General features: G+C 53.0%; 6 protein-coding genes across 7 annotated transcripts; 4 read left to right on the top strand and 2 right to left on the bottom strand.

Annotated features, from left to right (window-relative positions):
• Positions 1-12,928: 12,928 nt before the first annotated feature.
• Positions 12,929-27,805, top strand: KANK3 (KN motif and ankyrin repeat domains 3). 2 transcript variants are annotated; one of them, XM_081938160.1, is made up of 11 exons: positions 12,929-13,119; positions 17,691-17,783; positions 20,049-21,836; positions 22,372-22,474; positions 22,979-23,254; positions 23,506-23,596; positions 24,127-24,346; positions 25,197-25,339; positions 25,477-25,677; positions 25,846-25,937; positions 27,277-27,805. In XM_081938160.1, the coding sequence occupies exons 2-11, from the start codon at positions 17,747-17,749 to the stop codon at positions 27,287-27,289; spliced, it is 2,964 nt and encodes a 987-aa protein (XP_081794286.1). In that variant the 5' UTR covers positions 12,929-13,119; positions 17,691-17,746; the 3' UTR covers positions 27,290-27,805. The 2 variants fall into 2 exon arrangements, with proteins under 2 accessions (XP_081794286.1, XP_081794287.1); XM_081938161.1 differs by lacking the exon at positions 17,691-17,783.
• A 2,897-nt stretch (positions 27,806-30,702) lies between these two features.
• Positions 30,703-35,778, bottom strand: RPS28 (ribosomal protein S28). The gene is made up of 3 exons (XM_081939203.1): positions 35,620-35,778; positions 35,390-35,531; positions 30,703-30,792 (listed from the first exon to the last, which is right to left on the bottom strand). Exons 1-2 carry the CDS (start codon positions 35,704-35,706, stop codon positions 35,409-35,411), a joined length of 210 nt encoding a protein of 69 aa, XP_081795329.1. The 5' UTR covers positions 35,707-35,778; the 3' UTR covers positions 30,703-30,792; positions 35,390-35,408.
• Positions 35,779-37,066: 1,288 nt separating this feature from the next.
• NDUFA7 (NADH:ubiquinone oxidoreductase subunit A7) lies at positions 37,067-42,402 on the top strand. Its single transcript, XM_081935590.1, has 4 exons — positions 37,067-37,190; positions 39,137-39,186; positions 40,434-40,583; positions 42,162-42,402. Exons 1-4 carry the CDS (start codon positions 37,140-37,142, stop codon positions 42,256-42,258), a joined length of 348 nt encoding a protein of 115 aa, XP_081791716.1. The 5' UTR covers positions 37,067-37,139; the 3' UTR covers positions 42,259-42,402.
• Positions 42,403-44,262: 1,860 nt separating this feature from the next.
• CD320 (CD320 molecule) lies at positions 44,263-53,891 on the top strand. The gene is made up of 5 exons (XM_081938438.1): positions 44,263-44,397; positions 46,091-46,522; positions 50,015-50,074; positions 51,179-51,324; positions 53,033-53,891. The coding sequence occupies exons 1-4, from the start codon at positions 44,355-44,357 to the stop codon at positions 51,304-51,306; spliced, it is 663 nt and encodes a 220-aa protein (XP_081794564.1). The 5' UTR covers positions 44,263-44,354; the 3' UTR covers positions 51,307-51,324; positions 53,033-53,891.
• A 1,277-nt stretch (positions 53,892-55,168) lies between these two features.
• Positions 55,169-57,334, top strand: LOC309384669 (potassium voltage-gated channel subfamily V member 2-like; the record flags this gene model as incomplete). The annotated part of the gene is made up of 2 exons (XM_081938386.1): positions 55,169-56,422; positions 57,086-57,334. The coding sequence occupies 2 exons, from the start codon at positions 55,169-55,171 to the stop codon at positions 57,332-57,334; spliced, it is 1,503 nt and encodes a 500-aa protein (XP_081794512.1).
• Positions 57,335-59,200: 1,866 nt separating this feature from the next.
• LOC309384668 (bone morphogenetic protein 2-like) lies at positions 59,201-64,256 on the bottom strand (the record flags this gene model as incomplete). Its single annotated transcript, XM_081938385.1, has 6 exons — positions 59,201-60,677; positions 60,801-60,996; positions 61,269-61,391; positions 61,536-61,588; positions 62,208-62,423; positions 63,980-64,256. 6 exons carry the CDS (start codon positions 64,254-64,256, stop codon positions 60,295-60,297), a joined length of 1,248 nt encoding a protein of 415 aa, XP_081794511.1. The 3' UTR covers positions 59,201-60,294.
• Between the last annotated feature and the right edge of the window lie 3,501 nt (positions 64,257-67,757).

Raw genomic sequence — 67,757 nt, 5'->3', positions numbered from 1 at the left:
ACAAGCAACAAGTGTTCAGTCATGATCAGCGTCATCGTAAAAGTACAACCACCCTTAATCATAAGATACAACATAGGATACTAAATAAGCAGCCAGCATAAATCATAGCAGGATGCTAAATAAAACAATATAAAACATCATAGGAGACAAGCAAAGGAGATTGTCGTCAAAAGGAGCTGGGGAATAGGAAAGATGAGAAGAAGAAGAACAGAAATACAGCCCTTACTAGACAGTTTGAAAGTTTGATAACAGCCTTTCAGTATTTGAGGGGCTGCCCCCCCAAAAAGGGGGAGGGGGGGTCAACCTATTTTCCAAAGCACATGAAAGGCAGGAGGAGAAGCATCCGATGGAAACTCATCAAGGAGAGGAGCAACCAGGAATTACGGAGAAGCTTCCTTACAGTGAGAACAATTAGCCAGTGGGACTGCTTGCCACCAGAAGTTGTGGAGGCTCCATCGCTGGAGGCTTTTAAGAAGAGACTGGACGGCCGTTTGTCTGGGATGGTGTAGGGCGGGTCTCCTGCTTGAGTAGGGGGTTGGACTAGAAGACCTCTAAGGTCCCTTCCAAGTCCATATTTCTGAAGCCCCAGGTATTTTCCACTCAGGTGTTCAGGGGTTCAGCTTCTTCTTGGTGCAGGAAGTCGGTGTGGCATCGCTGGAGGGGAGGGGGAGGGGCCAGGCCACTCCCTGACCATCTGGGCTTGGGGGTCACCCCTCCCCTCCCCCGGGGGCCAGGCCTCATTACAAAAGACGCCCCTTTCTGGGTGTCCCTTTGCATGGCAGGTGCCCTGTTGTGCTTCTGAGATGCCACAAGGGGGCAGAGGCAGCCCAGCTCTCCCTTGCTGCATTCAGAGATAGGCTGCACCAGAAGCTGGAGGCTTCCCTCGGCCTCCCAGCTCTGTCCTCCCCAGGGTCTGAGCCATGGGGGGGGGGGGTCCCTGCAGGGGAGGTCCAGGGAGGGAGGGGGAGGGGAGGCAAAGATAAGGGAGGATAGAATTTAGTTGTAATAAAGACGTACCCTGCATGAAGGGCTTTGAGGAGTCCTGGGTATTCTCTGACCTAGGTTGTTTTCTTTTCAGACATTTCGTCACCAAACTAGGTAACATCATCAGTGCTGAAAGGGAGTGGGACTTGCAGAGAGGAGGGGGAGGAGGATAACGAGGAAGAAAAGACCTGAGAGGTCCTTGGTGCTCTCTGAGTGGGGTTGTTTCCCCACCAACACCGACAGGGCAAGCCACTAGAACCGTAATGCTGAACCGATGGCACATGTGCCCAAGGTGGCACGCAAAGCCATGTTGCCCACCACGCGCAGCCTTGCCTGTTGGTCTTCCGAGTTCCTCACGCATGCGTGTGCGATGATCAGCTGCCCTTCACACGTGCGGCAGTGCCAAAAGCCGGTGTGTGCATGCGTGCCAGCCAGCTGACTGTTGGGTGCACGTGTGTGCCAGAATCCGGGAGTTTGGCCTTTCCAGAGCGGGGGCCCATCATGCGCGCAGCAGTGCTGATAACCGGCCTGCGCATGCGCACTGGCCAGCGGGTGCTCAGGTCTGCATGCGCACTAGGACCCCGGAAGTCTGGCTTTTCCAGAGCGGGGGCCCAACTAGCGTGCAAATGCAACATTTCCATGTGACCTTTTCACACTTGGTGCCCAAAAGGTTCCCCATCACTCCACTGGAACATAAACTGAAAGCAAACCCCATTCCTTACTAGCACTGGTGATGTTACCTAGTTTGGTCATGAAACGTCTGCAAGAAAACACCCAGGATCCCTCGTTTCAACCCTTCTCCTTTGTTGAAGAAGCTTTGCCCTGCTTGGCTGAGGATCATGGCAGTTGGAGTCAAACCCCTCTGGGCATCATCACAGGAGAAGCCACCATGGTACTGCAGGCATCCTGACTCAGCCTGCTAACCATGGCTGCGGGCGTGAGCCTTTGAGCTGCAACTCTCTTGAGTAAGCAAAGATGGAAGCGGCCTTGGAGGTCATCTAGTCCAACTAGGACTAAATAGGAGCCAGCCGTGGGCAGCAGCTGCCAAAAAAGCCAACACAGTTCTAGGCTGCATCAACAGAGGGAGAGAATCAAGATCACGTGAAGGGTTAATACCACTTTACAAAGCCTTGGTAAGGTTACACTTGGAATATTTGCATCCAGTTTTGGTCGCCACGATGTAGAAAAGATGTGGAGACTCTAGAAAGAGTGCAGAGAAGAGCAACAAAGAGGATTAGGGGACTGGAGGCTAAAACATATGAAGAACGGTTGCAGGAACTGGGCATGGCTAGCTTAAGAGAAAGAAGGACTAGGGGAGACCTGATAGCAGTCTTCCAATATCTCTGGGGTTGCCACAAAGAAGAGGGAGTCAAGCTATTCTCCAAGGCACCTGAGGGTAGAACAAGAAGCAATGGGTGGAAACTAATCAAGGAGAGAAGCAACTTAGACCTGAGGAGAAACTTCCTGACAGTTAGAACAATTAATCAGTGGAACAGAAGTTGCCTTCAGAAGTTGTGAATGCCCCAACACTGGAAGTCTTTAAGAAGATGTTGGATAGCCATTTGTCTGAAACGGTATAAGGTTTCCTGCCTAGGCAGGGGGTTGGACTAGAAGACCTCCAAGGTCCTTTCCAACTCCGCTATTGTATTGTATTAAATGGTTGTCCAATCTCTCCTTAAAAGCCTCCAGGGATGGGGCCCTCATGCCCAGCTTCTGCAGGGAAGCCCTTCCACTGATCAAGTGCTGAGATTTGGAGTTTCTCCCTGCCCCTCCTCCACACACACACACACACACACCCATAATAGTCCTGGGAGAAGAGCAAAGGGGTCTAGTTCTCTCTGAATCCAGCCTCTGATCGTCTCTTCAGCACAAAAGGAAAGTTTAGCCTCATGAAGCAAGAGAGCCAAACTCCCGGATTGCGTGGGAATCTCGGGGACGTTTGTGTGTGTTGTTTTTGTTGTGGTTGCTTTAAAAGCCAGGTTCTGTTTTTCCCCCTTTCTTTCCTGGGGGCACCAGATGGTTAATTGCCTTGGCAGCCTTTTGCTCTCCCTGCTAGCAAAGGAAGGGGAGGCTCCCCCACTTTCGCAGCTGGACCAGGCCCAAGAAGGCCAGATAAATCAGCCTCTCTCTCTCTCTCTCTCTGGCCAGGAAAGGCGGGAGGGCAGCGAGAAGAGGAGGCTCCCCCCCCCCTCCGCACACACAGCAACATCTGTCTTTCCCTGGCGCTCCGCTTGATGGGGTCCGGCTTTCTCACGCCCTTCGCCACACCCCCAGATTAACAACCAGAGGTGGGGGGGGCACAAGATTGCCTGGAGGTGGAAAGCAACCGTTGGCGCTTGGGAGCTGAAGTTGGGCTTGCAAGATGGAGAACTCCACCTCGGCTGCAGGAGTCTCCGGTTCCTTAGTCTGCAGCGAGACACTCTCTCTCTCTCTCTCTCTCTCTCTCACACACACACACACAGAGCTTTGTATCTTCTGTCAAGTGAAAAGTTTCAGAGTGGCAGAACAGGGAGCTAAAACACCCCCAGAGGTCATCCATCCCAACCCCAAGGCTTCCAGGCAGGGTCTCACAAAGTTGTACCTCTGGTTGAAGGTGTCCAGTTTGCCAAGGAAAAGGAACACACACACACACACACACACATGCAGAGTGTCAGAATATAGGCTGTCTCCTCCCAGAACAGCTTGTGCCCTTGAGCTTGCTTGGCTGAGGTGGGTGGGCTCCTTTGTGGCCTCCCGTCTTGAAGGAACCCGTTTCCATCGGTTGTGGGAATCAGGCCCACTTCATGGTTTATTGGTGTGGCATTTTGTGCCCTGTTTGTTTCTAGATCGGCAAGAAGAGCAGAAAAGAGAATCAGGAATTCTCTCCCCGAATCTTAGCTCAGAGCCAAGAAGGATCCTGGGCGGTTGGAGGCTTCCGGGTGATGTAACCCCCTTCCAAATCATTAACACAATAACAGAGTTGGAGGGGACCTTGGAGGTCTTCTAGTCCAGCCCCCTGCTCGAGCAGGAGACCCTGGCCTATACCATTTCAGACAGGGGGCTGTCCAGTCTCTTCTTAAAAGCCTCCAGTGATGAAGCCCCCACAACGTCTGAAGGCAACTTCCGTTCCACTGGTTAATTTTTCTCACCATTAGGAAATTTCTCCGCAGTTCTAAGTTGCTTCTCGCCTTGATTAGTTTCCATCCGTTGCTTCTCATCCTGCTTTCAGGTGATTTGGAGAATAATTTGACCCCCTCTTCTTTGGGGCAACCCTTTGGATATTGGAAGAGTGCTATCGTGTCCCCCCTGGTCCTTCTTTTCTCTAGACTGACCAAACCCAAATCCTGCAGCTGTTCTTCGTCTCCAGGCCTTCAATCTTCTTTGTTGCTCTTCTCTGCACTTCCTCTGCAAAGTCTCAATCACGTTAACATTTATTTATTTTCTGGGTTGTTGTTTTTTTAAAAGACAAAACTTCTGGATCTCTGTAATCCTTTTGCAACGTGTGGGGAGGGGGGGGCGTTGTTCCCCTCACAGCCTCTTTTCCCAGGGAGCCTGCCCTTTGCATGGAGGGGGGGGGGAAGAAAAGCCGCTTTGGCCACGTCCTTCTCTGGAACCGAGCAGCAACGTCTGTGTCCTTGTGGCAAACGGAGCCTTTCCCCTCGGCTCTGGAATGCAGGAATCCAGGAAACGGTCCCAGCCCTGAATATTTTGGCCGTGCCAATTTGGCCTCTCTGCCGATGCCAGGCGGCCAACCTTTCGCCCGGGGAGGGGAGCTGATTTGTTGGTGGATGCCACGTGTCACCAGGCAGACAGTGCCCGGCCTGAAGAGGACAGAAAGTGGGAGAGAAGAGGGACGAGGCAGGTGTGCATGGACAGCAGGGAGAGGTGCAAGACACTGTAAAAAAAAGATTGCAAAAAAAAAAGATTGTAAAAAAAAAGATTGCAAAAAGTGTGTGTGTGTGTTTTCTCACAGCTTTTAGAAGTGTCATTTTTCCCGCTTCCTTACTGGCATCTGGAGGCAGAGCAATGCAGCTAATCCTCGACTCACATCCACGGTGGAGCCCAACATTGATGTTGCTAAGCGAGACAGTCGTTAAATGAGTCTTGCCCCACATTACGACCTTTCTGGCCGCCGTTGTTAAGGTGAACCATTGCAGTTGTTGAGGAAGCAATACGGTTGTTATAAGAGGCTTCCCCATGGACTTGGCTCGTCGGAAGTTTGGAAAAACGGATCACGTCACCCCGGGATGCGGCAACCGTCGTAAATATGAGTAGGTTGGCAATTTTTGATCACGTGACCACAGGGGGCACTGCAACGGTCATAAGTGTGAAAGTCACTTTTTCCGGTGCCGTTGTAACTTTGAACAGTCACTAAGCGAACTGTGGTGGGCCTAGGAAAGCCTGTAGTTGGATAAAGTGGGCCAGGTCTGCAGATAGGGTCAAAAAAGTCAAAATGGTGGAGCCACAATGGCGCAATCCAACTCTGGCCGTTTTTAGTGTGCAGGCAAAGCTCCAGTCACCTTGTTGGTTGTGACTTTTTTTTTTTGACCACTTCCGGTCAAAGGGAAAACTTTGCTCTCTGTTCCTTCCATGAAAAGGGAATCTTACATATTCCGTCTGCTTTGCACGTTCACACTCAGCCCTGTTTTTTCTGGACATGGCACTCGTTCCCACATGGCCAGCTCCGGCTCTCCCGCCAGTGACCTCTGCCCTTCGCCTTGCCCACCCCACCCCCTCCTGGCCTGGAAGCTGGCAGGACATCCATCAGGCTCTCGGCCCCAGTGCCCATTTCCCAGTCTGGATGCCCCGGCCAGCCTGATTCCAGGAAAGCTTCTGCAGTGCCAGCTGTAAACACAGGAGGAGGAAGGCACGTATGGAACAGGATGTGCCCTGGAGGGAATGCCCCTCTCCAGTTGCCAGTTCTGAGTGCCCCAGCAGGAAAGTCTGCAGTTCTTCTGGGATGCGAATAGCACAATAACAAGAATTGGAAGGGACCTTGTAGGTCATCTAGTCCAACCCCACCCCCATCCAAGCAGGAGACCGTACACCATTTCTGACAGAGGGCAGTCCAGTCTCTTCTTGAAAGCCTCCAGGGAGGAAGCTCCCACAACTTCTGAAGGCAACTTCTGTTCCATGGGTTGATTGCTCTCACTGTCAGAAAATTCCTCCTTATTTCCAGGTTGAATCTCTCCTTGGTCAGTTTCCATCCATTATTCCTTCCCTGACCTTCAGGTGCCTTGGAAAATAATTTGACTCCTACCTCTCTGGGGCAGCCCCTCAAATTTTGGAATCCTGCTATTCTGGTCCTTATCTTCTCTAGACCAGCCAGGCCCAGTTCCTGCAACCGTTCATCGTATGTTTTAACCTCCAGTCCCCTAATCGGCCTGCTTGCTCTCCTCTGCCCTCTTTCTAGAGTCTCCACATCGTTTTTAGAGTGGATCCTGGATGCAGGATTCTAGGTGTGGCCTTACTAAGGCTTTATAGAGCAGTATTAGTACCTCCCTTAATCTTGATTGTATCCCTCTGTTAATGCAATTTAGATATTGGAACCTTGCTATCATGTCTCCCCTGGCCCTTCTCTTCTCTAAACTAGCCATAACCAATTTCAGCAAACATTCTTCTTATGTTCATATGAAGTTCCGGTAACTCTTCATACGATGAATGGTTGCAGGAACTGGGCATGGCTGGTCCAGTGAAGAGAAGGACCAGGGGAGACAGGAGAGCATCTTCCAATATTGGAGGGGCTGCCCCAGAGAGGAGTTAAGGGGTCAAGCTGTTCTCCAAGGCACCTGAAGGCCAGAGAAGGAAGAATGGATGGAAACTGACCAAGGAGAGATTCAACCTAGAAATAAGGAGGAATTTCCTGACAGGGAGAACCATCAACCCATGGAACAGAAGTTGCCTTCGGAAGTTGTGGGGGCTTCATCCCTGAAGGCTTCCAAGAAGAGACTGGACTGCCATCTGTCAGGAACGGTGAATGTCTCCTGCTTGGGTGGAGGTGGGGGGTTGGACTAGATGACCTCTAGGGTACCTTCCAATTCTTAATCTGTAATTTCTATATGTTTTAGTCTCCTGTCCTTTAACCATCCTAGTTGCCCTTCTCTGCGCTTCTTCTAGCCATCTCCACACCTTTTTTATGGTGTGGTGACCAAAACTGGATGCAATCTTCCAAGCATGGTCTTCCCAGGGCCTTATAAAGTGGTACTAACACACAACCTTGATTCGATCCCTCTGCTAACGCAGCCCAGGAATCCTGGCCAGGGAAGGGGAGCTATTGGGCGCAGCTAACCAGGAATCGGAGTTGGGTTGAAAGTTCAAAGGGGTCGGGAGAAGTCAGGAGCACCTGGTGGGGGTTATATAGACCAACCCTTGTCCATCAAACCTTGCAGAGATGTTCCTTTTCTGTGGTCCGTGTGCATTTCCTCTGGTTGAGGGGTGCGATTCTTTTCCTCCGTCCGCTGCCTGCTGCTCTCCAGGAAACCGTCCGTCCCGTCCTTGGCTAGTGGTGGGGCAGGACAATGGACGGCTCCCCAGGGAATGCAGGCAGCAGGCAGGCCCTCCGTTCCCTTCCTTCCCCTCCGGAAGCCCAACCGGGAGGCTTCCCACCTCTGACCCCCTTCCTGAGACAGGATGGGCTGATTGTCTTGGGGGTGGGGGAGGGGCAGCCCTAGATCCCAGCTGGAGATCCCCTTCTGGTTCTCAGGCACGTTGCAAAAAAAGGCCCCTAGTAGTTAAAGCAAGTAACAACAAGTTACTTAGCAATGGCTTAGAGCAAGGAAGTTTAAGATATAGATTCAGAATAAGAGAGTTGAAAAGGGACCTTGGAGGTCTTCTAGTCCAACCCCCCTGCTCAAGCAGGAGACCCTACACCACTTCAGAGAAATGGATGTCCAACCTCTTCTTCAAAACTTCCAGTGTTGGACCATTCACAACTTCTGGAGGCAATTTCTGTTCCACTGATTAATTGATTAACTGTCAGGAAATTAATTTCTGCTTCGTTCTAAGTTGCTTCTCTCCTTGATTAGTTTCCACCCGTTGCTTCTTGTCCTGTCTTCAGGTCAGTGGTGGGATTCAAAAAAATTTACTACCAGTTCTGTGGGCATGGCTTGGCAGGAATGGCGTGGCTTGGTGGGCATGGCTTGGTGGGCGTGTAACCTTCCAAGAGTGATGCCTTTAACATACCCCAATAACAATCTCTGTCTCTAGAAATGGACAGAAACGCCAAATTCAGTCTGAACCTCTGGCTGGATGTCCCCACCGCCTGTAATTGGGGGGAGGAGGGGGGGCACAAGCTTTCTCTGCCAGGCTGGCTTCTTTTCCAAAAAATATAATAATATCAGGAAGATCCTGGTGGGGCTTTTCCCATCCAATCCGATCCAATCCTTGCTCTTCCTCCGCTTCTCCCTTCCTGCTGTGGGTGTCCTGAAACGGTGTTAAATTGCGACTCTCACCCCTTCCTGGCTTCTGAAGGAGACTGCGGGGTCTTTGTAAAACCTTGGCAAGACCACACACAGAATACGCCATCCGACTTTGGTCACCATACAGGCAGTCCTCGACTTGCAACATTACGTTTAGTGACCGTTCAAAGTTACGACGGCACTGAAAAAAGGGACTTGGGGACTTTTTTTTTGCACACATACGACCTTTGTGGCACCCTCCCCCCCCCCGGTCACATGGTTTGTGTTCAGGTGATTGACAACTGACCCCCGTGAAATGGAGCCAACTCACCTCCCACGTTTCTCGCAACCACATAAATGTTGGCCTCCATTGTGGTCATATCTTGAGGATTGCCTGCATTACATGTCCCGGATTGGTCGCAATTTAAAAAAAGATGTAGAGACTCTGGAAAGAGTGCAGAGAAGAGCAGCAAAGATGATTTAGGACAGGAGTCTCCAACCTCGCCCACTTTAAGCCTGGCGGACTTCAGCTCCCAGAACATCTTCATCAATGATTTGGATGAGAGAATAAATGGGGAACTCATCAAATTTGCAGATGACACCAAGCTGGCAGGAATAGCCAACACTCCAGAAGATAGGCTTAAGATACAGAAGGATCTTGACAAACTTGAACATTGGGCACTATCTAATAAAATGAAATTCAATGGTGAAAAGAGTAAGGTTCTACATTTAGGCAACAAAAACGGAATGCACAGGTACAGTATAGGTGGTACCTTGCTCAACAGTAGTAACTGTGAAAGGGATCTTGGAGTCCTAGTGGACGACCATTGAAATAGGAGCCAGCCGTGTGCAGCAGCTGCCAAAAAAGCCAACACAGTTCTAGGCTGCATCAACAGAGGGATAGAATCAAGATCCTGTGAAGTGTTAATACCACTTTATAATGCCTTGGTAAGGCCACACTTGGAATACTGCATTCAGTTCTGGTCGCCACGATGTAAAAAAGATGTGGAGACTCTAGAAAGAGTGCAGAGAAGAGCAACAAAGAGGATTAGGGGACTGGAGGCTGAAACATATGAAGAACGGTTGCAAGAACTGGGGATGTTTAGCTTAAGAGAAAGAAGGACTAGGGGAGACAGGAGAGCAGCCGTTTCAATATCTCAGGGGTTGCCACAAAGAAGAGGGAGTCAAACTATTCTCCAAAGCACCTGAGGGTAGAACAAGAAGCAATGGGTGGAAACTAATCAAGGAGAGAAGCAACTTAGAACTGAGGAGAAACTTCCTGACAGTTAGAACAATGAATCAGTGGAACAGAAGTTGCCTCCAGAAGTTGTGAGTTGCTCCAACACTGGAAGTCTTTAAGAAGATGTTGGATAGCCATTTGTCTGAAACGGTATAGGGTTTCCTGCCTAGGCAGGGGGTTGGACTAGAAGACCTCCAAGGTCCCTTCCAACTCTACTATTGTATGGTATTGTATTGCAATGAAAAGAAGAGGGTGACATGATAGCAGGGTTCCAATATTGGAGGGGCTGCCCCAAAGAAGAGGGAGTCAAGCTATTCTCCAAAGACAAGAACCAATGGATGAAAACTAATCCAGGAGAGAAGCAAAGTCGACCTAAGGAGAAATTTCAATGGAACGACTTGCCTCCAGAAGTTGTTGGATGCTCCAACACGGGAAGGTTTTAAGAAGAGATTTGGACAACCCCTTGTCTGGAACAATATATAGGTTCTCCTGCTCGAGCAGGGGGCTGGACTAGATGACCTCCAAAGTCCCTCCCAACTCTATTACTCTGTTATCTAGCCTCCATTTGCATTCTGTTGGCTCAGAAGCTGAATCGGAGCACCCGGCACGGGGTGAGGGAGGGAGGGAGGGAGGGAGGGCTGCTCTCCGTAACCCCCCCCCTCCCCACTTGAACCTGTTTCCGAATCTCCATTGGGAATTTTCCCACCCTTCCTAATTGGAGAGACGTAGCCAAGCCAAGGTCACCCAGGTCAAGCCTACTCAGGCCAGCCAACGCCCTGCAGTCGCTTCCTGGCTCTTTGGTTGGTTTCCTGAGGTTCTCACGGGCCTCTTTGCTCCAGTCCTCCAAAGGTTGCTTGTGCATTGGGGCTGTACTGCAATGTCTGGTGGACTTCAACTCCCAGAATTCCCCCAGGCGGCAATCATGGCAGCTTTAAGACTTGTGAAATACAACTCCCAGAATTCCGCTGGGCAGCAATCTTGGCAACTTTAAGACTTGAGGACTAGCTAGCTGGAATATTTTAGGAGTTGAACCTTACATGTCTTAAATTTGCCAAGTTTGGAAACCTCTGCTTATAGTCAATCTGAAAGGTGTTTGTTTTTTTAAAGCGATATAAAATCATCCTTATCTTTCTCCATTTCTTGATTGAAATATTATTTAGCCGTTTCTTTTATTGGCTTTTAGAACAGAACTAAGCCATCCTCACTTAGTTTCTTGCAACTGGAATGTTTAGCTGTTTAAAAATTTGTTTTTAAAGTAAACCATAAAGAGCAAATATTATCCAGAATGAAATTATTCCGTTTTGTGTTAATTTCTTTTCCTGGATCAGAGAAAAGTTATTTTACCGTACTTGCTATTCCCAACCGCAGCCAGTTAGAAGTCTTTCAACCCCTATTGCAAGTGAACAAGACAAAGAGGGTGGAAGGGGTTTGGGAGGTCTTCTAGACCAGCAGGCACCAACTGGTGGTCCATGGACCAATGATGGTCCACGAGAAAATTTTGGTAGTCCGCAGAAAAATTATTTGCATTTTTTAATATTGCATTAAATCAGGGGTCCTCCAACTATGGCCCCTGGGACGGATACGTGCGATGGACGCTTGTGTTGCTGCAGAGAGTCTCGCCCTTGGGAGTCTTTTTGTGTGGATCGGAGGGGGGCAGAAATTCCGACTTGGGGTCTGCTTCGGCCTCCTGGTGGGGGGCTTTGGGCGAAGCCTGGAGGGAAGCACCTCTGGTGGTGAAGAGCCGGAGGGCCTCGTTCCAGTGGGACTGTTATCATGGCCTGGAACTGGCTGACCATCTCAGCCTGCTGAGGCTCCAGGTGCCGGTACCGGGCCTTGCACTCCTACAGGTCTTCCCTCTGCTTGGAAAGCCTATGCTCCTAGTCCTCAGTGAGGTGCTTCTGCTGAGCCTCCTTCTCGGTCAGATCCAATTTGAACTGAGCCGTTTTGCCCACTCTTTCTCCTGGGGGCTGCTTAGCTCCAGCAACGGCTTCCTGTTGGGGCCCTAAAGAGCCCGGGGGGGGCAGGCGAGGAGTGGCGAGGAGAGGCTGGCAAGGTGCCCCTTGACATGATTGACATTTAATTAACCAAGCCCACCCAGTCACATGACCACCTTGCCACGCCCACCCAGCTGGTCATTAGGCAGATCACATGAATGGTCCATGGGATTTTAAATGATGAATTTAGTGGTCCCTGAGGACTAGGTTGGTGACCCATGACCTAGTCCAACCCTCTGCCCCGGGCAGGAATTTGGAGTGACCCAGCCGATGGTCACCCAACCGTCTTCCTGAAAACTTCCTGTCTCCAGACTGAAGGCCTCTCTCGGCCTCTGGGAACGCCTCCTTGCTTTGAGACGTGCAAAGTTCTTGGAACTCTGACTTCCACAGTCTTGTCCCTGGGACCCAAAGGGGCTTTTTCCAGAGGCAACTGGACTTTCTGGTTTTTCCTTGAAGACGTTTCGCTTCTCCTCCAAGGAGCTTCTTCAGCTCTGGCTGGATGGTGAGGAAGGGAAGGATTGATACTCCTTGCAGACAGCTGGTCATTTGCATCCTTTTAGAGGGTCGTTGAGGCCACATGGAGGCTTACCTGTGTCCTCAGGGTCACCTGAGTGTGCAAATGGGTGTGGAGCCTTCTTGGAACTGCTGATGACATCATCTATCTCCAGTCTGCAACGTGGTCCTTTCAGCAGTTCCAAGAAGGCTCCACTCCCACTCCTCTTTAGCCAGGTCCAAGAGATTTCTCAGCAGGCGTGTCCCCATTTGGCAGTTCTAGTGTTTTCTGAATCAGAAGAGAGCTGGAAGGGGCCTTGGAGGTCTTCTAGTCCAGCCCCCTGCTCAAGCAGGAGACCCCCTACACCAGCAGGTTCAAAAGGCTGTCTAGCCTCTTCTTAAGGCCCATGATTTCTGGTGGCAAGCAGTTCCACTGGTTGATTGTCCTCCCTGAAGTTTCACTCTGGGCCAGGATAAGTTCGGAACTGAGATGCTTCTCCCCCCCCCCCAATTGAACCCCCAAGCTCTTCTCTAGCCCAGAAAGTTGCTGGTACACCCCCCCCCCGCCGGCAGAAGCCATCAGCCCACTCGGGGGTCGGTGGGACTTCGGGGACACGACCCCTCCCCGCGTGTCTCTTGCACCCTCAGCCCACCCTAAGGGGCCAGGCGGGCCCACGCAGGGGGAGCGGAGACCCCGGAGGGTGCGGGAAGAGAAGCGCGGGGCTCCCCCACCACCACCCACCACCTCCGCTCTGCCCCGGGCGGGCTCCGGGGAGGGCGAAAGGCGGACCACTCCCCGATCCGAGGGTCCCTCCCCCGCCCGCCCCGGGCCAGCTCCAGATGGGAAGCGGCGCGGCTCCGCTCGGAAAACGCTGGAGCGCATCCCTCGGCCCTGACTCACGCAAGGCTCCCGCCAGAAGGGAAGGGGCGCGCCCGCCCGCCGCCTTCCCTCGCTCGCCCGCAGCCGGAGCTGCTCGCGGGGCGCCGGCCGAAGGGGAGCCCGCCGCCCTCCGGAGCGGAGCCCAGCGCGCAGGCAAGTCGAGTGGGTGGCAGATGGGCAGGGAAGGGCAGCCCGATTCCACCCACCCCACCCCACCGCCAAGCCCAGCCCAGCCAGAGGAACTCTGCACATGCTCTAGGGCGGGGAAAGAGGAAGGGGCGCTGGAGAGCCTGCGGGGAAGGCGGGCAGAAAAGAGAGAATCTGGAAGAAGGGCCTTTGCCCGAGTCCCCAGGGAGAGTTGGGGCAATTTGACGCACTTTCCACTTGTCTCCAGGGAGCCAAAGGACAAATCAAGCTGCTAGTCCTCAGGACACCTGTCGGCACCCGGGAAAGAGGAGAAAGGGTCCGCGTGAGGGGCGGAGGGGTCTCCCAATATTAGTCCTGGACCTTCTCAGACAGAGAGACAGAGAGGAGAAGCCCAGTTGCTCGCGAGTAGCCCGGCCCCCAATTCAAAAGCTGGCTTGCAATTGGGGGGGGGGACTTGCGGGAGGGGCGAGGGGGGCGTCTGGCCAAGGCTCGGACCCCGGGTGGGTCACCTGCTAACCGGAGAGCCGCGGGGCTGTTGAGAAACTTGGCAGAACCAGCCAGGACCCCCCCCCCCACGTTTGTCTTGGCGGGGTGAGGGGGGGTCCTTTTATGCCCCCCCCCCAGAGGGGACCGCTTCGAATCACGAGTCCGGCGACGCTTTTCCAACTTTCGCTTTCAGGGCGAGGTTTGTAGGGGGGGCAATTGCCCCCCCCCCTCCGTTGTGTTCGCGAGGATTGTCTGACTCACAACTGCGGACTGCCCCAAATTTGGAAGCGCTTTCCTGCGTCCCGTCCTGGAAAGGAGGAGGAGGAGGGCTCCAAGTTCCGCGCTGCACGCGTGTGTGTGTGTGAGAGTGTGAGTGAGTGTGTTAGTGTCAGTGTGAGTGTGTGTGCGTGCGTGCGTTGCGTGTGTCCTTTGGAGCAGTTGGCATTTCCTCGGCCGTTTCCTGCCTTTGAATAGGGGTTCTTTGAAGGCAGGAGGGGGGGCGCGGGGGAGGCTTCCGCTGCCTTCGCTCCCCCATCCGCCCCTCCTTCCTCCGGCCGCTTCTCCTGGGGCGCTGCCTGGTCATCCTGGCATGGACCTGCTCAGCTCTGCCCCGGCCACTCCTGGCAGCAGCTGAGCGCCAGGCAGCCCTGAAACCCCCCCTCCAGCTGTTTCACCCGGCAGGTCCCTCTGGACATCTGCAGCGGCTGCCCCTGCTGAGCACCAACTGAATCTTTTCTATTAATAGGAATGAAACAATGCAATATTAATATAAGTATAATATAATATATTTATAAGTATAATATAATATAATGTATAGTATAGTATTGTCATGTCGTCATATATCATTCATGTGTGTTTCTGTGTGTGTTATGTCAAAGCACCTGGTGTGCCCAAATACAATACAATACAATAGCAGAGTTGGAAGGGACCTTGGAGGTCTTCTAGTCCAACCCCCTTCCAGACAAATGGCTATCCAACATCTTCTTAAAGACTTCCAGTGTTGGGGCATTCACAACTTCTGGAGGCAACTTCTGTTCCACTGATTAATTGTTCTCACTGTCAGGAAGTTTCTCCTCAGTTCTAAGTTGCTTCTCTCCTTTATTAGTTTCTACCCATTGCTTCTTGTTCTACCCTCAGGTGCTTTGGAGAATAGCTTGACTCCTTCTTCTTTGGGGCAGCCCCTGAGATATTGGAACAATGCTATCATGTCTCCCCTGGTCCTTCTTCCTCTTAAGCTAAACATACCCAGTTCCTGCAACCGTTCTTCATATGTTTTAGTCTCCAGTCCCCTAATCCTCTTTGTTGCTCTTCTCTGCACTCTTTCTAGAGTCTCCACATCTTTTTTACATCGTGGCGACCAGAACTGAATGCAGTATTCCAAGTGTGGCCTTACCAAGGCCTTATAAAGTGGAATTAACCCTTCACGTGATCTTGATTCTATCCCTCTGTTGATGCAGCCTAGAACTGTGTTGGCTTTTTTGGCAGCTGCTGCACACGGCTGGCTCCTATTTCAATGGTTGTCCACTAGGACTCCAAGATCCCTTTCACAGTTACTACTATTGAGGAAGGTACCACCTATACTGTACCTGTGCATTTCGTTCTTGTTGCCTAAATGTAGAACCTTACTCTTTTCAACATTGAATTTCATTTTATTAGATAGTGCCCAATGTTCAAGTTTGTCAAGATCCTTCTGTATCTTAAGCCTATCTTCTGGAGTGTTGGCTATTCCTGCCAGCTTGGTGTCATCTGCAAATTTGATGAGTTCCCCATTTATTCCCTCATCCAAATCATTGATGAAGATGTTGAAGAGTACTGGGCCTAAAACAGAGCCTTGGGGTACTCCACTGCATACTTCCCTCCATGTAGATGCAGTTCCATTGAGGACTACACGTTGAGTGCGGTTGGTCGGCCAGTTACGAATCCATCTGGTGGTGATGCTGTCCAACCCATATTCTTCTACTTTATCTAGTAGTAGGTTATGGTCTACCTTATCAAATGCCTTACTGAAGTCCAAGTAAACTATATCAACGTCATTCCTCTGGTCCACTAATTTTGTCACTTTGTCAAAGAATGCAATAAGATTAGTCTGGCATGATCTGTTTTTGACAAATCCATGTTGGCTTTTGGCTATTACTTTGTTTGCTTCTAGGTGTTCGCAAATTCGTTGCTTGATTATTTTTTCCAGAATCTTTCCTGGTATTGAGGTCAGGCTGATAGGTCTGTAGTTTCCTGGATCTAATTTTTTCCCTTTTTTGAAGATGGGAACCACATCAGCTCTTTTCCAGTCCTCTGGTAGTTCCCAGGTGCTCCAGGATCTCTGAAAGATATAATTCAGTGGTTCTGAGATCTCGTCTGCTAGTTCCTTCAGAACTCGGGGGTGTAATCCATCCGGTCCTGGTGATTTGAACTCATCTAGGGTAGACAGGTGCTCACTTACCATTTTCTTCCCTATTTCAATTTGTGTTCCTAATTTTGTGGTGCTGCTTTTGATAGGTTGGACTGTTTTATCCCTTTGTGTAAAGACAGATGCAAAACATGAGTTAAATAGTTCTGCTTTCTCCCTGTTGCTTGTCACCTTCTTGCCACTTTCTCCTAGCAACGGACCAATTGTTTCCTTAACTTTTTTCTTGTTTTTAACATGTTGGAAGAAGCTTTTTTTGTTATTTTTTACTTTTGTGGCAAGCCTTTCTTCATTGTGAGCCTTAGCTTTCCTCACTTCATCTTTACATGCTCGGGCTGTTTGCTGACATTCTGCCTTAGTTATGTCCCCCCCCCCTTTCCACTTTTTGTACTTATCTTTTTTGTCTTTCAATTTGTCTTTCAAAATATGGGAGGGAGCATACTGCTTCCCTTTTGCCTTTCAGCTGCACCCTAGGAGCCTTCCAGGTAGAAAATCCATTTTTGTTTTGCATTTGTGCTGATAAAGGAAGAGTAGTATAGATCTATTTCAATGTGTGTGTGTTTGTGTGTGTGTGTGTGTTACAACCCCTGGTATGCCCATATATGGGAGGGAACTCACTACTACCCCTTTCTGTCTATCGATTCACTGCAGGAGACCATCCAGGCAGAAAACCATATTTTTAATGTTGCATTTTTATATTTGTTTGTATTTGTGCTGATAAATAAATAAAGGGAGGCTAGTATAGATCTATTTCAAGCTATTTGTGGAAATAAATAGTGGAACAGCTTGCCTCCAGAAGTTGTGAATGCCCCAACACTGGAAGTCTTTAAGAAGATGTTGGATAGCCATTTGTCTGGAACGGTATAGGGTTTCCTGCCTAGGCAGGGGGTTGGACTAGAAGACCTCCAAGGTCCCTTCCAACTCTACTATTGTATTATTGTATTATTTAGCTCTCATCAGCTAGCCATACCCTTACTGGGATTTGGGCATATTTGGGCATACCAGGGGTTGTAATACAAATACATACCTATTTCCCTGGCTCAGCTGATAAGGAGGAGACCCTGTGGCTTAGTGGCTAAGACATCTGCCTAATATGTAATACAGCCCAGGTTCAAATCCCAGTAAGGGTATGACTAGCTGATGAGAGCTAAATAGCTTGAAATAGATCTATACTAGTCTCCCTTTATTTATTTATCAGCACAAATACAACATATATATATCCAAAGTCCCTGTTGAGGCTTGTTCAATCCACCTTGGCCACTTCCCCTCCCCCACCTTCCCTCCTTTTCTGTCGGGGGGGGGGAGCATGTGCACTGAATTATGGCTGCACATAAATTGCACATCTGGCACACGGTAACAAAAAGGTTAGCCACCAGTAGTGCAGGGTCTCCTGCCTGAGCAGGGGGTTGGACTAGAAGACCTCTGAGGTCCCTTCCAGGTCTGCCATTCTGTTATTCAAACCCTCTGGGTCTCCTCTGCAGACTCGGTGGGGCTGACGACTCCTATTCAGCTGCTGATCAGCCCCACATCCTCATTTTCCCGTCTCTGGTGCTGGGATCAACAGAATCCTTGCCCTCAACGGAACCACCGTGATTCGGCCCAGATTTACGGTCATAAAACATGCCGGTCATTAAGCAGGTTGTCACGCGACCAACCCCATTTTTCCAACTCCGGTGTTCTTTCTCTGCAGGCTGACCCCTCCCTCCCTTGGGGAGAGCTGGGCTTTGGGGGACCCCGGAAGCAGGAATGGCCCGGGTGCCACACCTGGACCACGGCTCCACAGGTAACGAGGGAGGGCAGGTGGTGAACATGAAAGTTTCAAAAGGGAAAAAACGTGGAATCTGGCAATAATGGGCAGTCCTTGGAGGGAGGTGCCCTGTAAAGAGGGGGGAGGGCTTTGCCAGATGCTTTAGAATTAGAATAGCAGAGTTGGAAGGGACCTTGGAGGTCTTCTAGTCCAACCCCCTGCCTAGGCAGGAAACCCTATACCGTTTCAGACAGATGGCTATCCAACATCTTCTTAAAGACTTCCAGTGTTGGAGCATTTTAAACTTCTGGAGGCAAATTCTGTTCCACTGATTAATTGTTCTAACTGTCAGGACGTTTCTCCTCAGTTCTAGGTTGCTTCTCTCCTTGGTTAGTTTCCACCCATTGCTTCTACTCCTGCCCTCAGGTGCCTTGGAGAATAGCTTGACTCCCTCTTCTTTGGGGCAGCCCCTGAGGTATCAGAAGACTGCTACCTTTTCATGAGACTAGACCTACCCAGTTCTAGCAACCGTTCTTTATACGTGTTTATCCTCCCCTGCTTTGCCTGGGCTCGGCCACCCGGAAGGGGAATGGGCAGGTGGGCAGCAGCCGAGGGCCGGACTTTGGCCTCCCTGGCCCCAGTCATGTCCCTGACAAGGGCTGCTCCAAGGCTCTCTCCTGCAGACGCCTCCGCCAGGCAGAGCAGGGTCTGGGTTTTGGCCTCTCAAGGGCATGGAGGGCTTGTGCATCTGACAGGGCCAGCCAGGTGTTCCAGCCATCCCTTGGGCTGAAGGACTGGTTCTTCCTCTAAAATGGTATGTGGGGAAGAGAGAGGGAGAGAAAGAGGAGGGAGGGAGGGGGAAGAGAGGGAGGAAAGGAAGGAAGGAAAGAAGGAAGAAAGAATGAAGAAAAGAAGGGAGGAGGAAAGGAAGGAAGGGAAAGAGGGAGGAAAGGAAGGAAGGAAGGAAGGAAAGGAAGAAGGAAGGAAGGAAGGAAAGGAGGTAGGATGAGAGAAGGAAGGAAGTAAAAGAGGGAGGAAAGAGGAAGGGAGGGAGAGAGGAAGGGAGACTCCCTAAGTGTTAAAAAGAGAGTGCTTTGTACTTTCAACTTGGGAGGTAGCCTTAGGATAAAGTGAAATTGGCTCAGGGGGTTGGTGTTTCCTGCCTGCTCTACCTGGGAAAGCTGACATCGTCTCCAACCAAGCAGGTGAGGGGGAGGGGAGGGGGTCCCAAAAGGGAAGAGGGCCGGGGGAGCCGTGTGATGGACCCTCTTTCTCCGGGTAGTGTGAAAAGAGGGTGGGGCTTTCATCACATCTTGATTTTCTTGGCTAACCCCAGATGACCGAGGGTCTCCTCCTGCCTGAGCAGGGGGCTGGACTAGAAGACCTCCAAGGTCCCTTCCTATTCTACCCTGATGTGCCTGAGCCTACCTGCATTGTAGGACATCATCCCAGCCGTTCAGAACTTTCTTGCCTTTGTCTAAAGGACGGTTCAAAGAGGAGCCCGGGTTCGGTTGGTGGTGAGAACCGGCCTCTGAGGGGGCCCAGGCCTCTTGGCCGGCCGTGCAGATTCTGGGACCCCCACCCTTCCACCTGCAGGACAGCCGTTGAAGCAGCCTGGGTCCGAGCTTGGGGTTCCAGGAACTCCCCAAAAGAGCTGTGAGGGAGCAAAGAACACAGAATAATACAGTTGGAAGGGACCTTGGAGGTCTCCTAGTCCAACCCCTCGCTTGAGCATACACAGGAGACCCTACACCCGTGATGGAGAACCTATGACACGCGTGACACAGGTGGCATGAGGAGCCATCTCTGAGGACACAAGAGCCGTCGCCCTGGGTCAGCTGCAGAGCGCCAGCCTACTGAATTTCAGCCTTCGAAGGGCCTCCAGAGGGCCGTTCTCGCCCGTCCCCAGCAGGACAGCCTCCGAAGGGGGGGAGGGCGAAACACGGGCCTGCCAGGCCTACCGGAAGTTCAGAAACGGGCTGTTTCCAGTTTAAGGGGGGCCACGGGGGGGGGGCTTTTCACCCTCCCCAGCCTTCAGGAGGGCGGGGGGGTTCATGTGCGCATGTGCGGGAAGGGCAGCAAGGGGGGGCGTGCATGCGTGGGGGGGGCCTGCAGGGGAATTGAATTATGGGTGTGCGCTTTCAGCACCCTAGCCAAGAAAGGCGGCCATGGCTGCCCTATACTGTCTCAGGTAAATGGCTGCCTCGTCTCTTTGTGAAGGTCATCCAGAGTCCTTCCATGACAGGAGACACAATGCACAGGGACCCCCAAGCATTCACGCTGTCTCCGTTTGGCTTCCAGGTGTGGCTCGTCCTTTCTTGCACCCGGATCAGGAGCAGGGCAGGGAGAAGATGCCTTACTCGGTGGAAACCCCCTACGGCTTCCTGCTGGATCTGGACTTCCTCAAGTATGTGGACGACATCGAGAGGGGCCAGACCCTCCGGAAGCTGCCCCTCCACCGCAAAGTGAAGGGGTTCAAGCAATCCCAGAGTGCCCCCCGCAGCCCAATGGGGGGCTGGGCTTCTACCGAGTCCCTGTCCTCCACCACCAGCGAGGACGGGAAGCCCCCCTTCTCCCCACGGCCCCGAACGGCTTCCTACGGAACCAAGGACCTCGCCGGCAAAGACGGCTCCTTCCCGACGTCTCCTGCGCCCTCCGCCCAGCGTCTCCCTCCAGAGTCTCGTGAGTCAGTGGGGAGAGGCAGCCGGGTGGAGACCACCTTGCTGGAGACCAGCAGGCGGCTGGAGGAGGCACAGCTGAGTTTGCTGACCGGTGGGGGGCCTGCGGTGCCCAAGAGGACGGGCAGCCCTTCCAAAAACAGCACGTGTCCCCCCAACTCTGCGTCCTCTCTGTCCGGGGACAGCCGGGCTGAGTCCGTGAAGGCAAGCCCCCCTAATTCAGGAAGGAGCACCCCGGTTCCAGCAGTCAGCCCCGCGCACCTCCATCACGTCCGGGAGCAGATGGTGGCTGCCCTTAGACAGCTGAAGGAGCTGGAGGAGCAGGTGAAGGTGATCCCCCTCCTGGAGGAGCAGATCTGCCAGCTGAAGCGGGAGAAGGAGCAGCTGGTGGCTGGCTTGGGGGAGAAGGGGGAGGTTGAAGTCGATGAGTCGGGGGTCTTCCGCTTCCCCCCAAGAGAAGCCCTCAAAGATGGGGCTGCTTGTCTGGACAGAGGAGGGTCCCAGCTTGAGAGCGAGGGAGAGACGACCAAAGGAAGGACAAGTAAGATTGCAGAGCTGAAGAAACTGACCGAGCGGCTGACCGGTCCAGAGAGGGCTGGGAAGAGCAGAGGAGGGGGGCGGCCCTCAAGAGCAGAGCAGCCCAGCCAGAGGTCCGTCGGAGTCGGAGAGGAGGTAGACATGAGTGACATCGTTTGCTACTACCGGAGCCAAAGGCCGTGCCGGGAAGTGGCCGTTGGGTGCGAGACGGAGACCTCCGAGGCAGAGGTGTGGGTGATGGAGTCCTTCCTTGGGGTCTCGTCAGCCGCAGAGGAGGAGATGCAGCTGGTGCAGCAGAGAGTCCAGCATCAACAGGCCGTCATTGCCATGCTGGAGGGGAACCTCAAGGCGGCCACCGAGGAACTGGAGTTGTTGAGGGTAGAGGTTTGCTCCCGCAGGCCAGGCAGCCTAGTCAGCCAAGCGACCTTGGCCTGTCCGGAGATGGCTGAAGCCTGCGTGGAGGCCGTGACGTCCACCCGGTGCCAGGCTGTGGGCAGCCACGTTGAAACGGTGGAGGTCGGCGTCCAGAGCTTTCTGCAAGTGTCCCACGTAGGAGTTGGTTGCAACTTGCAAGGAGAATCGAATGCAGAAGCAAAGCTGGCCAAGGACTCACAACGGAAAGCGTCACCGATCCCCCTGGGGACGGAGCAAGAGGGCCAGAAAGGGCACCTCGAACCCACAGTGGCAACGCCTCATCATGGCACAGCTGGGGAGGGGTCCGGGTCAGAAGATGCCCGTGGCAAGGAAGGGACACCAGTCCAGCTGGCCTTGAAGTCCACAGAGGGTGAACTGGATACTGGCCCATCTTTGCCCCTGGGAATGGGTGGCAAGCGCAGCCATGAGCCAAGTGGAGCAGAGGGGGTCTCGGGGACTGGTGAGTGCCACCGTCACATGCAGCACACAAGGTCCAAGCTGAACCCCCCCACCCCCACCCTGCCCTCCGTCAGTCGGGGCTCTCGTAAGACCCACGTTCACAGATTGAAATGACTTCTCTAAATTTTCTTGCTGCCCCTGAAAATGTAGAGAAACTTTCCCCCAAACCCACCCTACACACACAGACACACACACACACACGGCCCCAGCTGCATTTGTAATTCAAGCAGTGCCGTGTTTCCCCCAAAATAAGACCCAGGATGATTTGTCAGGTTGCTCATAAGCTCTATCTATCCCAAAAATAAAACCCAGTTAAGATCGTCAGCCAGGTGGGCAAGTTTAGTTCCGTATTTCCCTGAAAATAAGACCTTCCCAGAGAATACGCCCTAATGAGACTTTTGGAGCAAACATTAATAGAAGACCCCGTCTTATTTTGGGGGGAAGCAGGGTACCCGTAAAGGCAGGGTATCAATGCAGTAATGACATCATGGTGATGAGGGGTCCTCTCCTCCCCCTCCCCTCCCCTCCCCCTGCAGGTGCTCTGAAGTCCATCATGAAGCGGCTGGACAGCCCGGCCAAAGCAGAGCCGGGGGCCGGTGGGAAGAAGACCCTCCAGTTTGTGGGCCTCCTGAATGGCGAGTACGGACCCCTCCTCTCCTTTGGTGGGAGAAAAAGCCGAGGGGTGGACGGGCTGCAGGGCCCCACACAGCCTGGAGGGAGGGGGAGGATGTGGCTGACGGTCCCCTGGCTCAACTCCTTGGAAGCTTGGTCTCAGCCACTGGGGCTTCCTGCCCCTTTCGATCTAGCCTCCATGACCAGAGGCAGTCTACCCCCAGACGCCGGCGCTTGCAGAAGCCTGATCCGGAAGACACGCTTGGGTCCTTCGGGGAGGAGTGGGAGGCACCGGAGGGGCAGGGCTGGATAGAAACCAGGCCTAGGAAGAAACCCCTGGGCTGTTCAGGGTCAGCTGGCAAGAGAGGAGGGGGCTTTGGCCTCCCCATCTTGCTTGTGGGGCTCTGTTGGGGGTCTTGATAAGATGGCAGAGGGGTGGACAAGGTGGGTCAGAAGGGCAGCTATGAGCCTTGGGCCATGGCAGGTATCCAAGGGACCCTGGCCCTCCTCTGACGCCCCCTCTTATGGCAGGTATGAGAGCACCTCTAGTGAGGAGGAGGAGGAGGAGGAGGAGGAGGAGGAGGAGGAGGAGGAGGAGGAGGAGGAGGAGGAAGAGGAGGGATCTCCCCACAGCGAGACCGTCGGTGTCTGGGAGGGCGATCTTGCTGCCAGCCCAAATGTCAGTGACAGCAGTGAGGATGAGGAAGGGAGTCCGGGCACCGAGGAAGGCCCAGGCCACCCAAGGCTGGGCCCTGATCCTGAAGATGCTGCTGGACATGAAGGAGCAACTCCCAAGGTCAAGGAGAGGTAAGAGTGGTGAAGGGCCCTCAAGCCATAGGGTCTCGTGCCTAACCGGGGTTGGACTAGAAGACCTCCAAGGTCCCTTCTAACTCTGCTGTTCTAGGATTCTTCCAGACCTTCCCTGCAGGGAATGGTCTGGAGTTTCCCACCCTCACCAATTCCAGTGAAAACGTGTCCATCTTGAGATGCCGGGCCAGATGCGTTGGGTCCCCCAAAGGGTCCCTCCGCCGGCTGACCCCAATTGGCCTCTCCGGCAGGTTTGAGCTGAGCCCGTGGATGAGAGAGGCCTGCCTGGTGCTGCGGAGCCACCTGGGCCAGGGCAGAGGGGCCCCAAAGAGCAAAGAGCTGGTGAGTAGCCACAGGAGGAGGGGCCCTGGGGGTTGGGGGGAGAGGGCGGAAGGGCTGGCAAAGTCTGGACCCTGTGCCTGGCGGAAGCTGCATTGCGCCCGGTGGGGCATCACATCCTTCAGTGGGGAAATTCCATTTTTTTTACTACCGGTTCGGTGGGCGTGGCTTGGTGGGCGTGGCAGGGGAAGGATACTGCAAAATCCCCATTCCCTCCCCATCAACTGGGACTCGGGAGGCAGAGAATAGATGGGGGGGGCAGCCAGAGGTGGCATTTGCCGGTTCTCCGAACTACTCAAAATTTCCACTAGAACCTGCTGGATTTCACCTGATTTCACCCTTCCACAAATGAGCTGAATTCATTAATTTTCCCGCTTTTGGGGGGGGCAATTTGGCCACCCCAGGACTGCTTTGGCCCCCAAAGGCTTGCAGGAGTCGCAAGGCTTCCTCCCAGTCTCTGGGTGCAGAGGGAGCTCCTGCCAGGTGGGGGAGCTGAGGGCCATGCTTTGACCTCTGCTCCCCTTGGTCCCCAGCTGTCCAGCAGCAGCCTGGTCCTGCGGGAATGGTTCCGGGTGTCCAGCCAGAAGAGCTCCCGGGCCAGCAAGGTGGGCAAGTACCTGCAGGCCTTGGGCGAACTCTCGCCGGCACTCCTGGCGCACGTCATCAACCTCTCCGACGGCAACGGGAACATGGCGCTCCACTACAGCGTCTCCCACTCCAACTTCGACATCGTCCGGCTCCTCCTGGACACAGGTGACCACCCCCCCTCCCGGCAGGTTCCCCCCTTTCTCAAATCTGCCCTACAAGGGAGGCTCTCTAGAGGCCAGTGGAGAAGATCAGCCCCACACTTCCGACTGGCCCCCTGGAATAGAAGAGCTGGAAGGGACCCTCGAGGTCTTCTAGTCCGGCCCCTTCCTCAGGCAGGAGATCCTTTGGAGGATAGCTTGACTCCCTCTTCTTTGGGGCAGCCCTTCAAATACTGGAAGGCTGCTCTCCTGTCCCCCGTCTCCCCCCCCCCCAGTCCTTCTTTTCTCCAGACTGGCCAAACGCGAATCCTGCAACCGTCCTTCGTATGTTTTGGCCTCCAGGCCTTTGATCCTCTTCGTTGCTCTTCTCTGGACTTTTCTCAAAGTCTCAGCATCCTTTTTGTAGTCTGGTGACCAAAACTGGATTCTGTATTCCAGGTGTGGCCTTACTAAGGCTTTACAAAACAGTACTAAGACTTCGTGCGATTTTGATTCTCTGCCTCTGCTTATACAACCCAGGATCGATTGGCTTTTTTGGCGGCGGCTGCAGCCAAAAATTTAAAGGATCGTCCACCAGGGCTCCCAGGTCCCCCCCACACACACACAGCGACTGTTTTTGAGCCAGTCCCTAAACAGACGGGACCTGATGAAGCCTCTCTCTCCCCCCTCCCCTCAGAGAAAGCCCCTTCCCACCGGTCCCACCTGAACGATTCCCAGTTACTTTGGGAGCATCTCTCGCCTTCCCCGAACGTGGTGCCCCCCGTGGACCATCGGAGACCAGAAAGGACACTCAGGGTTGATGGGGGCTTCTCTCCCCTCATGTCCTCACCCCCAATTTCTCCCCCCCCCCAAATAAGGTGTCTGCAACATCAACCACCAGAATAAAGCAGGTTACACAGCCCTCATGTTGGCTGCGCTGGCAACCATGGAGCGGCAGGACGACATGGCCACCGTCCGGCGCCTCTTTGACCTGGGCAACGTCAACGCCAAGGCCAGTCAAGTAGGTATCACGGGGGGGGGGGCAAGGCAGCCCCCCCTCTCCCTCTGGGACCGGACGGAGTTCAGTGGGAAGCAGGGCGCTCAGAAGCCCTCTCTCCAGAAGCAAAGCCCTTGAACCCGTTCCCATTGCGGTCGCAGGCCGGCCAGACGGCGCTGATGTTGGCGGTCAGCCACGGGAGGCAAGAGATGGTCGAGGCCCTCCTGGCATGCGGGGCAGACGTCAACCTGCAGGACGAGGAGGGCTCCACTGCGCTCATGTGCGCCTGCGAGCACGGCCGGGCGGAAACCGTGCAGCTGCTTCTGGCGCAGCCGGCCTGTGACGCCTCCATCGCCGACAATGTAAGTCGCTGCCTCCGGCTGGGCCATTGTCCCAAGCTGCTAGTCCTCAGCATGGCAACGTTCCCACAGGAGGCTCACCCCAAACCGAACAAACTCTTATTCTTTATATATACCAATTTGGAATCTAACTTGCCCTCCAGCCGCCACTTTCTTAACTCTCTCTTACAGGACGGCAACGATGCTGTGGCCATCGCCCTGGAGGCCGGACATGACCACCTGGCAGCTCTGATATCTGCACACCTCACACAGTCCACAGACAGGTGAGGGCATCCCCTTAGCAGAGTCCCCCCCACCAGCCAGCCGTCCCCCCCCCTCGCTTTCTCTGGAACGAAGACTTGTCACCTGTTAGATCCCAGAGGGGCTTTTTCTTCAGGAGGCATCTGGGCTTTTTTTCTTTGAAGACTTTTCACTCCTCATTGAAGCAGCTTCTTCAGCTCTGACTGGAGGGGAGGGAGTGGGAGGATTGGTGGTCATTTGCATCCTTCTAGAGGGTCGCTGAGGCCACCTGGAGGCTTCTCTGGGCCACCTGAGTGGTGCTCCCTGGACTGAGAATCTCCTGGCATTTCGGCTCAGACATTTTGCCAGATGCAAAGTCTTCCAGGGTGGGATTGTGTCGTTTCTGGCCCAGCTCTCAAAATGACGAATTGGATGGATTCTCTTTTGAGGACCAAGCTCACCCCTGCAACCACCACCAACACCACCACCACCCCATCTTCCCAAAGGTGCTTTTTCAAAAGGCAACTGGGCATTGTTTTTCCTTGAAGACATTTCGCTTCTCATCCAAGAAGCTTCTTCAGTTCTGACCAAACGGTGGAGGATTTATTTATTTTTTTGCAATTTTTGTAGTCTGCAGGGTCTTCAAAGAAAAAAACCAGAAAGTTCCAGTTGCCTCCTGAAAAAAGTACCTTTGGGACAACCGTGGTCTGGATGACTGAGAATTGCTGGAGACTTTTCACCTATTAGATCAGGGATGGCTAACCGTTTTGTGGTTGCGTGCCGAAAGCTCCCATAATGCAATGCATGTGTGACACACACACACACACCCCACACACACACACCCTATTTTGGGCCTGGAAAGCCTCCTACACCAACCTGGAAGCCAAGACGTTGGGGGGGGGGGCTCGCATTGCCTTTTGGAGCTCTGTGCAGTGCCCCGTACTGGCTTCCGTCTTCATGCAGTGAGGCTTTCCAGGCCCCAAACGCCCCCCCCCCCCCCACGCATGCATGGCAGAGACGCAAAGACCCGAATGGCTGGCGGGAGGCAGGGGCGTCTGCGCTGGGGAGGGGGCCTGGGGCAACGCCTGCTGTGCCCAGAGAGAGAGCTCTGTGTGCCACAGGTTCACCATCACAGTATTAGATGCTAGTGTGTTGATTGCAACCTGCACAGGGAGCCAGAGCCAATCGCAGAGGCTGGGCCCAAAGGCTTTAGGGAACACCAGCTGTTGGGTTCACCTGACTGAGGAGAGAACTGCATTGAGAGACTCTCCCCTCGTTGGCCAGACAGACTGCAGGCAAAATCAGGGTCCAGGGGGTGCCAGGAAAATAAGAGGGAGGAGAGGGAGGGGCTCCTTCAGCAATCTCTTTGGTCTCTGTTCACAGGACAGGACCGTGACAGAATTCGGCTGTGATCCTGGGCAGGCTTGGTCCTTGAACCATCCCGCCTGCAGCTGCCTTTCCCTGGCCTCAAGGACCCGCAACCAAAGAGGAAGCCCACCCCTCCAGGAGACGCTCCCTGCACCGCCACGAACCCCTCCGTGCAGACATGCTCTGGCCAGCGCTTGGGATCCCTTTGGGGGGGGGAGGCTCGCCCTGGGCAGGCTTCACTACTTTGGGCCACCCACCCGGTCTATCTTACGGCGTCCTTAATCCCACCAACAGGAAGTCATCAGGGAAAAGCACAAAAGCTGTTTTATCGCACAAAGATTTGCCGCGTGCATCTTTCTTGCTCTGCGCACATGGAGAGAAGTTGGAGAGCGGGGACTGGGGACCAAGGCCTCTTCCCAAGGGGGGAGGCATCTGCCAGGCAAATCTCAAAGCGTAATGAAAACTGGGTGGAGTGCTCCACAAGGACTAGAAACTACCTATCCCGATTTTTATCTTGCTAGAATAAAATACCGTAACATTTTTATTCCTGTCTCACGCGATTCCGGCAGATGGTCGAGTCAGACTTGGGAGAAAGAGAGGAGATTGCTAGACGTTTTGGGCAATTCATTCACAGGCCGTTTGGTGTCAAATAATCGTCTTCTTTTTAAAGATGGCTCCGGCCTCATTGAGGCACCGAAAGGAGCCTGGTGGTGACTGGAGCAATTTCCAAATGAACTTAGTTGGAGGGCCTGAAAGGTAACTTTTAACACGTAGACTTGCAATCTGTCGAAGTTACGACAGACACCCCCCCCACACACACACACACACACACAGCCCAAAAAAGGGTACTTATGAGAGACGGTTCCAAAGATCTGACGGCCATGGTGCCACCAACACTTTGCAGTCACATGACCACATTTTGGGGGCTCGGAAACCACATGACGTCAAGTTACGACATTTTTGCTGAAAATGGGCAAAAACAGCAGAGGAAACAACGCTTTCACTGCAGTCTCATTGAATCACGATTTGCTTAAGGACCACCACGTAAAATTGGGTCACATCCATGACTCATGAACATCACAACTTCTCATAAGGGCTTCAATTACAGTGGCAACTGGAGCGCTGCCTGTATTCCACGGAGCAGTCGTGACGAAGTGGCCGTTACAATCCAGCATCCCTGCCATTTCGAGCGGGGGCCCTGCTGGAGGTCAGGTTCGCCCTATACCTCCCCACCAGGTGGATCAGCAAGGACTGTGGCCCCCCCCCCCCCACACCTTGGCTTTCCCGAGAGAGAGAGAGAGACCTGCTGAGCAGGACACTTTGGTGTCACACACGTGATGTGACGCAGCTACGAACGATGGCCCCTTCCTTCCTTCCCGCAATGGTGTCCTTCACAGGTGTCGACAGCTCCGGAGGCTGAAAAGCCAGAACTCCTGGGGAATGTTGAAGGCGCCACTAAGTGGATGTGCTGAAAGTTAGGTGCAAGCGAGTAACTTCCTTTCTGACCAACAAGTGTCATTAAAAGGTAGAGGCATGTTTGTGAGTTGTTAAAATGTTAGTCAGAAAAGCCCCCCCCCCCCCCAAAATGACCCCCTGGTGCTCTCTGGAGCTTGGTCTCTTGCCCAAACTAGGTAACATCATCAGTGCTAGGGAGGAGTGGGGTTTGCTCTCATCGCCCCCACTGACACGGACAGGGCAAGGCACCAGAATACAAACTGAGAGCAAACCCCCCTCCTTACTAGCACAGATGATGTTACCTAGTTGGGTCATGAAATGTCAGCAGGAAAGCTCAGAGAGGACCAGGGAGCCTCTGAGCTGCAAATATTCTCCTTTATTGGTACCAAATGATGCTTTGGGGGCTTCAGACTTATCCTAGCCTGGAAGGGCCAGTCTCCTCATGAATCCTGCTCAGCCGAGGCCTGTTGCCAGGCAACGCAACAGCTGTGCAAAGGGAGCACCCAGATGTGGCAAGGACTCAAGCAGTCAGGAAACAGCCTCCTTGCTGGCTCGGTTGGGTCTCCTATCCTCTTTTGGATAGTAGCTCCTCCTTCAAGCCATCCAAAGGACTCCAAAGATCATCTAGTCTATCCCCAGCCACTGGGCCACTTAAGCCATCCTTGGGAGGTGGAGATGAAGAACCCACAAACCCTTCAAGGGAGGCAGTTTAAAAACTGTTTCGGCAGGTTTTTCTCCGTGGTCTTCCTCCCAAAGCAGCCCAGAACCTTTCCGTAAAGCTGCAAACTCAACGGGAGACCCAGGCCCACAGATGGGCCGAGCGGCAGCAAGCAGCCCCCAAGCAACACACCCATCCTCTCCGGTCGAGGGGCTGCCGGCATCCTCCAATCCCTGCTCCAATCAGGAGCCCAGGGTGGCCTTCTGACCTGCCAGCAGACTCTCTCTTTGCCAGATCTGGTGAAAGGGCACCCCCCCTTCCCCCTTGCATGCCCAGGACCCATTCCCCTTCTTGGAAGCCTTTCTCTGCCCCACTCCAAGCCTCTCCAGCTCACTCCACACCCTGCATCTGTGGAGGATGGGATGGGGTGTCCCCTGAATACTCCCCTCCCACCTCCCTCTCTTCCTCCAAAGCCTCTCCTGCACAGGCCAGCTGGACTCCAACTCCCAGAATCCTCCAGCCAGCCACCATGACTGAGGTCCCCTGGGGAGACTCCCAACCATTCAAGCATGGAGAAAAAAACCCACCTGAGACCAAGTGAGAAACCTCCAGTCCCTGCTCCAGTCAGGAGCCCAGAAAGGCCTTCTCTCCTGCCAAGCTGTCCTTGCCACATCCAGTGATGGGGTGGATTAGAAGACCTCCAAGGTCCCTTTCGACAATGTTATTCTATGTCCCAAATGGGGCTGAATTAAAGGACTGAATATGAATTAGAATGCAAGCAGCAGAGAACCAGTTTGAAGTTGCAATTAAAGGCCCTGGATTAGGAATGGGGAGGAGGAGGAGAGTTCCAGTTCTGTCCTGGGAACAAAGCTGGGTGACTCCAGGGCCCATTCCGAAAAGAAGGAAATTGCAAACCGTTTGCAAAAAGATTGAGGCTAAAACCTTGAATGAATTTACCAGAAATATGCAACTGATCTTCCCACTGGCAGGAAAAGAGGGGAAGTGAGGCCCTAAAATAGTGACAGCCCTGAATCTCCCTTTTCTGGGTGCTCCATCCATGGAGGCTTTTAAGACGAGACTGGACAGACACTGGGGGTGGTCCAGGGTCTCCTGCTTGAGCAGGGGGCTGGACTAGTAGACCTCCAGGGTCCCTTCCTTTATTCTGTTATTCCCTTTCTCCACCTCTTTCCCACTGAAAGACGAAGGGGGGAGGATTCCAAGTCCCAGAATTCCCCCACCCACCATTGAGGCCCCCAGGAATAGGAAGGAAGGGGGGTTGAGGCTCCCTCCCTTCAAGCCAGGAGAAAAAACTCCCATCAGAGGCCGAGTCAAAAACCCAGATTCTCTTTTATTTCCACACATTTGGCAGCTGGTCAGCCTGGCAGGGGGAAGGAAGCAGCAGCTATCAGCCCATCAACCTGCAGGGAAAGAGGGGGGGGCAGTCAGACTAGGCCTGGTTCACCCCCCTTGGGGGCCCTCCACCCCAAGACCCCCTCCCCTCCTGAGCCCCTCTTTCCCCTCCCCCAGCCCCACCCCTCTGGAGCCCCTCCTGTTACTTCTCCCCCTCCGACCCTTTCCCCTCTTACCCCCAACTCTTTCCCTTACCCCTCCCTCCTTGAGCCCCCTCCCCTCTGGAAGGGGAGGGGGCTCAAGGGGCTCAAGGGGGCTCAATAAAAGGGAAGGAATGGGCACCATCGGAGAGCCCCCAGAGAGCCCCCAGAGAGCCACCTGAGGCACCGGAGGGTTACCATCAGTACCGGAGGCACAGAGGCACAGGGAGGAACAAGGCAGTAACAACGGAGCGCTGGAGAGGCACCAAAGACTGGTGAGGCACTGAAATAATGGCCAGGGATGTCTTGGAGCCTTGAGGCCACTGGAGACCTGGACTTGGGGCTGGACATGGGGCTGTGGACAGGCTGGAGCAGCCTGAGCAGGCATTTGGGGCTATGGACAGGCCTGAGCAGCTACCCAGCCTAAAACAATTTAGGATAATGAAGCCCCCCCCACCCATTAAGGAACTTTTATTCATCTGGGACCATTTGAACCATCTGTCTCCCATTGACCATCTTTGCCTCTTCCTACCATTTGCGCCACTTGGATATCTCTCACTTCCCCCCCCCCCTTCCTCTGGAGTTACCATCTTGACATTATTACCATCCAAACATTATTTCCATCTATCTATCATCTACTACTTACCATCTTCCGCTGAAGTTACCATCCAGACATTTTTACCATCACTTAATATCTAAACTTTAAGACTCTGGTCCTCATTGAGACCCAGCCCTGCCGGCTATTACCTATCAACTTTGTTTTATCAACACCTTACCCTACTGGGTCTTTCACTATTCAATCAATTTATTCGAGGTTAGACCTGCTCCACCTGCGAGAAGCCCCTCTCTCGCAGGTTTGGCCCCGGGCCCTTTCAAGGTCCAGCCTTGATGACGGGTTTGTGAACCCCGAGAGGTGGAAGAAAAGGAAGCTGAGGGGCTTTTTATCAAAATGTTTTATTGTGTTTTTAGGGGGTTCTAGGAAAGGGAGGGGGGATAACCAGGCCAGGAGGGAAGCCAACGCCAGACGAACAGGTGAGTCTACGAAGGAAGTGAGCGGGGTGAGGGGGGAGAGGGAACAAGTAATTCCAGTAGAGGGTTGTTTTATTACAACGGTCGCGGGGAGGGGGGGATGCGAGGACAAGAAAAGATCGCAAGGTCGGTTGGGAGACCGTGGCTGCTGGCTACGCCCGGTCGCTTGTACCAACCCCCGCAGCCTAGGTGGTCGGGAACTACAGAGCCAGGGCCTTAGGCTGATGCTCTGCAATGCAAGGTCTGTGACCAACAAGGCCCCCCTCATTAACGAGTTGATCTCGGAGGGGGAGCTAGACCTTGCAGGGATAACGGAAACCTGGTTGGGCCACGAGGGTGGTTTACCCCTCGTGGAAATGTGCCCACCGGGTTTCCGTGCATTCCATCAGCCTCGGGCCCTCGGTAAGGGTGGTGGGGTGGCGGTAGTTATACGGGACCGTCTAGAGCCGAGGGAGTTCACTGTTCCTCAGATACCCGGGTGTGAGTCGCTGGGTATGAAATGGGGCCCAGGGAGGCAGTGGGGTCTGCTGATTGTATACTTGGCTCCTCGCTATACGTCAGCGGCCCTGCCCGAGCTCCTCGAGCTGGTCTCGGAGACGGCGGTTGAGATTCCCAGACTCTTGGTTATGGGGGATTTCAACCTGCCGTCGACGGGAGCAGCGTCTGAGGTGGCTCGGGAGTTCATGGCTTCCATGACAGCCATGGGCCTGACCCAACTAATTCAGGGCCCCACACATGAAGGCGGCCACACACTGGACCTTATCTTTGTATCTGAACAGTGGACGAGTGATCTGGGAATAGGGGATTTAGAGATTATGCCCCTGTCATGGTCAGATCACTCATATCTCCGGCTCGACTTCCCTGGCGCTACCCTCCACCGCGAGGAGGCGGAACCAGTATGTTCAAGCTGGTACCGCCCCAAGCACTTGATGGAACCGGATAGGTTCCAGGCGGAGCTTGGGCCGTTACCTGTAGCCCTAACCCGCGCTCGGTCGGAGGACCTAGTCGACGCCTGGAATAGGGCGACGGCGGGGGCCTTAGACCGGGTCGCGCCTCTGCGACCTCTCCTGCGGCAGCGAGCCACCCGGGCCCCTTGGTATACCGAGGAGCTCAGGGTGATGAAGCGCCATAGGAGACGTCTAGAGAGCAGGTGGAGGTCCTCACGCTCCGAATCTGACCGGACACAGGTAAGAGCCTTTTTACGGACTTACCTTGTGGCATTGAAAGCGGCCAAACGTAGGCATTGTGCCGCTCTCATTGCGTCTGCGGATAACCGCCCTGCCGCCCTGTTTAGGGTGACCCGCTCTCTCCTGTTGCAGGAGACGCGGGAGGCGCCCTTGCAGGGAAGAGCAGAGGAGTTTGGAGAATATCTGCAAGACAAAGTCGCTCAGATCCGGAGCGGATGGGCCCCCCCCAGTGGTCCGGACGAGCCGACATCAGTGAGTCTTGTGAGTCCACTCTGGGAGGAGTTTGACTCTGTTGCCCCCGAGGATTTAGACGGGTTACGGGGACGGCTACGACCCACCACATGTTCAATGGACCCGTGCCCCTCCTGGTTGGTACTGGCATCCTGGGAGGTGACGCGAAGCTGGCTTCTGGGCCTGGTGAACGCCTCGTTGGGTGAGGGCTTCTTACCGGCTGCCTTGAAAGAGGCGGTGGTGAAGCCCCTGCTCAAGAGGCCTTCACTTGACCCAATGGAGCTAGCTAATTATCGTCCAGTCTCCAACCTTCCCTTTTTAGCGAAGGTTGTTGAGAATGCGGTGGCGCAGCAATTTCCACGGCACCTCGACGAATCCGTATATCTAGACCCACGCCAGTCCGGCTTCCGACCCGGGCACAGCACCGAGACAGCCTTGGTCGCGTTGGTGGATGATCTCTGGAGGGCCAGAGATAGAGGTTGTTCCTCTATCCTGGTCCTATTAGATCTCTCAGCGGCTTTTGATACCATCGACCATGGTATCCTATTGCGCCGGCTGGAGGGGATGGGAGTCGGAGGCACCGTTTTACGGTGGTTCGGCTCCTACCTCTCCGGCCGGATGCAATATGTGTTGACTGGGGGGCAGAGGTCGACCCCGAGGCCACTCTCTTGTGGGGTGCCGCAGGGGTCGGTCCTCTCGCCCCTTTTGTTCAACGCATATGTGAAGCCGCTGGGTGAGATCATCCGTGGCTTTGGGGTTGAGTACCATCTGTACGCTGATGATACGCAGCTGTACATTTCAACCCCAAGCCACCCCAACGAGGCTGTCGAAGTGATGTCCCGGTGTTTGGAAGCCGTCGGGGTCTGGATGGGGGACAACAGACTCAAACTCAACCCCTCCAAGACTGAGTGGCTGTGGCTACCAGCACCTCGGTTCAGCCAGTTAATTCCATCACTGGCCATAGGGGGCGAGCAATTGCCCCCTGTGGAACGGGCGCGCAATTTGGGCGTCCTCCTAGATGCCCGGCTGTCAATGGATGATCATGTGGCAGCCGTGGCAAGGGGGGCGTTCCACCAGGTTCGCCTGGTGCGCCAATTGCGCCCCCTTCTGGACCGCGATGCCCTACGCACAGTCACTCATGCGCTGGTGACGTCTCGCCTGGACTACTGTAACGCTCTCTACATGGGGCTTCCCTTGGGTCGCGCCCGAAGACTGCAGCTAGTCCAGAACGCAGCCGCGCGGGTAGTCATGGGGAGTACTAGGTACTCCCACGTAACACCTCTCCTGCGCGAGCTGCACTGGCTACCTGTGGTCTTTCGGGTGCGGTTCAAGGTTCTGATTACCATCTTTAAAGCGCTCCATGGCATAGGGCCTAGTTACCTGCGGGATCGCATCCTCCCGCACACATCCCTGCGGCCAATCCGCTCTCACAGGGAGGGCCTTCTCCTGGTGCCGTCCACGAGGCAATGCCAACGGGCGACACCGAGGAGTAGGGCCTTCTCTGTGATGGGCCCAACCCTCTGGAATGACCTCCCCCCCGACATTAGAACCACTACTGACCTCCGCTCCTTCCGACAGAAACTGAAGACACACCTGTTCCGACTGGCTGGTTTGGCATAATTTACAACGTCTGCCCCCCTGGCATATACTTTTTACGGGTTTTTAGAGGGATAGTGCATAAATTGTATGATATTTTAAATTCTTATATTGTTTATTTATTAGCTGTACAGTTTTGGCCTATTTTATCCTCCTCCTATGCATACATGTATTTTATTTGGTGTTTTTTAATATGGACTGTACACCGCCCCGAGTCCCTTTCGGGAGAGGGGGCGGTATATAAGTGCTAATAAATGAAATGAAATGAAATGAAAATGAGCCCCTCCTGTTGCCCCCTCCCCCTCTTACTCCCCCCCCCGGCCTTACCCCTCAACTCTTAGGCCTTCCCACTTAGCGCCCTCCCCTCTGGAGCACCCCATGTTAACCCTGCCCCCTCCAGCCCCCTCCCCCTCCCTTCTTACCCTCCTCCCCCCGCGGGCCTCAGCGCAGCCTCCGGGCCTCTCTTTCGGACTCGAGGAGCGTCAGGACGTCCCCCTCGCGGACGGGGCCCTTGACGTTGCGGATGATGGAGCGGCTGGTGTCGTCCATGAACTCCACGCGCACCTGAGGGAGAGAGGGAGGGAGGGTCAGGTAGACTGCCGCAGCCGCTGGAGGCTCCGCCGCCCCTCGGGCCCCATCCCCCGCCACCCACCTGCGTGCACTGCCCCTGGGAGCCGGTGCGGCCGAGCACTTTGGTGACGCGGGCCAGCTTGATGGGCTGCACGCGGCTAGTGTCCATGGCGGCTCAGGCGGCGGCGGCGGAAGCGGAAGGTCCCGGCGCTCGGGCCGCGCCCTTATATAGCCTCGGCGGGAAGTCTCGCGAGAGGTCCGCTCTCCGCGCGAGAGGCTCTTTCCCGGCAGGCCCCGCGCCGGGGAGCGTCTCTTTTTTTCTTCTTCTAAGGGTTTCTTTGCAGGGGCGGGGCTGCTCGCTTGGCCCCGCCCCGCTCCCCCCCCCCGCGCGCGCGGATACGGACTGCCCTGCCGCACACGGCCGCAGGGGGCAGCAGAGAGAGAAGAGGCCCGGCTGGGAATTCCCACGCCTGGAATTTTTAAAATACTATTGTTTTTTATTTTATTTCATTTTTACAGCCACTCGGAGGCTTTTATTCACAGTTATTCACAGTTTAAAAATTCACAGGTAGTGCTCGCCATACGACCACAACTGAGCCTAGAATTCATGGTGCAAAGTGAGACATTTGTCATTTGCCCCATTTTATGACTTTCCCAGCCGCATTTGTTAAATGAATCACTGCAGTTAACTTGGTGCAACGCGCCTGTGAAATAAATCCGGCTTCCCCACTGATTTTTGCTTGTCATAAGATTGCAAAAGGGGATCACGTGATCACTGGGGACATAGCCTCCCATCATAAGTTAGTTGCCAAGCATCCAAATTTTTATCCTGGGGGATGCTGCAACGGCCATGTGTGAAAAATAGTCATAAGTCACTTTTTGTGTGTGCTGTTGAAACTTCAAACTGTCACTAAGCGAACTCATTAAGTGGAGGACTATTTCTTTATTCATTTATTCATTCATTTGTCCAGTTGTTAGTGGCGCTGAGCCAGCTTCCTTGAAATGAACACAAATGAAAGAATGCAAAATGAAAAACCGATAGGAAGGCAATGTAGAATAGAGAACTACAAAACTAAAACATGTATGCTGATACTGAAGACTGTAAAACTATATTGTTATGTTTGTCTTGTTTTTTTCTGTATTTGTTGTCTTTTCCTGTTTTTAAAGGTTAAAATGTTTAATAATAACTTTTTTTAAAAAAAGAAAAAGAAAGAAAATGCAAAATGAGCACTGACGTTGCCTCTATTTATTTGCATCTATCGCAGTGGACTCTGGGCGGCTTCCTTGCCTAAAACGGCATCAGAGCAAATGAGGAATTCTGGGAAGGGGAGTCCCACCTATCACAACATTGTGCAGCCGTGGATGAGTTTGGGAAATTAAAAAAAAAACAAAATTTTAAAAAGAGAAAGAAAAACACCGGTATAAATAAAAAGCAGTTTGTGCATTTTCCTTTCTTCTCTTTTATTGTTCTCTTTCCACTCCTCCCAGCATGCACCGCGCGAGGCTCTTCCGCCCTTCTCCCCGGTGTGCCACCTAGCCCCGCCCATCGGGGGGGCTGACGTCACCTGCGTGCTACGCGCAGCGCGCAACCTTGAAGCCAAGATGGCGTCGGCCACCGGCATCATCCGCCTTATCCGCAACTTTCTGGCCGGGGTAAGGGCGAGCAGGCGCGCCGGCCGGATCTCCCAATTCCACCTCCTCGGAAGGTCCGACGAACGCTTGCCTGGCCCTGCCGGGCGTCTCCCCAACGACCCTGGACCGCGGGGCGGGGCCTCGCGCCTTAGCCGCGCCCCTTTCCCCGCGCGAGGGCTTCTGGGGTCTGTAGTTTTCGGCCGTCAAAGGCCTTCTGGCTGGTCCAATAAAGCCGTGGCCCCTTTTAGACTTCTAGAATTCCTCAAGACAGCTTTGGCCATTCTCGGAGAGTGGCTAGATGAGGGATTCTGGGAGTTGAAGTCCACCTACCTTAAAAATGGCTGCCTTTGAAGAAACATGGGGGTTGGACTAGATGACCCCAGGGTCCCTTCCAACTCTGTTATTCTGTTATACTCAAAAATGTTCGAAATTTGGGGTTTGGGATATTTATTTGCAAGATTTGCATCCTGACGGCTTCCACAAACTCCGGGGCTTGCTGGCTGGGGGATTCTGGGAGTTGAAGTGCACAGTCTTAAAGTTAGAGGAACTCAGGTGTAGAAAGCCAGATGTGACTATTAATTCCATTTAAATGTTTCTAAATGGTCCCAAAGGGGCTTTTTTCTTTTCTTTTCAAGAAAAGGCAACTGGACTTTCTGGTTTTTCTTTGAAGACGTTTCACTTCTCCTCCAAGAAGCTTCTTCAGTTCTGATAGACATTTCTAAATGGTGGGATGCGTGATGAGAAGTAGGCGTTTGGGCGAAAGGTGCCAGGAGCCGCTTTATGTCTTTTAAGGTCTGTTCCAGAAGGAAGGACGGAATAGCCCCTCTGCCTCCTATTTTTGATCTTTCTACCCCCAATTTTAGTGGTTTTACTGATTTTCCTGGACTGGGAGCAGGATTATTAATTGTCAAATTTACATGCCTCTTCCATCTCTCTGTCCAGAGTGAACGACAGAGGATTAATCATGCTATACACCAAACTTCAGGAAGTCCTCGATATACGACCGCAATTGAGGTCCATTTTACATCCTTTCTTTCCTCGGTTGTTAAGGGAATCACTGCAGTGGATAGATTAGCCGCACGGTTGTTAAATGAATCTGGCTTCCCCATTGGCTTTGCCCATCGGAAGGTCGTAAAAGTGGATCACGCGACTCTGGGACCCTGTGACCGTCATAAATGTGAAGCGGTTGCCAAGCGGCTGCAAAGGTCATAACTGTGAAAAACGGTCATGAGTCACTTTTTTCCCCAGTGCCGTTGTAACTTTGAACGGTCACTAAGTGAACTGTTGTAATTCAAGGACGGCCTGCATTCTTATTCAGCAGCTCTCAGTTGAGAGGGTGCCTGTGTTTATTCTGACCCTTGAGTGGACGTTGTGTTTTTGAATTGTCACCAGGGAGCGCAGAGGCTCCGATATAGAATAGAACAGGACGTTCTTCACTGGCCAAGGGGGATTGGAGGCACGAGGAGTTCCTCTCTGGTGCAGAACAGACGTCGGTCTGGATTGAGCAAACCAGTAGTAGTGGCAGCAGGAGGCTCTGCCCACCTACCCGGGTGTTTCTGCACATGTGCGTGCAAGTAGAAAAATTGGCAGCCCACCTCTGGCGCAGAAGCTCTCACTGCACACACATGTTTTGGCATTCAGTGCCCTACAGCGGCATCCAGAGCGGAGAATTTAAAAGAGTTTGTCCCCAGGATGTGAGGGGTCTGTAGATATTTTCACAGCCCTCCTTCTGACCTGCACAATATACAGGTCCTTAATGGAAGGCAGGCTGATTGCAACTGCCCCCCCCCCTGCAGTCCTAACTGTCCGTTGAAGCCTGTCCTGTGCGGTTTCTGTGCCAAACCAGACAGTTACAGAGGTGTATCAGCAGATGGTTGGAGGGTTTTTTTGCACTTGAGATACTGCACTTAAGATGAATAGCTTCTCTCACTCATTCTCTCTCTCTCTCTTTCTCTTTCTCAAAACAGCGAGATGTCCAGGCGACACTGCAACTGCGCTACACAGAGATCTCCAAGAGGTAATTCTGGGCAGGAGGTTAGAAAAAGACGGCTCAAACCTCCACAAGGGAGAGTTTAAAAGCATCTGCAAAGTCTGTGGGTTGCTTACGGTGCTACTGGAGAAAGAATGTCCTGATTTAAACCATTTATACTTCTGGCGCCTGTTGCCCAAAATCATTTACACAATTGGAACCTTAGATAACCTTAAGACTCCAGAAAAAGTGCAGAGAACAGAATAGAGTAGAATAGAAAAAGGAATAGAACAGAAAAAGGAATAGAACAAGGAATAGAATAGAAAAAGGAATAGAAATAGAATAGGGAATAGAATATAGCAAGGAATAGAATAGAATAGAAAAAGGAATAGAATAAGGAATAGAGTAGAAGAGAATAAGGAATAGAACAGAACAAGAAATAGAACAAGGAATAGAATAGAAAAAGGAATAGAATAGAATAAAAAATAGAATAGAATAGAATAAGGAATAGAATATAACAAGGAATAGAAAAAGGAATAGAATAGAATAGAAAAAGGAATAGAATAAGGAATAGAGTAGAAGAGATTAAGGAATAGAATAGATGGAAGGGACCTTGGAGGTCTTCTAGTCCAACCCCCTGCCTAGGCAGGAAGCCCTATACCGTTTCAGACAAATGGCTATCCAACATCTTCTTAAAGACTTCCAGTGTTGGGGCATTCACAACTTCTGGAGGCAACTTCTGTTCCACTGATTGATTGTTCTCACTGTCAGGAAGTTTCTTCTTAGTCCTAGGCTGCCTCTCTCCTTGACCTTGGAAAAACACCTTTAGGAGAACCATGACCTGCATGGCTGGGAATCTCCATCGATGCCCAGTTAGGACGGACGGCATCTCCTGACAGCAACAGAATAGAATAGAATTCAGAATGTAGAGTGCAGTGGAATGGAATGGAAGAATAACTTTATTGTCACTTTGAATGTGCACTCATCGGCATACCTTAAAATGAATTTTAATTTCTTCCTTTTAATCGGGGAGCTCCCTGCCTGCTTCAAACACTAGGCGCTTTAGTGGGTGCAGGGTCTGAGTCCTTCCAAGACCCCACCTTGGAAGTCCCTCTTGTGACCCCTGGAAAAGGATGCGTGCACTCCCAACACCCCCCCCCCTTTGAAGAGAGGATGCGGCCTCTTGCTTCCGGCCGGGTCAAGCCAGGCATCCCTTCAAGGGCCTCTTGTTTTGGTGGGTTTTTCACGTTGACCCTCCACACTTTGATTGTCTCCTTCCGCTTCCCACTTGGTAGGACCCAGCCGCCTCCCAGCCTCCCCGTGGGACCCAGCCACAAGCTAGCCGACAACTACTACTGCACGAGAGACGGACGCAGGGAGGCCTTTCCGCCCATTGTCCTCATGTCAGCTCAGAAGAAGTTGGCTCCCGGAGCGGAAGCGGGAAGGTAGGAACCCTTCAGTGATACCTGCAGAGATCCCGGCAGCCTTCAAGAGCGCAGAAGAGCCTCCCTTCTGGAAAGTTCCTTCCTAGGGAAGAAGCGCCGGGTGGAGCCCAGCTAAACGGATCCTTGTTTGTCGTGGCCATTTCTGGCTTCTGAACAAGGACCCCACTGGCTGAGCCTCCAAAGCTCTTTTAAGGCTATTTTAGTGTTTTTACACAGGATGCTCAAAGCCAACACCTCTTGCAATGGAAACATGCGGGGGGGGGGGGGGGGGGCATTTAAAGGCCTCCCCCCCCCCCGATTTTCCCCAGCGAGTTTCTTTTCTAGGAAGCTGGGAGAGACGGGGGGGGGGGGGCTTTTGGTGGCCTTTTTATTTACTTTATTTATCGCGGTTGGGAACCGCCGCCCTTCTTCCTTATGGTGTGCCATAAAATAATTAAAAGATAACGTATATAAAAGTTAAAATGTAAGAAGAAGAGGCGAGGGTGATTAAGAACATGGTTGAAAATTAGCTGAAAGGTGAAGGGAAGGCTTTCGGGGGGGGGGGGGCAGAGCCAGGTTTTAAGCCTCTACAGGAGGCCAGGAGAGTGGGGGAGGGGGCACCTGGGGATAGGGGGGGAATATTCCCCAGGGCAACTGGGGCAGAGAAGGCTCCCTTCCTGGACCCCACCAGTCTTTAATAACGGGGGGGGGGGGGTCTGCAACGTGCCTTCCCTGCCTTTTTCTCGCCCTGCCGAGCTGCTGGGAGATGGGAAAGGTGGGGGGGCAACAGACCCCTCCCCCGGAGGTGTGAACAGGAGGCTTCCTCTTAAGGGGGCCACCTTGCTTATACTTTATTTCATACCCCCCCCCCTTTATTATTTTTATAAATAACTCAAGGTGACAAGGCATATCTACTCCTCCTTCCTTCCCCTGGTTTTCCCCACAACCAGCACCTCGTGAGATGGGTTGGGCTGAGGATGAATACAATACAATACAATACAATAGCAGTGTTGGAAGGGACCTTGGAGGTCTTCTAGTCCAACCCCCTGCCTAGGCAGGAAACCCTATACCGTTTCAGACAAATAGCTATCCAACATCTTCTTAAAGAATTCCAGTGTTGGGGCATTCACAACATATGGAGGCAATTTCTGTTCCACTGATTATTTGTTCTAACTGTCAGGAAGTTTCTCCTCAGTTCTGAAGGATTGGCCCAACCACTCTTATTTATTAAATTTATTAAATTTCTGCACTGCTCATCTTCCCTACATAGTAATTTTGGTTGGCTTTTCATGCCTAAAGCGGGACTAGAACTCACAGTCTCCTGGCAATCGGTGAAAAGTCACCCAGCTGGCTTTCATGCCTAAGGCAGGACTAGAACTCACAGTCTCCTAGTGATTGGCCACATCACACGGCCAGCTACTATACTTAAGGCGGGACTAGAACTCACTGTCACCTGGTGTTGGCCCAGTGGGACTAGAACTCACCAGGTTTCTCACCCAGTGCCTTAACCACTAGGCCGAAGTGCCTCTTTTTAATCCGGGTTTACAGCTTGGGGAAGGTGTTCCTGCAGCCTTTAACTCTCCCGTTTCTGACCCACAGCTCGGACTCTTCTGTCACAAGGACGGAGAAGCTGCCTGTGACCCCTGGCATGCCCCCTCGGAAGTGGGAACTGTCCAAGGACGAGCCCTATTTGTGAGATGGCCCCGAGGCCCCCAAGGCAGGGTTGCTGTGGGGCAGCCGGTCTGGGGACTTGCCAGGAGGACGAGGAGGAGCAGCACCTCAGAAGGACGTTTTCCTCTCCTCCTGGGCTCATTCAATAAACGCCACCCATAATGTGACACTGCTGTTGTACGTGATGTTGAGGGGCCTTGTTGGGCTGGGAAAATAGAATTTGAGGAACAGAGGCTGGAATTGTTAACTCGCATAACAGCCGGAATAAATGAAGGCAGGAGATATTGGCTAAGAGTGGATTTGTTTATTCAATTCCTTCCCCAGCCTGACTCTGGCTGGGAGAGGCCTCCCCATTCCCATGAATACAAGCATAAAACAGAATGGAAACAGGTTACAGGGAGTCCTTGGCTTACGACCACAATTGGCCCAGGATCTGTCTCGCTCAGTGAGATATTTGCCAAGGGAACTTTGCCCCATTTTACAACCTTACTTGCCACCGTTGTTAAGTGAATCAGTGCAGTTGTTAAGTTAGTAACACGTTAAGTGAATCTGGCTTCCCCGTCAATTGCTTGTCAGCAGGTCGCAGAAGGGGATCACGTGACCCCGGGACACGACAACGGTCATAAACACGAGCCGGTCGCCAAGCGTCTGAATTTTTATCACATGACCACAGGGATGCTGCCATGGCTGTGAAAAACAGCTATTGGTCACTTTTCATTGCCGTTGTAACTTTGAACTTTGGTCACTAAATGAACTGTTCTAAATTGAGGACTACCTGGACAACTTTCAAGAGAGAGAGAGATACAAGATAGGTAGGTAGATAATAGAGAAAGATAAGATAGATAATGGATAGATGGATAGACAGACGTGATATACTGTATATAGATGGATGGATTGATAGATAAGATATGGAGGGAGTTGATGGATAGATAAGAGACAGATATGGAGATGATAGATAGATAGATAGATAGATAGATAGATAGATAGATAGATAGATAGATAGATGATAGAGATAGATAGATGATAGATAGATAGATAGATAGATAGATAGATAGATAGATAGATAGATAGATAGATAGATAGATAGATGATAGATAGACAGACAGACAGACAGACAGATATGGAGATGATAGATATAGATGGATGGATGGATGGATGGATGGATGTAGAGATAGAGGGAGAAAAGAGATGAAGGATATAAATAGTAGACAGACAGATAAGGTAGATAATAGATAGATCATAGTTTTAATAGAGATGATGGATGGATCATAGTTAATAGATTCTCCCAAAATGTCTTTCTCAAAACCATTCCGCAGATGCACCAAAATATGGGACGGGTGCAGGGCTGGGGTGGACAAGAACAAGCGGCCCAATTCCTGGCACCCCAAATCCATCAGGTGAACCCTTCCTCCAGCTGAGCCTTTGCTTTATTGCAGAGGAGACTTCTCACGTGCCCCCAAGGGCCCCAACCCAGGAAGAGAACCCACCCCCACTGCTAAGGCAGCCAAGCGTCGGGAGGCATCTGGGAGCGCCTTTTCCGGCCCAACAACCTCCGTTCCCGGGCAAAAGCTCTTCTCAGGCCGCTTGGAAAGGCGGCTGCCGGGCGCCGTCCTCTTTTCGGTAGCAAGCTGAATAGTCTTTGTGGGTAGACTGCTCCTGAAACAGGGGGCTTTTCTTGGCTCTTTGCCACCCAACCCCAGCAAGTCTCAGGAATCGGCTGAGCCAAGAGATGGGGGCAGCAGCTGGAGCCCCCTCCCCACACATGGTCTCCAGATTCTGCCCCAATTTGCAACTGGCAGCCCCCTAGACCAGGGCTCCCCAATCTTGGCCACTTTTAAGACTTGCGGACTTCAGTCTTAAAGCGGCCCAGTTTGAAGGCTTCTGCCCAGCCTTGCGTGTGCTGTGGATTTTCCCCCGGGAAACTGCGCACGCGCCTTCTGGCTGGCTGCCCGCTTCGTCCTCCCCTCCTGCCGAGCCTCGCCTTCTATTCCTACGCATGCGCGACTCGGAGGCGTGACTCCTCCCCCCCAGCACTTTCTTCGCCTTTGCGCAGGCGTGCTCTTTTTCGGCGGGTTTCATGCTCGCCGGGCGTTCAGTCGGGCAGGCGGCGGCCGCGGAGCCATGACGCGCCTTCTTCTCCTCTTGCTGCTGAATTGGGAGGCCGGTGAGCGGAGGGGGGGGAGGAGGGGGGAGGAGGAGGAGAGGACATTCTCCACGCGGCGGGTTCATTCATGCCCCCAAACACGTCCCGCGGCCGCCGATTGGTCGACCGCCACCTCAGGCCCCGCCCAGCAGGCGGCCATTGGCTGTCCTGTCGACTCGCCCCGCCACACCTCCTCTGGGCTCGCTTTCCACGCCCCCCGGACCGCACGTGTGCCGATGTCCCCTCACTCGCCCCCTCCCGCCCTTTTTCCAAGGTCAGAGGTGACGCCGTTGCTCTGTTGCTAAGGCGACCGGGCCTACCTTCCCAAGGGGGGAAGGCGAGCCTTCCTCGAGTTAAAAGACCCCCCCCCAAAAAAAATCTCGGAAATGCAAAATTTTTGCAGCAGCCTGAAAGGCGTAAATGAAATGCTAAAGGGGGCGTGGGGGGGTGGAGAGATGTAGAATTATCCACCACCCCCACACAACCCCAGCTTCTCTTTGCAGGTGCATTTATGCAATATTTGCCTGTCTCGCTCCCGGCCTGGGACTAGTTATGTCCTCTTCTCATGCAAAGACTCCTTGGTTTGGCTCCTCACGCTCTTTTCATTGGTTTATTTCAGTGCCTTCCTCCTCTCTCAGGAAGGTTGGACTCCCAGGCCCATAAGCCACAGCCAGGGCCCTCTCAATCCAGCCTTCCCCATGGAGGCTTAGGTCTCCCCCTGCCCCCCCCCCCCCCCATCCTTTGCATTTCAGACATTTGCCTGGAGTGGCCTAGGGGTCTCTTGAGCAGCGGGGGTTGGACTAGATGACCTCTAAGGTCCCTTCCAGCTCTGTTATTCTGTAAAAATTAATACTTCTGCATTTCCTTCTGCAGATGAGGATGGACTCTTGGCCTGGATTGGGAGGGGGTCTCCTTTGGGCCTTGGCCAAAGGGGGCTAGGGCTGCCCCCAAATCTTTTAAGCCCCCCCCCTCTTGCTTAGACCCACCCAGGATGCTTTTCCCTCCCAAAAGCATCAGTGGGGAGCAATTAAGCCATTGCAAGATAATTAGCACCTGAACCTAGTTAGAGATTAAAATAGAGCAGCAAAAGTTTTGCAAGCATTTATTGTGTGCCCCCCCCCCCAAAAAATAAAGATTGTCTCCAAGGAGGGGACTTTCACCCCTTCCCCATTGATGCTGGTCCATTCCGCCTTTCCCAGTCTGAGGGGTTTCTCAGAGAACTTGGGGTTTTGCATTTATTGATTGCCATCAAGTTTGCTCCTGACTCTTAGCAACCAAGCAAGTGGATCCTTCTCAGGGGGATCTCCCCCTGTGCCACTGATGTCTCCGGTGGATCCAGGATCCAGCCCAGGACTTTCTTTTAGGAAAACCCCACCTTAGCCCAGTAGGAAGACTTGTCCTTGTGAGTTGGCCCAGGATCCCCACAGGAGAAGGCAGCCTGGGAGTTCTCTTAATCAACACGGCCCTACGGCCTCTGGTAGACTCACAATCTCTGGCCGTGATTTGGATTGGTCCACAAAACATTGTTTTATTTCACCCCCCCAAAATAAATGGTGGTTAGTTAATGATTACTTCCCCCGTAAGGATCCAAGGTCAGAGTCTCAGGAGCTGCTTTTCTTAAGGAACTCATGGGGTGTTTCTGCCAAAGCATTTTTACAGGCTCCACCGTTCTCCTGTCGACACCTTTGTTTTCTCTCTTCCTTTTTGCCTGCAGGCTTCTCCTCCTCCTCCTCCTGCCCTCTTGAGAGCTTCCAGTGCCAAGAGGGGGGCCAGGTGCCGCTGTGCCTTGGCCAAGAGAGGCAGCCCGGCTGCCAAGACGACACAAACGGGTGCAGCATCTGCAGGAATCGCACTTGTCGTTGCGGCCACAGCAGCGGGCCCTGCCTGCCCTTTGAGCAGTTTTGTGACCAGCGCCAGGATTGCCCAGATGGTTCAGACGAGGCCGGGTCCCTTTGCGCATCCCAGGGGGGGCCGTCCAAGGAGGAGGACTGCGAAAGCGACGAGTTCCGATGCCGCCCGGGGGCCGACTGCTTCCCCCTGTCTTTCAAGTGCGACGGCCACCCGGACTGTGAAGACGGAGCCGACGAAGAGAGCTGCGGCACGGATTTGCCAGAGACTCCCAGGACCCCACAAATAACCCCAAAAGGTGGGCTGAGCTGTGGTCCGATTTTGGGGTGCCAAATGGCACTTCTGCTGGCCGGTCTTTCTTTGAATTGCAAGTTCATTTTGTAGGCAATCCGGAAAGAGCTACCTTTGCCCTCGTGACACCTGCTTGCTAAGGCTGCACTTGGCTTGCTGTTCAGTTATCTTCTGTATTTCGCTGTGCTACTTGTGACGATCTCCTGTTTATAACTCCCAATCCACCAGGGCAAAGAAATCTCTCGATTAGAAATATACTTTGTATAGCTGGCTGGGAACGAGAGGGGCTTGGGTGTATTTTTAACTCTATTTTTTTCTGCATTACTTTTAACCAGAAAGAAATTAGCAGGATGGGACTCTGTTGTTTTCTCTGTTGTTCCTGCATATATTTCCACCCTGCGCTTCATTTGGAGAGATTAAGGAAGTTTAGAAGGTCCCGTGAGAATCCCACCCCCTGCGGTGCTTTCCCCCTTTTCAACTTAGAGCCGGGCAGAGTTGTGTCCTTGGCACATGGAAGGGCACGATGCCGTCTCCGGCATTTCCTGGAGGAAGCTGGACGAGGGTCCAGGCTGCCAAACAGGTTATGCCAAGGTGGGCCTAAGGTAGATTTAGAATTACTCTGAGATTTCAAGGTATTGTGGGGGAATTTGCAGAGGTTACCAAATCCCTTTTTTTTAAAGAGTTAACAGCACAGAAAATGATGCGTCCCCCCCCCCCCCCCCGCCTCCGGTTATATTGCTGAAATAAAGAAGAAAACAGAGCGTTTGGGCATCTGAGTTCTTTCTGTTCATTCTTGTCTTCCATGCTGCTGATTCGGGATCAGTTCTTCCATTCTGTAAATCTGTTTACCTTTTGCATCGGGTTGATTTTGAGAATGCTGGGGAAGGGGGGGAGGGGTAATTAAATGTCATTGCTCAGACCGAAAGCTTGCTGTGTTTTGCTGTGGGGGTGGTCCTGAATTTTCAGCGGTTCTGCCTGGGCCAGAGTCACCCAAGGGATCCACAGTGGGGAGTTTGCCACTCTGAACCCCAGAGGTGTCAATCACCTCAGCCCACTCCCCTTATGTTCTGACCCTGGCTCTCCCCCTCCCCCTTTCTTTGGGGTGACTTCTGTTGTCTTCTGCTGCTTCTAATTAATTGGGAAGTTTAATTCAGTATCCCTCTAATCTTAATGCCTTTAACTCTTAATCCACGTCTGTCATCTCTCAAGAGCGGTGTGTGTGTGTGTGTAAATTGGACTTGACAGCATTCCCTTTCATTTCTTGGTCTCATTCCCCCCCCCCCCCTTGCTGTGCCAAACGCCGCTTGCCCCACATATGTGCTGACGGGCAAGCATGTTTTGCCTGGGTCTTTCCCGTTTCTCACATGTCCACTTCAGTGCGTCTTTAAACGGGCCCTGCTCAGAGCTTTCCCAAATGCCGCCTTTACCTAAACATTCCATACCGGAGTGTTTTCAGGACACCTCGAGACATTGACAAATTCATTTCGTTACGAGATGGGCAGCCAATGAATTTAAGAAACAGGAGAAGTCTGGTAGCACCTGTTCTGACTCCTTTTTTTTATTTATTTAAAAAGGAACTGCAGCTCCAGAAAGTTCTGCCTTTTCATAAATGTTTGAAAATTAAACTAAATCCTAATTAAACTAAATGGTATTAAATCCCTTTGGAGGTTTTTCCCACCCTGGACTTAATCCAGCTCTCTGCCTTACCTTGAGATGCTTAAAGTGCACTGGCCGCCTCCTCTCAGACGTGGCTCTCTTGGCCAAAATGTTCTGATGAATCAGAACTAACTTCTAAGGCAGGTCTATCCCACCTTGGCCGCTTTAAGACCAGAGGACTGAAACTCCCACCATGGCTGGCTGGGGAATTCTGGGAGTTGCAGTCCACAGGTCTTAAAGCGGCCAAGGTTGGACACCTCTAATCGAAAGGTTTCCAGATCATAACCCACCAGTGGGGCACCCCAGGACCTTTCGGGGGGGGGGGGGCAGCTGCTTGTCTTGTCTGCCTGAGACAACGAATCCAGGGGGAAGGGGCTTCCCATGGAGAATCTGACTTATTTATCGCCTCCCCAAGTTGCGTAACCATTCCGGTTTGGGCAAACTGTCCCAGGCTGGTCCGACTCCCACAAATAGTCCCATAAATAACTTCTGCAACAATCTTGAGTTCCTCCCAGGATGTGTCTGTTTTCTGAGATACCTCAAGGAAGCAAGTGGGGGGGGGTGGTTGGTGTGTTTTTGCATCCTGATGCTCTGGTTTGTTTTGTTTCCTGCGTTATGTTTTCCGCCGGGACTTTGCCCTCTGCAAAATACTTTCTGAGTTTGATCGTGTCTTCATTTCTCAGTATTTCAACCCCTCTGGACTGCCCTGTCCTTCTGTCCAAATTCCTCTGCAAAGCTCTTTCTGTCTCTTTCTTTCAAAGAGCTCATTATTTCTGCAGAAAATAGAGGTACCCACTGCTTCACTGTTTGGCCCAGTTAAAGGCTGTAGGAATAAAAGTTTGGTAGAGGTGATAGGTAGGTAGGTAGGTAGGTAGGTAGGTAGGTAGGTAGGTAGGTAGGTAGGTAGGTAGGTAGGTAGATGATAGATAGATAGATAGATAGATAGATAGATAGATAGATAGATAGATAGATAGATGATAGATAGATAGATAGATAGATAGATAGATAGATAGATAGATAGATAGATAGATGATAGATAGATAGATATGGAGATGATAGATAGATAGATAGATAGATAGATAGATAGATAGATAGATAGATAGATAGATGATGGATGATGGATGGATGGATGTACGGAAGGAAGGAAGGAAGGAAGGAAGGAGAAAAAAGGAAGGAAAGAAAAAGAAAAGAAAGAAAGTAACATAAGTCCTGAACTCAAAACACTTAAATGCGTCTCTGTGCCATTCTCTGCAGCTTTTTGAACAATTCATCCTTAACCCCCATCCTATGGAATAAAATTCTGTTTTCACAATGTAGTACTAAAGGAAGATGAGGTGATAAGAAAAATCCTAGAATGTGCGAAGATGGACAAATTGACGAAAGAAATACAAGGAAAGGAGGAATCAGAATACTATCTAACTTGGAACAAATGGGACACATGATTAGAGGACAGAAACAAGAAATAGGGAAACATAAAATACTGATGTAATGCAATAGAAGTGTTAGGCGAGAGAGTTAAGATATAGGTAAGATAAATTAAGACATAGTAGTTAAATGATAGTACATAAAGTACAATATAGGTAATACGATGTTCTGATATAGTCAAAGCTAAATAAGTATGGAATAGTATATATAAATAAGTAAAGAATAAGGGGACCACGAACATAAGAGATGAATATACACACCAATGCTGTGTGATGGGACTTTTTCTTCCTTTGTTGTTTTAATCTGTTTTTGTTTTGTATGTGTGTTTAAAATAAAAACTTTAATTAATAAAAATTCTGTTTTCATTTCTTTTTCCCCCCGGGTGTATTATATTGACTTCTGTTTTTTTCTTCCCCAGGCAGCCGTTCTCCCCCAGAAACTGCAGCCTTGGAGCCTTTGACAATCACTGCCATTGTCGGTGAGTCTGGCCAAGCGATCTCCCCCAGCAGAATTGGGGAAATTAGCAGGGGAAATCAGCCGGGTCCACTCTTCCGGTTTGCAAGGCCGAAACGGCCTCACGGAATCCATGGGTACAGTTAGTTGAGCCCAAAATCGCCATTGCTAAGCAAGACAATTAGGAGGCGGCTTTGTGCCCCATTTAGCAACCTTTCTTGCCACCGTTGTTAAGTGGATTGTTCAGTCAGTAACACGATTGTTCAATGGCTTCCCCGTTTATTTCGCTCGTCTGAAGGTCACAAAAGGAGGTCACGTAGCCTCGGGACAGTGCCACCGTCATAAATAAGAGTCAGTTGCTTCAGAAGCTTCTGAATTTTGATCACATGATGACGGGGATATTGCAATAGTCGTAAGTGTGAAAAATGATCCCTTTTTTTAGTGCCGTTGTGTCTTTGAATGGTCACTAAATGAATATTCAGTCAAGGATCACCCAATCGATTTCCATCAACGTGGCATCAAACACAGGACAGTGAAAGCCATTTTTGGTTCGGTTAAGTGCTAGAATACCGTGGAAATTCCTGCTTTTGGGGGTCTCCATGAAAATGATCAACGTTGGTGGGCATCTCCCTCCCGCGGCCTATTCCAGGAACAAGGCCAGGGTCAGGGTCCCAAATAGCCTCCAAAAGTAAACCAGGGTCCGAGGCAAAGGATTGCTCAGAGTTCCAATTGATGAAGAGAGCCATGTTGGCACATCTGGGAAAACCCGAATCTGAAGGCTTGCCGGTTTCCCCCATCCAGTTGAAAGTTCAAGATCTTGCCCCCCCCCCCCCCCAAGCCCATCCCATGGTCCAAAAGCCAATGCTGGCAGTTCCACCCCTCCAGTTCCGGTCAAGTGCAGAAGTGCAAAGACAAAGGATGACCTTGGCTTTCTAGAGAGAATGTTGTTATGGCTACGTAGCATCTAACTCCTTACAATCCCCCCCCCCTCCATTTCCCACCATAGAAAATGCATAGTAGAATAATAGAAAGTATGGCAGGCCAAAGACCCAAAAGGAAAGATGGCTGGAGGCTTGGCTGCCAGATTCTGATGTTCACTTGTTCTCTCTCTTCTCTGCCTTTCTTCCAGCACTCCTGATCACCATCGTGGCTGCGGCAGCCATCACCCTGTGGGCCTCTAGAAAAGCCAAGCCCCTCCTTGCCTGGCTGCGCCCCAAAGCAGCCTTTAAGCAGCTAATCCTAGTCGAGCGCCCTTGAGATTGGCTGGCCAGCCAGGTAAGCCCCAAATCTGATTGGATGGACGTAGCTGGACTTCTGTCCCTGGGAAGCTTCAACACAGAACCCATTAAGTGCTTACGATTCCTGACGAATGCATCTTGCCTTTTTATGCACACAGGGAGCATCTGCACCAAAGACAAATTCCTTGTGTGTCCAATCACACTTGGCCAATAAAGAATTCTATTCCTCTGTTCTATTCTATTCCCATATTCTATTCCATTCCATTATTCTATTCTATTCCAGTCCAGTTCGTTATTCTATTCTATTTCTATTCTATTCCATTCCATTATTCTATTTTATTTCTATTCCATTCCATTCCATTATTCTATTCTATTCCAGTCCAGTCCATTCTATTCTATTTCTACTCCATTCCATTCCATTATTCTATTCTTTTTCTATTTCTCTATTCTATTCTATTCCATTCCATTATTCTATTTCTATTTGATTCCATTCCATTATTCTATTCATGTCCAGCCCATTATTCTATTTCTATTCTATTTGCATTCCATTCCATTTCATTCCATTATTCTATTCTACTTCTATTTTTCTATTTCTCTATTCTACTCCATTCCATTATTCTATTCTATTTCTGTTCCTCTATTCTATTCCATTCCCATATTCTATTCTGCTCTATATTCCAATATGTACTCCATTCTGTTGTATCCTCTCTCTGCCTTCTCTACCTGCTTCCCCTCCTCCCCACCCCCTTTGTAAATTGCGAGGTTTGCATTGCTTGGGGTTGAGCAACTTTTCTTTACGTTCTCTTTTGCGACGCTGTTACTTAACATGTGGTCAGCTCACCCCTCGTGACCTCACAGGCAGGTGCCACAAACAGAGATTGACATTAAAAGCAGTATTTTCTTGAGGTGGGCATTGGGAGAACTTGGCAGCGTTCTAGCTCTGCCCTAGACCAGCTTTGCTGGCTGAAGAATCTGTGAGTTGAAGTCCACAAGTCTTAAAGTTGCCCCGGTTGGAGACCCTTTGCCCTAGACTGCATCAGCCCAGCTGTTTCGCGGGGTGGCCTTCCAGAAAGCGAAGCCCAGGTGGTTTGCTGACTTTCGCTCTTTCCTTTTGTAGGGTGGCAGAGGGGGAAAATAATGGCTTCCCTCTCCACAGTCTGCTTTTGGGGCATCCATGGAGATCCTCAGTTATTGCAGGTCAAGCATTTGGCTTCTCATCCAAGAAGCTTCTTCAGCTCTGAAACTGAAGGAGGCAAGATGTGTTTATGGAGACTCTCCATCATCGAAGTCACGATTGTCTCCGTCATCCAGGTTGTCCCAAAGGGGCTTGTTTTTCAAGAGGCAGCTGGACTTCCTTTGGTTTTCCTTGAAGGCATTTCTCATCCAAGAAGCTTCTTCTGCTCTGACTGCATGGTGGGGGGGGGGGGGAATCATCAAATCCCTTCCCTCTTCCGCCATTCGTTCAGAACTGAAGGAACCTCTTGGAGGAGAAGCCAAACGTCTTCGAGGAAAACGAAAGGAAGCCCACTTGCCTTGGATGGGAAGGGAGACTTTTCAGGGGAAACAACCAAGAAAGTCCAGCTGCCTTTTGCAAAGGCCCCTTTGGGGGTTCAGAGCCCGGCCTCCCCACTCTGCCGGCTTCCTCCTCCTCCTCCTCCTCCTCCTTCGGATGTTCTCTTCAAGCCAGGAAAGCAAAATCCCTCTAAGGAGCCTAAAGCCTCGCCTCTTACATTCCTTCCTTGCAGGAAGTTGCTCCCTCAAGCGAGGGACTCCGTCACCTGACCCCCCTCAGGAACCTCCGGCAAAATCCTTGGACCTGGAAAACTCTGGCAGCCCAGCTGGGACTCCTAGCAGGAACCGAGACACAAAGGCCACGTGGCCTGCAGGCCGTCAACAGAAATCCGCCTGCTATGGAGGGGGAATTAAAAGACGTTTAATATTTAAAATGTACCCAGGTGCCTCTGGCTGCCTCCTTGGGCCTGTCCTTCCACAGCCGCTTTGCCCCATGGCTCTCTCCAGCGGGAGCCCTTCAGCCTCCGAGGAGCGTCTCCAAGCAAAACGGGTGCCTCAGACCAGGCCCTGAGCTGGGCTCCTTCCAGCACGTGGATGCAGTGGGATCCCAGCTCCCTTTCTGGGTGGGGGTGGGGGTGGGGGTGGGGGTGGGGGTTACTCCCTCCAGGTGCCTTGGAGAAGAGACTCCCCAGAGGTCTCAGGTGCTCCGTCCCTGGAGGTTTTCAAGAAGGGACTGGAGAGGCAGCCCTCTGTCTGAAATGGTGTAGGGTAGGGGTGTCCAAACAGCAGAGGGTTGGACTAGAAGACCTCCAGGGTCCCTTTCAGGCTCTGCTAATTCTGTTCTTCTCAACCTCTGGACGTTTGGGAAGGCTGTCGGATTCCCCCCACATGCCCCAAAGTGGGTTTGGCTGCTCCCGGGCTTGTCCAGTCTCGTCTCCATCTGCATCTGAGCACCCCCTGGTTGTGGAGAGTGTCGCTTCCTCAGGTGGCGGCTGAGAATGTGAGCTATTTTGGGGCAGGAAAAGGCCCCCCGGGGGCCCTGCTTGTGCAGCACTGGGATTCACACACACACACACACACACACAGACCCATCTGAGCGGGAACATTAAAAATCATTTCACAACCTTTTATGGGGGCCTGGCTTCTTTTGTACTTTTGGAATCTCCGCCCACTCATTAAAGTGCCCCCCTCCCCCCCCTCTTTCTTCGGACCCCGTGTCAGGGTCCCAAATAGCCTCCAAAATTAAATCAGAGTCCGAGGCAAAGGATTCCTCAAAGTTCCAATTGATGAAGGGAGCCTTGTTGGCACATCTGGGAAAACCCGAATCTGAAGGCTTCCCGGTTTCCCCCACCCCCCCAGTTGAAAGTTCAAGATCCTGCCCCCTCACCCCACCCACAAGTCCACCCCATGGTCCCATCTCCCACTGCTATGAGGGCAGTTCCACCCCTCCAGTTCTGGCAGAGACAAAGGATGACCGTGGCTTTCTAGAAAGAATTTTGTTATGGCTACATATCACCAAACTCCATACAATCCCCCCTCCCGTTTCCCCACCATAGAGAGTAGAGAGTAGAAAGAGCGGCAGGCCTGAAGTCCCAAAGAAAAGGTGGCTTGCAGGCGTGACGCTCCTCCTCTTTCCACCTGTACTCCCAGGATTCCTTTCAGGGTCTTCCTCCCCACCTGCTCCAATAGCTCATCCTCACAACAGCCTCAAGAAGGACCCCAACCAGAAAGAGGCTGCTGTTCTCTGGGACTTCTTGGAAAGCCCGAGGGTTTGCAGCCGTGGAATATCCTGCTAGCCCCACCCCTGAAGGAGTAGTCTTGGTCCAGCCCTCTCCCACCCACCCACCCACCCACCCATCAGTTTGCCAGTCCAGGCAAAAGCGCCACCTTCTTTGAGCATCTAAAGCAGGGGTGGGCAACCATGTCAACGTTACGACCTGTGGACTTCAACTCCCAGAATCCCTGAGCCAGCATGGTTCACACACTTGAACACACCCGGGTCGTAAGGTTGGCATGGGTGCCCGCCCCTGCCTCTTGAAGCACCTTAAGCCCCACATCTTTAAAAAGAAAAACTAATTTGGGATCAAAGCGGCCCAACCCAACCGCCCAGATTAGCTTCTTGGGTTGACATTTTAAGAGCACAATCTGATTAATGCTGTAAGGAGCTCAGGAGCAGCTGCTGCCAGTTCCATCCAGTCCCGCAACTGGGATTCAGTGGCTTTGCGGCGCTCAGCTGGCGGGTGGCACATGAGCTCCAGCGGAGCTACTAAGAGCCTCCCGGATGGTCCTCAGTGGTTAGCGGAAACCCCGGTTCCCCTCAAGCTGTCAGCCGCGGATGGTGGCTGCCAGAGGAGCCTTCAGCCACCACCATGAAGCCGACAGCGCCCAGGAGGGCCAGCCTCTCAGCCAACATGAAGTTCCGGGCCTGTCAGAAGTGCTGCCGGACCCCCAACAACGTGGACCTCTTCATCCCCTTCTCTCAGGAGAAGCTGGTCAAGCGGTGGAGCTCCATGGACAATTTGGCCGACCTGGCACAGGACAGCGGCCGTGACCTGTCCCACCCGTGGGATCCGTGTTTCTTGTCCCTCAACGTTGGAGGCCAGCACTTCTGCATCGCCGTCCGAGCGGCAGCCAGGTACCCAACCACCAGGATCGGGCAACTGGCCACTTGCGTGGATCCCGTGAAGAAGCTGGACCTGTGCGATGACTACTCGGTGCTGAGGAACGAGTACTTCTTCGACCGGGACCCTTTCGTCTTCCACTACGTCTTCCACTTCTATCGCAGTGGCGTCATGTGGGTGCTGACCGGGTTCTGCTCGGCCAACTTCCTGGAGGAGATTGAGTACTGGGGGATCCACATGAAGTACGCCCAGCGGTGCTGCCGGATCCTCTTTGAGGAGCAGCACGACGAGATGGTGGAGTACCTGAAGATCCAGCGGGAGCTGGAGGCCGAGCTGGATACGGTGGAGAAGGAGGAGCACTTCGAGGGGAAGTTCCTGGGCCAGTTCCGGAAGGCCATCTGGAACCTGATCGAGAACCCCTACTCCTCCACCCTGGCTAAAATCACAGCCATCTTGTCCAGCCTGTGTGTCCTCTTCTCGGTTGTGGGGATGAGCCTCAGTACTGTGAAGGAGATGCAGAGCCAGACCACCAAGCAGGCCATGGAGCACATGGAGACCGCCTGTGCCATCTTCTTCACCCTGGAGTACCTCATGCGGGTGGTCTCCACTTCCAGCGTGCAGCAGTTCTTCCGGGCGGCCTTCAGCGCCATCGACCTGGTGTCCATCCTGCCCTTCTACATCCAGGTCGTCTTCGAGTACCTGGGTGAGGAGGACGCCGAGGACACGGAGGAGCTGCACCAGATGCGCAACGTGGGGAAGCTGGGCAAGGTCCTGAAGCTCATCAAGCTGATGCGGATCTTCCGGATCCTCAAGCTGGCTCGGCACTCCACGGGGCTGAGGGCCTTCGGCTTCACCCTCCGGCAGTGCTGCCAGCCGGTCTGCTGCCTCCTCCTCTTCATCGCCATGGGCATCTTCACCTTCTCCGCTCTCATGCACTCCGTCGAGCACGACGTCCCGGGCACCAACTTCACCAGCATCCCCGACGCCTGGTGGTGGGCGGCCGTAAGTCAACCCTTTTACATACACACACACACACACACACACACACACACACACACACACGCACACACACACACCCTCCGCTCCTTCACACACACACATAATAATCGGAATAGCAGAGCTGGAAGGGACCTTGGAGGTCTTCTAGTCCAACCCTCCTGCTCAGGCAGGAGACCCTCCACCCTTCCTGACAAGTAGCTGTCTAGCCTCTTCTTGAAAGCCTCCACTGATGGGCCCCCACAATGTCTGAAGGCTTCCTTGTCCCACTGATTCTGCCCTTGACCAGGGGTCTCCAACCTCAGCACCTTTAAGGCTTGTGGACTTCAACTCCCAGAATTTCCTTGCTCCACTGATTAATTGTCCCCATTGTTAGGAAATTCCCCCTTAGTTAGTTTCCATCCTTTGCGCGCCCCCCCCCCCCGCCCTGGGGGAGCAGGCTGAGCCCTTCTTCTTCGGGGCAGCCCCCTCAAGTCCTGGAAGATTGGTCCCATAGCTTCCCTCGTCTTCTTCCTTGTTCCACTAGACATCCCCTCGATGGTCCATCCTGCGGTTTAGACCCCAGGCCCTCTTTAGCGTCTTTGGGGTTAAGGCTTGGCTCCACCTTGCAGGAGAGTTTGCTTCAGCCCAGGAGGACCTCTTGCTCTTTCTTCCTCTCTCCTCCTCCAGGTGAGCCTCTCCACGGTGGGCTACGGGGACACAGTGCCGGACACCTTCCTGGGCAGGGTGGTGGCCTTCGGCTGCATCGCCTTCGGCATCATCCTGAACGGGATGCCCATCTCCATCCTGTACAACAAGTTCTCCGACTACTACGCCAAGCTCAAGTCCCAGGAGGACAAGACCAGCGTGGCCCTCAAGGCGCCCCGCAAGCAAAGCATCAAGGAGAGGCTGTGGAACAAGATGAACCAATGCTGCTAAACCCCCACCGCAGAAGCAGACGGGCAGCCCTGACCCCACCCACCCACCCACCCCGCTCAGCCCAAGGACACCTCCCGGCTGGTAGGCCCCCCACCCCCTGAGCCCCCCCCCACCGCCCCTCAGCTACACCTCCGCCCCATCAGATGAGTCCTGCCTCCATACCAGGCTGGCCTGCAGTGCCAACCATGGCATCTTGGCTCGCCGGCCTCCTTGTCCCCTCCAGCCTGGCCTTCCTTCCCCTGCAGAGGCCTGAGGGGCAGAGATGGGTGTCAGAGGTGGCTGGTCCCCCCCCCCCTTTCTCCCGTCTATCCGGGGCTGAGCTGCCTTGACGTGCAACAGTTCCCTTAATGACCGTTCAAAGTTAGAACGGGTCATCGACCCTCGCTACATCCCCCTGGTCAAGACGCTTGGCGACTGACTCGTATTTATGACGGCTGCAGTGCGTCCTGGGGAGAAGGTGGGATTCACTGAGCCACAGGGTCCCTAGCTTAACGAATGCAATGATTCGCTTAATAACCACGGCAAGAAAAGCTGCAAAATGGGCCAAAGCTCACTTAAACAAAAGTCTCACTTAGCAACCTAAATTTTGGGCTTGACGGTGGTCGTAAGTGGAGGGCCACCTGCCCCTGTAGCCCCAACATCGTTTAGCCCTGGACGGTTCAGCTTCCGAAGAGACAGCTGGGAGGCAGGGCTGGAATTCTCTGGCAAGGCCCTGATGCCCGAGGGAGCCTCAGAGAGCCCCTGCCCTGGGTTTTCCCTGCCTCCCCCAAAGCAGGCGGAAGGCCTTCAGCTGGCTTTAGTTTTTATCCCGCCTTTGTTATTTTTCATAAACCACTCGGGGCAACAAACCCGTCTCCTCCTCCTCTTCCTCCCCCCCTTTTCCCCACCACAATAACCCTGTGAGGTAGACTGGACTGAAAAAGAGGAGGATTGGCCCAGAGTCTCCCAGCCGGCTTTCACACCAGCTAAGGTGGGACTAGAACTCCCCGCCTCCTGGCTTCTAGCCTGGCATAAACTAGGGCAGGGGGAGGGGGTGGGCAGGCAGAGCCCATCCTGAGCTGGGCTTTGTCTGCCTGGGGATGCCCGTCGGAGTCCCAAGGTCTGCAGCAGCAAAATCTCCCTTTTAAAGAGTGAGATTTGGGGACGGTCGTTGGGGAGGGTTGGCTCTGCCGCAGCGTTTTTCACCCTGGGGGGGACTTTGAAGGACTTGAGCAGGGGGTTGGACTAGATGACATCCAAGTCCCCATTCTATCCCTTCTGCTCTGCTCAATTCCTTATTCAATTGTATTCTACTCTATTCCTTATTCTATTCTATTCTACTACTCTTCTACTCTATTCTACTACTCTCTTCTACTTCTATACTCTTCTACTACTTTACTCTCTCCTACTACTCTTCTACTCTACTCTTATTATTCTACTACATTCTATTCTGCTCTATACTACTACTCTATTAGGCTACTACTCTACTGTGTTCTATTCTATACTTCTGCTCTACTAAGATGGGTGGAATTCCCCAGCCAGCCAGCCTTGCGGTCAAGAGATTTGCCAAATCGCTTTGGTGACCGACCGTCCTAGGGAGCCTCCAGGAAGGGCCTCTTTCCCCGTCTTTCAACACACAGAGACCCTCTTTCCATCCCCTCTCCACCACACCTCCCGATTTTGCTTACTGGGAAAATAAATGCCATGTGCCAGGTGAGCCGTAGATAATGTCTCCATGCCCAGCAATTCTCCTTCCCGTGCCCAGGTGAAATCTTCAGCATAAGGGCTGCTGCCCAGGGAAGATACACACACACACACACACACACACACACACACACACACGGAGGGAGGGAGGGAGGGAGGGAGGGAGGGAGAGAGAGGGTTTTTTTCGGGACCCCCCCTGTTTCTTGGCCAATTCCAGGGCCGGTGGGAAGAAATGTAGAGCAGGGTGCAAGGCAAAACACAGCCACATAATTTTTGCAACGCCGCCTGGCCTGTTGGCGGACGGACCTGCCTCTCGCTGCCCCGCTCTCTCCTCAGCCCCCTCGCTGGCACCCCCACCGGGCACTCAAATGAGCCACGCCACCTGAAGCTTGGAAGCTGTTTGTGTTTAATGTGGAAACGGCCAGGAGGCCCTCGGCAAAACCATCACAACCATAAAAGACAAAATATTTACAAGTCTCGGTGCCCGGGAACTTTGCCATATATATACATACATACATACACACACATATTTATAGATATTTATATAAATTAAAAGAGTTTGGCTATCTACAGTATAGTACATTCCACAGGGAGCGGTTCCAAGTTGGCCGCAATTCGAACACGCAACTTCGCTTAGCTGCAGCGAACCCCAAATATATTTTCTTCCTTTTTTAATCAGCGCCGGAACTAGCTAACGTCATGACTAAGTCGCGCGCCCCCTTTAAATCAATTTTAAAGCTGGCAGGGCAGTTTTCTTGTGGCAGTCAGTTCCACAGATTCAATGAGCTTTGTCATGCTCTCCTCGGTGGCTAGTCTTTTCTTCTTCCAGCAGCGGGTGGGCAGAGAGAGTCCAGGCTGCCTCCTTTGCATGCATCAGGTGGGATGATCAAAGCAAGACCCCACCCCCGCCCCCCCAACTCCTCAACCCACGTTTCCAGAAATCCAGGGGAAGGAGTTGAACTCGCGCCACAGGGGCTGAAACGGTTCCATCTGTGTCCTTCACAATTCACAAAAAAATGTCGTATTACAGGATTGTCCATTTAGGGGAGGGGGCGGCTCCAACTTTGCAACCTTAAGACCACTGGACTCCAACTCGACGGTCTTAAAGTTGCAAAGTTGAATACTTTGGCCTTACGGAGCAAAGTTCCCAGCTGTTGTCCCCTTACAACGCGCCCGAGGAAGGCTCTGCGGGACCAATGTTTGGGTGTGGGAGGGGGCATCCCTGTGCCAGCCTCCCCCTTCCCCCCCGTGCCCAGGGGGGCAGGTGGGGGGCAGCTTCAGTGGCATCCGCAGCTCCCGGCCACCATGCCTTCGTACTGTTTCAACACCACCGTGTCGTCGTCATCGAAGTAGAGCAGGTTGATGGAGAAGAGCTTGTCCGGGACGCAGCAGGGCGTGTGCACCTCCGGGCTGAGCTTCAGGGCGTGGATGATGGACTGGACGGTGGCGTGGTTGGTGGGCCGCATGCTCTGGCCCAGCGGGAAGCGGCAGGTGCCCTTGCAGTAGTAGGCGTTGTAGCCGTGTGGCGAGATGATCCAGCCCGTCCAGCCGATGTCGTCGAAGTCCACCGGCAGCGGGTAGCGCTGGCAGGGCAGGGAGCTCTCGGCCGAGCGGGGGCCGCGGGTCCGGTTGGAGGGGGGCTCGGGGACAGAGGGCAGACCTGCGGAGGGGGGGGGCAAAGAGAATTGGCTCACCTTTCCCCAGTCAGCATCAGCCTGTGGAGGGTCCCAAGGTAGGCTACGGTGCCCCCCCTCCACAAAATGCCTGGCAGGGGGTGACTCACCGGGGAAGCCACTGGGCAAGGCAGCTGCCCGCCGCCCATCGTCCGTGAACAAGACCAGCATGGGCTTCTTGCTGCCGTGGTGGTCCCTGCCCGAGGCGAACTGCACCATGTGGGGGTCCAGGGGGGCCCCTCCCAGGCCCTGCACCGTCACAAGCAGACCCTGGTTGCTGCTCTCTTCAGCCACCCAGTCACGAACCTGGAAGGGGGGGATAGGTTGGCATCCCGCTGGGCTCAAGTGAGCAAGCCAAGCCCCGGTCCAAAGCCCCCCCTTGTTCTCAGCCCCCCCCCAACGCACATATAGGTGGGGGCATCAGTGGGCATCAGTTGGTATCCCGCTGGGCTCAAGTGAGCGAGCCAAGCCCCAGACAAAAGCCCCCCCCCCCGCTCTCAGCCCCCCCACACGCCTGCAGGTCAAAGGCAGGGGCACCCAAGCCGCCTCCCCAATGACCCCCGGAGGGTGGCACTCACCGCCTGGGTGATGGAGAAGACCTCCCAGCCGAAGCCCTGCAGGGCCAGCAGCCGGGCGGAGAGCAGCTTCCTCCCCTGGGGGGCTTCTGGGTGGTCCTTGTCCAGCACCTGATAAACGCTGACCTGGGGAGGAGAATGAGAAACCGGGGGGGGGGGGATATTAGACAAAGCCCTAGGGGGGGGGATAACCCTAATCCCCTCCCCAGCAGCCCTTCCGGGAGCCTTTCCCCCTGTGGAATCAGGGCACTCTGCACATGCCTGCCTAACCTGGTCGCCTCTCCTGACTGCCATCTCTTCAGTTTTAGCCCAGCTTTTGCAGCCTGGTCAGCTCCAAAAATACAATGGGACTACATCTCCCAGCATCCCCATAAGTCCCCCTTGATGGCAGCTTTTGGAAAAGGAAGAGGCCCAGACGGGGGAGGAGGAACAGAAAAAGGGAGGGGGGGAGAAGAGGGGGAGAAGGATGAAAAGGAGGGAGGGAAGGATGGGAAGGGGGGGAGGAGGGAGAAGGAGGATGGGAGTAAAGGTGGAAGAGGAGGATAGAAGGGAGGGGGAGGGGAGGAAAGGGGGAGGAAAAGGAGGAGGAAGAGGATAGGTGGAAGGGGGAGAAGGAGGATGGGAGGAAGGGTGGAAGAGGAGGATAGAAGGGAGGGAGAGGAAGAGGATGGAAGAAAGGGAGGTTAGAAGGGAGGGGGAGGAGGGGAGGGGGAGATATCCCTCAGTAGAAAATAGGAGCAAAGAGAGCCTCCAATGTCAGGGGCAGTCTACCTTGGAGGGCCAGGAGAGATTAGATCCTGCCCCTTAGGCAAGAAGGAGGCCATGACTGAGATCAAGAGGCAGCTGGCGTTCACTGTGGGGAGAAGGGGCTCCTCTCTGGGGATGCTTTGGGCCCACTGATTCCGGCATTAGAGGTTGGGGAGGGGGGGGAAGGACCCACACAGGCCAAGGCCTGGCAGGACCAGCAGCAGTCGGGAGCCTCTCCGCTGGGCATCAAGAGTGCCTCTGTGCATACCTGGCAGTAGTGCTGCCTCTGCAGGACGGCCCCCTCGGCCCCCCTGGCCCGCAGCTTGAAGAGGTGCAGTTCAGCCGACAGCACCACCTCGTTCTTGGCCACGCTGGAGAGCAGGAAGAGCAGCTGCGCCCGGTCGCCGTGAGCTGAAAGGGAAGGACAGGTTGGCAATGGGCACCCCACACAACAGCCACCCTGCCAGGTAGGCCAGGAGGGGGAATTGGGCAGGTGCTCCTTGGTTAAACTGGGGCAGGGTCTCCATCTTATAAATCCATGTTTGTCAACCTTGGGGACTTGAAGGCGGGTGGACTTCAACTCCCAGAATTCTCCAGCTGGGGAGTCCACCCGTCTTCCAAGTCCCCGAGGTTTAAAAACTCCTCTGGGAGTGAATCATGTTCCACTTGAAAGGATCCCAGTTCCCTGCAGCCCTTCCAAGGGGCAGAGGCTGACCCTCGCCAAAACCTCCCCATCTTTAGGGTGTCCCACCGAAGCCAATTCACAGAGCCCCCCCCCCCCCCACACTTCCTTGAGCAAAAAACCCACCCGTGAAGAAAAATCCTTCAACTAATATTCACAACTGAGGAGGGGGGGAATTGGGAAAAAAATGAGTCTTTTGCCAATCCTTGGGAAGGAGAAAGTCAAGGCAGACTAAGGGAATTCATTCTTTCCAATGTTTCAATATGCAAACTACACACAGACAGACAGACAGACTTTGGTTGTTCTTTGGCTTTGATAGAGGTTTGGGGCTTGGAGGGACGCACCTCTTAGCAAAATTGAGGAAGGGGGCAATTTTAATGCAGAAAGGGATTGAATCTGAAGCATCTCACCTGGAGGGAGAAATTGCTGCGCAGTCCTACACACACACACACACACACACACACACACACACACACACACACGGAGAGAGAAAGAGAAAGACTGGTAGAGGGAGAGAGAATGAGAGAGACAGAGGGAAAGAGAGAGAGAAAGAGGGGGAGAAAGAGAGAGAGACAGGGAGGGAGAGGGAGAGAGAAAGAGAAAGAGACAGGGAAAGAGAGAGAGAGACAGAGAGAGAGAAGGGGGGGCTCCAGGATTTTGAGATGCTTTGTCAGTTGCCAACTCCGGGAGTGAAGTAGCCCCCCCCAACTGCCCAACGGAAGATGCCCCCTCCCTGGCATGGGCAGAGAGGCAGCTAGTCAGAAGGGACTCCAGTTCCCATCTGGGCCTCTCCCTGGTCCAAGGAGAGCCCAGCCTGGTTTAAAGAGAATCGGCTAACTGGGAAGGGGGGAGGGCAGCTTAGAAGACCTTCTAGATGGCCTTAGGCATCCCCCCCCAGCCTCTGAAACTCCCCCCAGGTGTGGGGAATCACGGAATAACTGGAATAGCTGGAAGAGACCTCGGAGGTCTTCTAGTCCAACCCTCTGCTGAAGCAGGAAAAGCAACACCCTTTCAGACAAAGGCTTCCCCCAAAAGGAGCACCCCAACTTCTGCAGGGAAGCCCTTCTCAAAGAGGGGGGGAGAGAGAAAGAGAGGGGCAGGGGCTTCTCCAATGCCTACCCCACAGCTCCCTCTCTAGCGCGGCGGGGGGGGGGGGAAGTGTTTCTATTGTGAGTTTCCAAGTGGCAGCCCTTGGAGTTAAACCCCCCCTTCCCCCCCCCAGGCTTTCCCTCCTATCACCCCCCTCTTCAAGCAGCAAAGCCCCCTCCCCACTCCAGGGACTCACTCCTCTCCAGGAAGCTGCGTACGGTGTTGCCCTCCAGCAGGTGGGGGTCTTTGGTGACCCCGTCAGCGTCGGCCACGGTGTTGTAGAGGTCCACCATGTACTGGGGGGGCTGCTTGAAGTAGAGGGGGGCCTGCGGGGGTCCTTCGATGCCAAAGACCTCCAGCAGCTGCTTCAGGGCCTGGTCCCGGGTGTCTTCGGAGCCCCAGGTGGGCTTGGCCAGGCAAGCAGGTGCCCAGGTGAACAGCAGCAGCAGCAGCAAGGACAGGAGCTTCCTCATCTCGGCTTCTGGGATTCCTCAAGAGGACTAGCTCCTCTGGGCTGGCCCAGGCCTCCTTTATACCCCCCAGCAGAAGGGGCAGGGGCTGATGGGCCATCAAGGGAGGGCAGGGGATTAATGGGCCCGCTAACAAGGTGCCAAGCAGCCCATCAGCTGAGTCCACGCCTGGCAGGGCTGTGGATTCCTCAGGAGGGAGCCCCCCCCCCTTCCAATTGGGGGGGTGGGCTGTGTGGTTGTGGTTGAGGCAGGAAGGAGTGGGGAGAATTCACCCCCACACACACACACACAGGGGCCTCCCCGGAGTTTATTGAGGGTGGGAGGCTGCCAGCCAGATGAGTTGGCTCTCCGCAGGGGGCTAACGGGCATCTAATGGGGAGCAGTGGGGGGCCATTTGCAGACAGGAATTAGAGGCTTCTGGGAGGGGGAAGAGTGGGAGACGCCCTCCATGGAGCAGCGCCCTTCCTCCCAAATGCTGACCCTCCTGGCTGGGAAGAAAGCTCCCCCCCCCCCCCCCCGTCTCTCTCCGGGCACCAGATGTGAGCAGCCCTGATGATCAGGCCTCCTGGTCCCTGCACCCCCAGCCCAAGAGGGGTGGTGGTGGTGGCTGGGGGCATGGGAGAAATGGGGGGGCTGCAACTGAGCCCCTTGGAGGCCACACAATGCCCGGCCCCTGTGCCAAGGGCCTTTTTAAAAAGCACAACATGACCCCAGTCCTCATGGAATCTCAAGAGTTCAGGCTGCCCTTCTTGAGTTCCTGGGCCCCTTGAGCCCCATGGATTACGGGAACTGGGGCAGCAGCTCCCTGCTGTGTGTAGCACCCCAGAGGGCCCCTGCCTCCCTCCACAACCTGCCCCCAATCGCTTCTCCCCCTTTTCTGGTCTGTTTCAGCAAAGACGGAGGCCGGATAGATGACCTCTGGTTCCTCAAGGGTGCAAGCAGCTTTTTTGACAGCCCTTGGTTTGCCCCAAGCTGAGCTGCAGCCTTGGGAATGCCTGAAAGGTTGGTTCTGCAACCCCCGGCCTCATCAATGCAGTGGGGTCATTAGTGGGGACCCGGGAAGGGGGTATCCTCCAGCACTGCCCCCCCCTCACCAGCCCCCCCCCAGGTTCATAAGCTCCCCCTCCCCCAGCAGCCTTAATGTCTGAAAAATCCTTAGACCTTTTTTTCTTCCCAACCTCATCGGATCCTCAGCAGCACCCAATCAGGGACCTTGGAGGTCTTCTAGTCTGACCCCACTCCCCCCAAGCAGGAGACCCTTTGCCATTTCAGACAGTCCAGTCTCTTCTTGAAAACCTGCAGTGTTGGAGCCCCCACAACTTCTGGTGGCAAGCAGTTCCACTGGTTAATTGTCCTCAGTGTCAGGAAGTTTCTCCTTAGTTCTAGGGTTGCTTCTCTCCTAGATTAGTTTCCATCCTTTGCTTCTTTTCCTGCCCTCGGGTGCTTTGGAGAATAATTTGACCCCCTCCTCTTTATGGCAGCTCCTCAAATATTGAAGCCCTGCCGCCTCGTCCCCCCCAATTCTTCTTTTCTTTAGACCGCTAGTCCAACCCAAATCCTGCAGCCGTCCTTCGTCTGCTTCAGCCTCCAGGCCTCTGAGGATCTCCGTTGCTCTTCTCTGCTCTTCTTTTCCCAAAGTCTCAGTATCTTTTTTGTAACGTGGTGACTAAACCTGGATGCCGTATTCCGGGTGTGGCCTTACTAAAGATTTCCAAAGGGTGCTAAGACTTCACCTGACTTTGATTCTGTTCCTCTGTTTATGCAACCCAGGAATGGATTCGCTTTTTTGGCTGCTGCCACACGTAGCTGGCTGTAGTTGTGGGGCCTGGGCCAAGTTCTCCTGTCTCCGTTATTTTCCACAGGGGTTCCTTTTTAAAAATCTGTTTTTAGCCCAGTGCCCGGCCCAGGCTGCTTCTGAAACGGGCAGCCTTATAAGTGTAATAAATTGCAGTTTCTTGGCCATCCTTCCTTCCTTCCTGCCACCCGTCCTCTACCCAAACGGTGCCCAGCTCTCCAGAGCATATTTTGGCCCAGGGTTGCTACCCCCCCTGCTCTCCCCCCTCCCCCCACATCTGCAGGGCTTCTCCAAGGCCAGGTCTCAAGTTCTCAGATGAGATGCCCCAGCCCCCCCCCCCCCCAGAAGACACCCCTTCGCCCTGCATGAAAGGGCTAGTTTTTATTCCTGTTGGCCAACACCATTTGAGCAGCGGGGTGGATTAGATGACCTACAGAGTCCCTTCCAAGTCTGTTGTTGTATTCCATTCTATTCTAATTAAATTCTCTATTCTCTATTCTATTCTATTCTTTTATTCTATTCTATTATTTTATTTTATTTCATTCTATTATTTTATTCTCTATTCTATTCTAATTAAATTCTCTATTCTATTCTATTATTTTATTCCATTCTATAATTTTATTCTCTATTCTATTCTATTCTTTTCTATTCTAATTAAATTCTCTATTCTCTATTCTATTCTATTATTTTATTCCATTCTATTATTTTATTCTCTATTCTATTCTATTTTATTCTATTCTGTATTGTCTTTTATTTTCTATTTCTGATTCTATTCCTGTTCTATTCATTATTTAATTTCATTTCATTATTTCTTACTTTTCAAATTTCTGGGTGCTGGATCTGCCAACCGATCAAGAAGGGAGATTGTGCTAATTTAGGAAAATTATTCTCCCCATTCTAAGCTCTGGGCAGGTAGGAAAGACTGCCAAGGAAAACCCCCACACCACCAAAAAAGGGAGGACAGGAAAGAGCCAGCTGTGCCCAGTGACTAGACTGGGTCTCTCTCTCTCTCTCTCTCTCTCTCACACACACACACACACACACACACACACACACACACACACACACGATGAAGACCCTCTTCTGTAAGGCTACCTACCCCAGGAGGGGGGTCTGGGTGATGGATGGAGAAGGCCTTCCAAAGGGTGGGTGCCAAGGTCAGGTGGTACCCAAACATCCTGGCAGCCGTGCAGCTATCCAGGTGGGCCCACCCCCAGCCCTCCAGGCTTCCTTCTGGAAAGCTCTTGATGGGCCTTGTTGATGCTGAGCTTCTGCCCCCCCCCAAAAAAAACCTGGCTTGGGGACCACCCCCCCCCAAGAGACCCCAGAGCATGTGAGGCAGTCCTCCCTTCATCTATTCTGTGAATGCTCCAACACTGGAAGTCTTTAAGAAGATGCTGGGCAACCCTTTGTCTGAAGAGGTGTTGGGTTTCCTGCCTAAGCAGGGGGTTGGACTAGAAGACCTCCAAGGTCCCTTCCAACTCTGTCATTCTGTCCTATTCGCCTTGGCTTTCACTTGGCTTTCATCCTAATTCAATGGATTTACTAAAGGTTTTTAGCCCTGTTGTAGGCCCTGCAAGCAATTGCTGCTTATATGGGAGACTAGCACCTGCTATATACAAATGGGTTGAATAAGAAATGATAAATAAAACTTGGGGAGGAAGGGAGGGTCTTCAGCCTGGCCATTTTTAATTTTGCTGCAGGTGGCC

This window comes from Natrix helvetica (genome assembly GCF_964273705.1).
Source record: "Natrix helvetica genome assembly, chromosome: 1".
Classification (NCBI taxonomy): Eukaryota; Metazoa; Chordata; class Lepidosauria; order Squamata; family Natricidae; genus Natrix; species Natrix helvetica.
Note: the sequence above shows the minus strand (reverse complement) of the source record. Positions and strands in the feature narration are given on the sequence as shown.

Excerpts from the sequence above, each read along its gene's own strand:
- KANK3 (XM_081938160.1), top strand. The coding sequence starts at position 17,747 with ATGGCCCGGGTGCCACACCTGGACCACGGCTCCACAG. Across the intron at positions 21,837-22,371 it reads AGAGGGGGTCTCGGGGACTG|GTGCTCTGAAGTCCATCATG; the intron begins GTGAGTGCCACC and ends CTCCCCCTGCAG. Across the intron at positions 25,340-25,476 it reads TCAACGCCAAGGCCAGTCAA|GCCGGCCAGACGGCGCTGAT; the intron begins GTAGGTATCACG and ends TTGCGGTCGCAG.
- RPS28 (XM_081939203.1), bottom strand. The coding sequence starts at position 35,706 with ATGGACACTAGCCGCGTGCAGCCCATCAAGCTGGCCCGCGTCACCAAA. Across the intron at positions 35,532-35,619 it reads CCCAGGGGCAGTGCACGCAG|GTGCGCGTGGAGTTCATGGA; the intron begins GTGGGTGGCGGG and ends TCTCTCCCTCAG.
- NDUFA7 (XM_081935590.1), top strand. The coding sequence starts at position 37,140 with ATGGCGTCGGCCACCGGCATCATCCGCCTTATCCGCAACTTTCTGGCC. Across the intron at positions 39,187-40,433 it reads TACACAGAGATCTCCAAGAG|GACCCAGCCGCCTCCCAGCC; the intron begins GTAATTCTGGGC and ends CCCACTTGGTAG. Across the intron at positions 40,584-42,161 it reads CCCGGAGCGGAAGCGGGAAG|CTCGGACTCTTCTGTCACAA; the intron begins GTAGGAACCCTT and ends TCTGACCCACAG.
- CD320 (XM_081938438.1), top strand. The coding sequence starts at position 44,355 with ATGACGCGCCTTCTTCTCCTCTTGCTGCTGAATTGGGAGGCCG. Across the intron at positions 44,398-46,090 it reads GCTGCTGAATTGGGAGGCCG|GCTTCTCCTCCTCCTCCTCC; the intron begins GTGAGCGGAGGG and ends TTTTGCCTGCAG. Across the intron at positions 50,075-51,178 it reads GACAATCACTGCCATTGTCG|CACTCCTGATCACCATCGTG; the intron begins GTGAGTCTGGCC and ends CCTTTCTTCCAG.